General features: G+C 39.1%; 2 protein-coding genes across 4 annotated transcripts in view; both read left to right on the forward strand.

Annotated features, from left to right (window-relative positions):
* The first annotated feature begins 11224 nt into the window (after positions 1-11224).
* On the forward strand, positions 11225-46878 carry cdh5 (cadherin 5). 3 transcript variants are annotated; one of them, XM_030747872.1, is made up of 16 exons: positions 11225-12154; positions 21449-21667; positions 21999-22278; positions 22804-22926; positions 23104-23271; positions 23448-23623; positions 27344-27448; positions 27789-27931; positions 28016-28149; positions 29112-29224; positions 29427-29529; positions 34400-34530; positions 34759-34873; positions 40531-40663; positions 41502-41651; positions 42588-46878. In XM_030747872.1, the coding sequence occupies exons 2-16, from the start codon at positions 21449-21451 to the stop codon at positions 42613-42615; spliced, it is 2121 nt and encodes a 706-aa protein (XP_030603732.1). In that variant the 5' UTR covers positions 11225-12154; the 3' UTR covers positions 42616-46878. The 3 variants fall into 3 exon arrangements, with proteins under 3 accessions (XP_030603732.1, XP_030603730.1, XP_030603731.1); XM_030747870.1 differs by having other exon boundaries at positions 11225-11661; positions 11753-12154; positions 41502-46878; XM_030747871.1 differs by having other exon boundaries at positions 21446-21667; positions 41502-46878.
* An 8578-nt stretch (positions 46879-55456) lies between these two features.
* The window catches only part of bean1 (brain expressed, associated with NEDD4, 1), a 68500-nt gene continuing 51867 nt past the window's right edge, over positions 55457-72089 (forward strand). The window contains exons 1-2 of the mRNA XM_030748666.1: positions 55457-55581; positions 63338-63457. Of these exons, the coding sequence (XP_030604526.1) occupies positions 63433-63457 (25 nt within the window). The 5' untranslated portion in view covers positions 55457-55581; positions 63338-63432. The remainder of the gene's footprint in view (positions 55582-63337; positions 63458-72089) is intronic.

Consider the following 72089-nt stretch of genomic DNA (forward strand, 5'->3'; position numbering starts at 1 on the left):
GAACCCATCATTCATATTTCCTCATTGAGTTAATTCATAAATCTTGTCTTTATTGGGGGTTAGGGGGTATACATAAAAATGTAAAATCTACACCTACTGTAGAGTGTCAGGTGGATGCTTTACATTTCAGGCTATTTTTTATGTTCTATTCATATTCAAATGCAATAGTGTAATAGCAATATAAATAAAAACTGTGGAGATCAAAATAATGCAGGAACATTGAATTGCTTGTTGCTAACATACAAGTATAAATACTTACAATATTTGTTTTGCTCTTTTGGCTCCTCATCCACCTTTTTTTTATTACCTCCCACCCCATTCTTTGTCTTTGAGTCACCCTGGGGCAGAATTTCACATTACTATGTATCAGACACAGGAGCTTTGGATGAATACACCTCATACCTCTGCAGAAACATATTTATTATTACACACATATACACAAAAAGCATACAGCGATCAGTCATGCCTGATAATAGATCCTTATTCTCATCTGAACACATGCAGAAAACACAGAATAATACACATACAGTAACGCACAGAAAGATCGTTTTTGTATCCTGGAATACACACACACACACACACACGGACAAATGGACACACTGAAACAAAGAGCTCATCCAGAGCAGAGTAATGTTGACAGCGACCCTGCTATTTTTAAAGGGCACACTTCACAAGATATCATCTCCTCATCATTTGTCCTCAGGGATCTTGTCTATTTACACAGCGTACACACACACACACACACAATGCTAGACACATGTATAGTCACACAAAAAATTCTCACACACACACATGCACACAGGAGGGGTTAATGTCCTAACATATATCTCTCTGGATCGGTGTGTCGTAACAATTCAAGCTGGTTAAAACTGAAATGACTTTTTCTCTTTTCTTTTCTTTTTTTTTTTAAACTGAGGTCATGGGAGATTGAGGCTTTGTTTGCCCCACTTCGTTCTCGCAACATTTTCAGATTACAAACGCTCTAAATATATTAGAAATTTTACATTTGAATCTTACATGTTATTCAAAATAACATGTAAGATACAAAAGAGGATTCACATTGCATCAAATCAAATGCCAGCATAAAGGCTGTTTTTTTTTTCCCCCCTAGATCTTAATGCAGTAAATAAGATGACCACCCGGAGGGCGCCATCAAATGCATGTAGTTTATTAAATCTCTACTAAATTAATCTGTTTTTCTTTCCTAGTGCGAAGCAGAACAAATAATATACTGAATCTTTAATGGGAGACTAGATACTAGTACAAGTGCTAAGCAGAAGAGAGAGGCCAGTTTCATGAGGGGAAGTTAGATAGCTCTGCTTTTTAGATACAGACACAAACACTAAATCATAGATCTGCAACTCAGTCTGACCTGTTTTAAAGCTGTCTGTAGTGATGAAGCAGGATGCCCACAGTCTGCCTGAGGCAGGCACGCAGAAGAGGGTAACACTTCTCTTTGGCTCTGATTTGGGTTTTGATAGCCAGTAAATAATGTTTATTGCCACAAATATCTTCCACTTGTGGACAACATATCGTATCCACAAGTGGAAGATATTTTGTGGATCTGCAATAAAGAGCATAAAATCTCACTGAAAGACAAAAACCTTTTCTACTGGAAGCTACATTATGTCTTTGTTTTAAAGACGATACCCTTTGTTTCTGTGAACTTTTTTTCTTCTTGGACCCATGTATAATTTCAGCACTCCTTTTATGAATGTTTTTCAGATCAATATTTAACTTGCAGAGTATTTGAAGGTCCTGGCCTGGTGGTGAGTGTGTGTGGAGTTTATGTTCTCCCTGTGCTTGCATGAGTTTCCACTGACTGCTCTGGTTTCTTTTCGCAGTCCAAAGACATGCTGGTTAGGTAAATTTGTGATTCCAAATGTGTCACAGGAGTGTGACTGTCTGCCTTTCTGTGTTAGGCCTGTGATGGACTAGCAGTCTGTCTTGGGTAGACTCTGCCTCTTGCTCTGTGACAGCTGTGCCCCCGCGAGACCCTAAGTTGGATAAGCTGTTAAGAAAATTGATGAATGGGTAGATGGAGGGTTGCTTATGAGGGATTATCAGTGACTTTTGTAACAAGTCCTCTAAATTGAATGACACAGTATGTTGATAGCCCATAGAACAATACAGATGCGCTTTCTAATCTGCTGCATTTTCAAGACCACATTGTCGTTCCACTACAAATATAACACTACAAAAAATAAGTCAATTTTATGACACAACATGCCTCCATTTGTTTTCTACTGCTTATCTGGATCTGGGTTGTGGGGGCAGCAGTCTAAGCAGAGATGCCCAGACCTCCCTCTCCCTGGCCACTTCCTCCAGCTCTTCTGGAGTGACCAAGGTTTCCCAAACCAACCAAGAGATGTAATCTCCCCGTCTGTCCTGGGTCTGTCATTGGGGCCCCTCCCAGTCAGAAACTCCTTACCTAAGAGCAGTCCAGGAGGAAATCTACTCAGATGCCCAAAACCACATCAACTGTCTTTTTTTTATGTGAAGGAGCAGCCACTTTACTCTGAGGCCTTCCTGAAGCTCCTCACCCAATCTCTAAGAGAGAGTCCAGACAGTCTAGAGAGGAATCTCATTACTGCTGCTTGTATCCATGATCTCATTCTTTTGGTGACTACCCACAGCTTGTAGCCACAAGTGAGGTTGGGAACATAGATCGACTGGTAAACCAGCAGTTTTGCTTTTACGCTCAGCTCTCTCTTCACCACAACCGACCCACACACCATCCACATTTCTGCAGTTGCTGCACCCATGCATCTGTGAGTCCCTTGCTCCTTCCTTTCCTCAATTATGAACAAGACCTTGAGATACTTGAACTCCTCCATTTGTAGTAGTAGTGGGTGCTTCACTCTTTTCCAACTGAGAATCATGGCCTCAGACTTAGAGGTACTAATTCTCATCACAGACATTTCACGCTCGGCTGCATGCTGCTCCAGTGCGAGCTGCAGGTAGTCATTTGATGAAGCCACAGCATCCTAAAAAAGCAGAGATGAGATCCTGAAATGATTAAACACAAAACCCTCCAACTTTTTGCTGGCAATGCAATCCAAGGTCTTACTGAGGTTGTGCAGGGACCTTCAAGAACTAATGTGGTTTGTGAAAAAAAGTTGTGTTTTTAAGCGTGTTAGAAAAACATTGTTCTTTGATGTTGTGGTCATAAATAGTTGGTTGAACTTGGGGAAGCATCAAGGTGACTTTAAATGGGAAATGAGCAGCCACTTGCTTTGTGGGAACATCTTCCAACTTTATTGCTTGAAAGCAAAAAATATGTACTTTGGCATACTGTGTGTACAGTTGTACCTAGGAGATGTACCAATTTAAAAGGAGCATCAAGTATGGCATTTAATAATTCTATCAAACTTGCCCTGAGAAAGAGGGCAAAATATATATTATAGTGGAAATCAATGCAAATGCAAATAATTAAGGCCACTAGAAACATGGAGGCTGTAAGCTATTAATACAAGCTTAGCAGCATGAAGGGTCATCTAATCACATACTGTACATGAAACTGGATATTTCAACGTCTGCTCAAGTGTCCATGTTTAATTTGATATACTGTATAATCCCGGTGTGTTTGACCCAAATGCATAGCAGCTGCTAAGAATGACCTAAAATTAAAGAGCTTTTTCATAAGAAATAAATGGTGCCTCTGATGCAACAACACATTGAGGAGTTTCTGTGTAACCATTAAACCATTTCAGTCACTGTGCTGAAATTTATTGACAGCGATTTACAATGCTTTTCTAACAGCCTCTTTGAGGTGGTTAGGTGATTAACAAATGTGTTGACGTATGTCTAATGAATCATGACTGAATTTACATGCTGAAATGTATTTAGCGATCAGCTTGTGCAGTAATAAACATTGAAACATTGTTATTCGGCATGGTGTGAGGTGGGTGTAGACCATAGAGGATTTAGTCTATGGACTAGTAAAATAGCTAAATGCAGATGATTTCAAGGTTGAACTTTTTCAAACCAATTTACCCATTTAGTTTCTCAAAGTAACAAATGTAGCCTTGGCTTCTTGAGTTGAATCAAATTATTTTTTATCCTTATTTCTTCAGTAAGAAATCTTTTTTCTACCTTCATTTTGATTTGTCTAATTAACACTTTTAATTTTCTTTTCAGAACTTTACTGGGGTTCCACTTAGAAGTTAGTCATATTCCACTGAAACTATATTTCAAAGTATTTGTTAGCAAGATGGTTTAGATCAAAATGATTTACTAAAGACGTGTGGAGAACTTCTCATCACTTAAGTAACTACTTCACAGTTCTTCAGCTGTATCTCCATGCTTTTGTCAAGCTATGACATGCCTTTATACTCCACTTCACTTGTCAATATTCTGTATCTTCTTGGCAGGCTCTGTTCACAACCCGAAATCCTTCACCTGATGATGCAAGCACTGGCCAAATGGCAGCAAGAAAGACTCGTTTCAGTCCCAAGACTTCTAATCATTCTCTTTATCTGATAAAAATGCAACATTTTCATAAATGGAGATAGGAAACTGTAAAGTATACCTCATGAATTCCTCTTAAAATAAAACATTATGTACAAATGCATTTTTGACAGTAACTGCAAAGCCTAATGATGTATGTCCTATTTTGAAATACACTAAAACTTTAACACAGTCCTTCGATGAGGAGGTTGGTAGGTTCTTTAATGTTTTCATGCCAGCGACAGCCGTGGCTAGAGACATGATATGATTTCCATCTGTCTGTGAACTCGATATCTATTGAACACCTTGAGGGATTTCTTCAAGTCTGGCACAAATGTATACTTACACTAAAGGATGAAGTGATTAGATTTTGGTGATAATAGGTCAACAGTCAATGTTACTGTGATCTCATACTCATCCTGTTCTTGCAAATGCAGTATCTCAGTAATACACAGATTTCTTTTTTAACATGGAAAAAAACATTCCCTTGATCTTGAGGATGGAGTCAAATGAGGTTTCTCATGTGATGCCATGCACAAATTGCTTGAGAGTTTCTCACCATATCGAGCATGATACAACCACAGGGAAAATGTGTATTCCCTGACTGCTTGGCAGTGGTTCGTGAGGTTGCTGGCTCTCGCTGGGTGAAATTGGTTGCAAAGACGGTGCTGCACTAAACACTTCCTAGCGATTGCTTTAGTTGTTGCGGAGGTCAGTGGTTCAATCCCCGGCTACTCCAGCCTATATACTGAACCCCCAATGCCCCCATCCATCAGAGTGTGAGTATGTGTGCGAATGTTAGGCAAGGTAAATTGACAGCTTCACTTTTACGCTCAGCTCTCTCTTCACCATGACAGACCAGTACAGCGTCCACATCACTGCAGCTGTGGAACCAATCCATCTGTCAATCTCTTGGTCCAATTTCCCTTCACTCATGAACAAGACGCAGCCCCACAAAAAACACACTGTTCCTCCTGAATCAGAGGTTCAACTAACGGATGAAATTTCCTTTCCAGCACCCTGGCATAGACCTTCTTGCGGAGGCTGAGGTGTGTGATGGATACCATTAGCTGTCTCTGAAGTCCCACAGGCTAATCAAGCCCAATAGGACTCCTTCACCTCTGGTGTCCACCATCTGGTTCAGGGATTATCACGACAACCACCTTGCAGCCTCAACAATAGAGGTGCGGATCATGGTCCATTCGGACTCAATAAATTCCCAGTGCACCTTCACTATATGTTTAGCTGTCAAGTATCCTCTCCCACCACCTGATCCAACTGATCACCACCTGGTGATCAGTTGACAGCTCTGCTCCTCTCTTCACCTGAGTGTTTAGAACATACAGCCGCAGATCTGACAATATAATTACAAAACAAATCATCAACCTTCAACCTAGGATGTTCTGGTGCCACGTGCGCTTATGTTCGAACAAACACCATGTTCGAACATAAGGATGTTCGAACATGTTTGTTATGGACAAACTGTAATTTGCACAGAAGTCCAATAACAGAGCATCACTTGGGTACAGATGAGGTGGGCTGTTCCTCCCAACCACATCCCTCCAGGTTTGACTGTCATTGCCCATGTGAGCATTGAAGTGTCCCAGGAGGATGATGGAGTCACCAGACTCAGTCACCCCCAAGCACCCCACCTAGCGACTTCAAGAAGGCTGGGTACTCTAAACAGTTGTTTGGCACATAAGCACAAACGACACCTGCCCCAGCCCCCTGCCTCTCACCGAGGGAAACTCCAGACTGCAGTTTCCAGGGGATCTTCAGGAGACTTGTTCCAGAGCCCAAGCCATGCGTTACTTTTCATTGTGTCAAAGTGTCATTTTGTCAGTGTTGTCTCATGAAAAGATATATTTAAATATATGCTGACATGTGAGGGGTGTACTCACTTTTGTGATACACTGTATCTAGCACATGTCTCTCAACCTCACACACAAGCTTAGGCTCCTTCCCCATCAGAGAGGTGACGTCCATGTCCCAGTAGCCAGCCTCAATAGCTGGGACCACCAGGGCCTCTGCTCTTGGCTGCTGCCTGACACACAGTGCATCCAACTCCTACGACACCTCCTGCGGTTAGGCAGACCACGTCTCCTCTTCGGGCTATGCCCCCCAAAAGCCCCCTGAGAGCATAGCTCCTGGGATTCCTGGGGCACACAAACCCCTACACCCGGTAAGGTAGTGATTCACAGAGAGGGTGTCTGAAAAACTGCAATAGAATTTAGTAGTCAAAGGTCAAGTGACCTAAAAAAAAAAGTTTTTCCTAACTCAAGAAATTTCACATTATTTAATGATAAAGGAAGTGACAAATTTTTTGTTCACATGATAAAAGGTCAATTTTGCTGTGACATCTTATTATTCTGCAAAAATCCATTCCAATGCCATTACTCCAGAACAAAGAGAAGGATTCTCATGCTATACTTGGTTTATACTGATTTGGTGCCCAACTATTAAATTCTTTTAAACTCTTTACTGAATATATTATACAAGTCCAGACTGGCATGAAGGCAAACTGGTTGTTGGACACATAAAACTGCAATTTGATCATTTGAGTTTTATGTGATAATTAGGTATTATTGTGATGTACTTAGTGGACAGATGGTCAGATTACACTGTTCTGATCTTGCTCTTCTAACCACGCGCTGCCTGGTGCTTATGGATAACAATGCAAGGAATGGATTTTGTTGTGATTCATGGTATTATGGTTGCTTCTTATGATGAAAGGCTGGAGAGGATAAAATATGATGCTTGTCTCAAGAGTAAATGAAACAACAACAAAGAAAAACATGTTAACAAAGATGTTTCTTTAGGCAACAAGACACAGAACCGAGGCACAAAAAGCTTAACAAATACAGATATTTAAACTGCTCATAACAACAGAATGACTTCATTTTTATTTCCCTCTTCAGTGTTTAATTAGATTTCATCAGAGTCCCTACTTCTTGCCTGCTCCACATAGAAGTCTGTTGTCATGATGAGCTGTGTGGTGTGTAGTTATTTTTTGAGTACCCAAGAGCAGGACACAGGAGGCAGAAACAAAGTGAACATTAACTGCTCTCAAAGAAATAAATTTTCCCAAATCTTCTTATACAAGGAAACAGATAGGGCAAGGCCATCAAGAAAAAAAAAAAAAAAAAAAAACTCATATACAGGGAGCAAATACAGGGAACACACAACTAAATGGCTTATGCACCGCAGAACAAAGGAATGACAAGACTATTTAACACACTGATGGGGGAGTGAACATAGGAGAGTAAACGAGATGCAGGTGAAACTAATAATCAGCTGTTGAAAGCAATCGGGGGATGACAGGCAGGAAGTAAAACTAACTAACTAACTAACTAATTACAGGACATGACACAAAACTCAACAAAATACAAGGGATGAAATCTAACAAACACTAACTAGATTCCAAAAGTAACAAGAAAAAAGGTCAACATGAATCAAGATTAAGAGCAAAGGAAACAACCAACAGAGGCCACAAAATAGAAAATAAGAAACCAAAGAAACCCATAACCCTGGGTCTGACACCCAAGCCCATGGCACCTATATGTTAAGGTCTGCTTCCTCTTTAAGCAATCAGCAGAACCAAACCAACCAAACCAGAAGGGGGACCACTAATGCTGGATTTGCAATAGTAATGAATACCCCTCACATATGGACTTTCCAGTGCATATGCTGGTGTAACCAGTTTCACTGATTATGGTGGAAATATAGTGTTGTAGTATCAGTCCCATAAATGGTCTGCACGTTACATGGTTAGTGCCACAAGAGTAAGTATGAAGCAGCAGAATTTATTGTGCAACAGTAAAACAGATGTAAACCAAACTGAGTTATGAGCAGTTTGTCTTCTAAAGAAAAATAACTCTTCTGCTTATAAATTGACAATTATGTCAAAATTTCAAACTCCCTGTTGGCAGTTTTGAAAAACAAAAATCATTTGAAGGGAAAAACACATAGTGAGATTTTTTTCCTTACAGTAAAAGCATGGCTTTCAAACTTTTCATTTATTATTGAAAACAAAGTCAAAAAATAAAAAATAAAAAATCTGGTGGATCTTCATTTAAAATAAATGCCTTGTTGAAGCCTGTGGGAGTCAACTGGACAAACTAAAAAGCCAATGTTTTACTCTGAAATAATCACAAGTACCTTTAAAAGCTGAATTTGGTCAAAGGTCAGCTGTGGCTAAACCTTTAAAAGAGTGATATCTGAGAACCTAATGGGGAACATGTTTTTATAGAAACGCTGTTTTTAATCATCATACTGGAATGGATAAGTAGGAAAAGTCCCGTGTCGTGTGGACCCACCTTTGTAATAGTGTTTACACTTGGGATTTGGCTTTTTATATTATTCTCTTTACTTTATATTTATAGGAAAAGCATTATATGTGTTAATGATGAAAGTGGACCCTCTAGGCAGATAGACACTATTTAAAAAACATCTGTCATGTAAGACATTTTCCTCTCTCGCGCGCCTCCTTCGCTTTATTCGCTCTCAGTGCTCCTTGATGTTCGGCCCCCAGTGGTCTCCTTCTAGTCAAACCACCAGTGGGGGAATATCGCCCGTTTCCTTACATGTCATGAGTGGAACGAGGATGCAATTTTTAGTGCCAAAGTGTTATTTAGGAAAGTAGGCCAAGAGCATGAGGATTTTTGAAAAGACGGAATGACAGAGCGACACAGAGGGGTAGAGGGAAAAAGACGTGTAAACAAGAGAGTTTCCATCATATTTGTGACATTTTGTTTGTTTGTTCATGAGACAACCATCACTCTTGTACATGTCACCTTGTTTGCTGAAAGGAAACAGACAGCCAACATGAGGAAAAACTCTTTCTGCTCTTGTTCCCTTTATTCACATACATCACTGCCTCTGCTCAGCTCTGCTCAGGAAAACTGAACTCAATTTAAAGGTGATTTAAAGAGATTATTTTTAGAAATAATATTCAACATGCATGTATGGACGTGACACTTACATGTTGCACATAATGTAAAGGATGTAATCTTAATATTTATTGATGGACTGTAGCTGCCATTCAAGTTACTAATTTCTTATTTCTTATCTGAATAAAATGGCAGCATCTCTCTCTCACACTCTCTCGCTCGTGCGCACACACGCGCACACACACACACACACACACACACACACACACACACACACACACACACACACACACACACACACACACACACACACACACACACACACACACACACACACACACAGTCATTTTCTGACAGAGAAGGAGTGAAGAGGGTGAAAGATTTTCCCTGAAGGTGGATGTTACTTCTTGGTCAGAAACAAGAAAACACTTAGGAAGGGTGGTTCACTGGGAGGGGAACTAGATTACTGAACAGAGCAGACAAGACTCTCAAATGCAAAGGTAGCATGATGTTTTCATAACAGTGCAAGATCACTTCAGCAAATCTTGATGATGGAAAGAAAAAAAAATGCTTGCATAAGGTTAATGCCCAAAAATGTGCGCTTCTGTCTTTTTGATTGGTCAGATTTTAGCCATCTCTCACCTCTGCATTTATTTTCTTAGTAATCACCAATTTGCAGACTGATAACTTTTAAATTAAGGCGTGGGTTGATCTCTGCTAAGCTTAACCTTTGCTAATGCAAGTGACTGAACCGGAAGTGGGCCATGTTTATGGTGCCTTTTGGGACATTTTTAACTGAATTATTTGACAAATGATGTGGGATTCAAGTTTTGGCTTCAGTGTGGTCGAAACACTACGGAACCGGTCACAGGAAAGTGGCTACATTCATCTTTTATATAGAGTGTATGATCCTCATGCACAGAACATACACCTGCATGGGCTTATGTCCCAAAGGGTAATTTTACCTAAAATCCTTCATTAATTAAAGAAGTTCCTGATCAGAAAAACCCGCATGGATTGTTTTTGTGAAGGTCACATGTCTCTGATTTTAAAGCAATGGTAAACGTGCTTTTTGTCTAAAAGTTTGGACTGTGCCTGTGAGAGAAAAATAACAGTACTGCTGTCACTAATCAGACGACTGAAAGAGAGAGGGGGACTGAGAGCAAGAGACAGCCTGTACATACGCAAGTACAACATAAAGTAGATTCAAAGTAAATGTTGATGTACGATGTCTGGAAAAGCTGCTCCCAGATGAAATGACAATATTTTACGTAGAACTGAGCTGAAACTGCAAAAAAAAAAACAAGAGAGGGAGCAAACAGGGAGAATCAGAAAAAGATAACAGAGAGGGAGGGAGGGTGAGATGGGAGTGAAAAAAGAAAAGCTGGACTGCTATTGCCACAGGAGAGGTTTCAATTTAAAAACACACAGCCGGCTTTCCTGTCCAATTCGCCAAATTACTCACCCCCGAAGAGACGGGGGGAGGGTGGGGGGGGGATAAGAAGTGTGTGAGTGTGTGCGCGTGCGGCAAGGCGTCCCTTTCATCTCATTTTCCAGCTTAGACGACATCTCTCTGTCAGATACACTAACACACACAAAGTCAGCCCTCTGAAATATTTACTAGCCTCATGTGGGGAAATCTCTACGGATTATCCCCAATAACCTGTTTAACTTAATCCTTATCTCACACACATGAATAATAAATCTCTTCCCCCCACTCCTCGTTTCTCTCCTGCTCTCTGAGAAGGACTGAGAAGTAACGCCTCTCTCACCTTACTCTCCGTCACCCTCCCTCCCTTCTCCTCTCTCACACACTCACTCCATCTGCTTCATGAACATGAGCCGGCTGCTTTCTCTGCCTCTCCCAGTGTTTTTGAGCTGTTTTGACATATGCACTCCCCTCTCTGCTTCTCTGGCTCTCTCCCTTTTTTCTGTCTTTCCACCAATCCACCAATACTTCTCCATAGCTCCATCTCTTTCTGTTTTCCCCTCCAGGACAGGAAAAGGAGCAGTAGCTGGGAGCACCAGTGGACAACACTGACCAGAATAACAGGAAAAGGAAGTGGGCAGTGACCTGTATAAGAGAGGACTGCGGTCAGACAGCTGTGCTTCACCATTTTTGGCTCTTGGATGAGAAAAACCTCATCAGAAGGGAGAGGAGGGGGAAAAAAAAACAAGAGAGACTCGAAACCTGTTGGATTCACACCTGTGGAAAAACCTCGACAACCTGAGAAGGGAAGCTGGGTGATAAAGAGATTTTTGAGTAAAAACTCCACTGTTGGAGTGGCTGGAGTTTTTGCTTCTTTAATTAAAATCTTACTAAGTAAGAGACTGCTGAAATTTCCACGAGTGAAATCTAATAATTATCTGATGAGTATTTTTTATTCTTAAATTTATTCCTATTTGATTCTCAGTTTTTCTTTGGAAAGTCATCTCTGGGATACAACTCAAGAGGCATCAACCCAGCTTTCATCATCACAGACTTTCTTATATCTCTGACAGTCCACTAAGGGATTTGAAGAGAAGCCTAACAAAGAGAGAAATCCCTGCTTGTACACCTGCTGTTCCTTACTCTACATCGGGGGGGGAAAAGGAGTAAGAGTGAGGAAAAGAAGTAGTTGTACCAGTAGGTAGTTTTAGCCTCTGTGGAGCTCATGACCACCCACCAACCACCGATTTCTACCACAACCTGCAAAATTAATAAAGCATAACTCAGCTTTGAGCAAGTGAACACCTTGAAGGATTTTGGGCTTCACTTTATACCATCACAAAGATCTGACCAACAGTTCTGCCTGGCTTTGACTTCTGTTTGAGTGGTAAGTTCTCTTTTTATGTCTCAGAAAGAAAAATACTGTGCATGTGTGTGTGTGTGTGTGTGTGTGTGTGTGTGTGTGTGCGCCTGGATAATAAGTGCTCGAGCTGGTGAAGGATGTGCACTTTCATGTTCGGCAGATGGAAAGTGTGAAACATTTCTTTGTGATTGAAAAGCAGTGCACTGCGGCGTACCCAGAAAATGTAACCCAGATCCCTTGAAAACGCTACAGGCTACTTTCCCATTCACTCCAGGGTGAAATGCTCATGAATACCGGTAAAACTGTCTCCAAGAGGGTACAGAAATAACTGGAAATGATGGTTATAACCCCTTTTAAGGACAGGCTGTCAGCCCCCGTCACTGCTCACGTATGCTGTGCCAATGATCTCGGACAGCTCTGTGTAGATTTGAATGCTGTAATTGAGTGCTGCTCTCCCCTCCCCAGAGGGTGGGCTGTCATTCCTGGAGACAGGAGGTTATAACCATTAAAACGATGCAGGATGATCCGGAGACACAGCAGGAAAAAATTAAAACCAATCTCAGTCCACCAGGAGGTCTTCGGTTATTCAATTTTGAGGCGTTAAACAATGAAAAAATCTTAACTGTCAAGCTGATGTCAAGTTCATTTGCGATTAAATATTGATAAAACAAAGTATGACGCACATCTAATATTAAAAAGTAGTGCAGTTCTTGTCAGTTGAATGGTGTCAATTTGTGAGATGAAGACTTCCTTGCGTTACATTTAAGATCACACTTGTCAACCTCTCAAGATAAACTGCACATGATAGGATAGACAAAAACAATGGTTTGCAATGCAACTTAAATTTCAGTAAGAGAGGTTATTTAGATTGTGGTGTAGTTTTATTTTGACTATAAGTACCCAGAGGAGTGTTTGTGGTATGTGGCATACACTGTGTGTATTAGAATAGTTACTCTGTAGTACTTTGGCTCTATGGCTCAGAGCGATAGAAGTGATTTGATTTATTTGTTACATCAAAAGCCGCTGATGCAACTAAACCCAGTGGTCTAATTCCTGGAGAGAGAAATCCTTTGGGTGCCATCTGGGAGACTTCACCCTCCCTCCCACGCGCGCACACACACACACACACACACACACACACACACACACACACACACACACACACACACACACACACACACACACACACACACACACACACACACACACACACAAGATTCATGATTAGAGCCATTCATTCATTCAGATATGTCAGTGTGGTTGACAAGCTGTCCAGCTGTGGTGATGTTAGCTCAGTGAAATTACTACTGAAAGACCCAGTTAAGGTTTTATTTTCAGGAAGTGACCTGTATTCTAAATTTTAGACAGTATACCTTATTTCACTGTATAACTGTGCACCTTTTTCTTTACCTCAGTGTTTTAAATTTATTTATTTTTTATGTGTGTGTGTGATTCTCCAAGAAATGGATTAATAGGGAAATGTGATCATTAAAAAAAAATAAGAACAAAAGAAATAATCTGTCTGGTCTCCAGCTCCCACAGTACTCTGCCCACTGTGGGGAGTTAAAAGCTTTTAAGTGCAGCAAACCACGATCTGATCTAGTGAATCAACATCTATTTATTTGTTGTTAAGATTCAGTCAACATCCCTTGGAGTTATGAACTGTTGACTGGAGATGGAGCTTAAAGATGGATCTTTGAGAAATAATCGGCATTGATTTTTAACTATTGCTTTCAGTGTTTTTGGACATTTAAATGATGTTTAATATGCATGGGAAATCTTAAATCCAATGGTAAGACACATTAATTTTTTTCACTATGAAATGCTGTTGTTGTAAAATTTGCATTCAGCACAGAGGCTGACAGCTGAGTCCAGACCAATGAGGATGACACTTGAGGCTTTAAATTACTTTCAAAATGTCATCACCATCACTTATGAGCTGGCCAACATCATTCATAACCAATTCACTGTATGGAAATGGGATTTGTCTGATGTGACGCTGTGACTGTGTCACTGTGTGTCAGTGTGTGTGAGTGGCTCCTGGTGTGACTTTCTGGCAGACAGATTGTTAGAAACTGCTCTGTGATTAAACCTGTTTTAATCTCTACAACACACACCACACTATTCAGTAGGCGAGTATCACAGATCTGAGTCCCCATAAATAAACAACCTCCTGATTTTAAAGTAGCATGAAAATGACTGTATTTATTGAAAATTTTCAACTCTTGTCCCTTTACATGCACAATATATATACTGTGGTTTTAGTGTCATAAAAGCATAATGAACTAAAGATCCAAAAAAAAATGCTGAATTTGGGAAGGCAGTACAAACACAGAACTATAATTAAAAACATTTAACAGTTTAAATGTAATTAAACATAACAGTAATTTAAAATTGAATTAATTAAAATGGCTCCAACTCTTTTTTGTTTTTAGTCAGGTCTTGACTATGAGAACTTGTTCAAAAGAATGAACTCAGTCATAATTTTGCAGTTTACCGTTAGGGTGGATCTAAGAACAGAGGACCAACTTCTTCACTGGTTTCTTGTGTGCAAAATGGGGAGCATGGAGGTGGCATTTACATGGTAATCTACTAGTTTTTCAGATACGGCTTCATCTTGCTCATATAATGTATGTCTGGCATCCTGTTGGTATCCACAGCAAAGATGTGATCGTTAATGTTGAGATATTTTGCTTCTGAAGTCTCAGAAAGATTACTGAATATTTATTTCTTGTGCACAAGTCCTGTATGTTGAAATCAAGCATTCAGAATTATTTTATCCATAGACATTCATGATGTGAAAGGAACTGTTGAGGATCCTATGAGAAACATGCATTTTTGTCACCTTCTTTTCCATCTGGATAGGCTTGTCTTGCTCAGACTTGCTCATTAGCGGGATAGTCGGTATGAGGCATGTGTGGCATCTTCTGCTGACACAGAAGCTCTTCAGAATTAATTATTCTCATTCATGTCACTCATATAAAGACGTTTAAGAGGTTTTCTGTAAATAAGCGTACAGAAGGAACATTTACAGTCAGTCTCTGGAATGAGAAATTTACACCCCTCAGTCTTTATTTAGCGCTACACTCTCTGACTGGGTTGGTCATTTCAAAACTGGAGACCAGGTTGATTTGAACCACTGAACAAATTATGCGATTTCAGAGGTTTGGAACTAGGTTAAATTAATCTTGCATGGAGAAATTCTTATTTTTGTTTTAGGTGGCAAAGGTTAGGCTTCGTCTTCAGATTTCCTGCCTGTTAGCGATGGCATTTTGAGTCGCAGAGCCATCCTATCACTGTGTAACCCTTAATTAAATGTTGCGGTTTAAAATAATTGAAAAACAAATATAGGAAAAAGTAGAAGTGGGTAATAAACTTATCTGTATCAAATCTGAATCTGCCTGAATTTCTTTGCGAGGGAAAAAGAACATGAAGTCGTGCTCTCAGATCCACCGAGTGTCAAGGTATGACTGACTAAAGGAAAGACAGATTTCTTGTCCCTCCATAGATTTCATCATGAAGGATTAAATCAAATTATATTTCCATCTTCAAAAACACAGAAGCGACAACAGGACTTCAGCATGAACTTCAAACACCCTTCAGCGACCGCCAAGATTATGAAGTCTTGTTGACTCGTTTCTGTGCTTTAGCCTTTGGAAGACTGAAACTAGGTCAGACCTGTCTGCCAGTCACAAAACATCCCAGAGAATGACAACTGTATCTCTGAGTCTGTCTGTTTCTGCTCCTCTGTCACACTCACACACTCTCTTGCCTGCGGACAATGTACAGATGTAATTACAGATATTCCTGAATGTTATTTATTCTTCATAGCTCTGAAAGATGCCTTTGATAAATGATGCTGTAAATAACTTTGTATAATCCTCAAGTGAGATTTGTGTGCCTGACACTTGCAGTTTACAAAGTGATTATTATATAAGCCTGTATATATACTGTCACATATATAAAAAAAACACCTAAACCAAAGACTCCTGTAACTTTTCACACATCAATCTGCTTCTGATATTCCATTTTTAAAGTAGACTGGAGTTAAACTACAACAGAAAATGGTTAAACTGGGTGCACTGGTGTTTTTATCCATCAGGCTTCTTATGAGGTGCTAGATCTGCTTTTAAGGTGAGACAGAGTACGGGGGTGGAAAAAAGGAAAGGGGGAGAAAAAAGGTGAGAAAAGGAAAAGGGAGAAGGAATGACAGACGGGGACGTAAATAGACTGTATAAAAACAACATGCATCTTTCACCTTGAGAGATTCAACATGCCACAAGTTGGAGACATTTAAGGGGGAAAAATATCTTGAAAACACTGTCAGAGAGAAAAGAAGGAAGAAGTGGAGGGAAGAGGAAGACAGTGAGGCGTCAGCAGGCAGAGAGAGAGAGAGAGAGAGACGGGGAAACTAAAAAAGGAATGAGAAAAAAGACAAAATATTAGTCAACCACAGTGAGAGGCTTTGAGTATGAAGCCGAAACAGATGTGAAGTCAGCAGCAGAAATGAATTCCAGGAAGGGCGTGTCCGCTTACTAATGACGACCCCAAATTAGCAGACCCGACAGCATTTCCCAGAAGGCATTGTGAGGCATTCCTGTTGTTGATAAAAGGAAGGAGGAAATGCTGTTTAAAAAAAAAACAAAAAATGTCCCTTTAGGGAAAATGCCCCCCAACAGAATTTTCTTTCTTCAGAAACAACTGTGTGCGTCAATCACAGCTACAAGAAATTGCTGTGTAAACGTAAGATGTGATGGTGAGGTGTGTCATTGCATACAATATCTGTATGCAATCACAACTAACATTATCAAACATTTAGCATTATTCCACTGAAGTTACTTTCAGCTGCCAGCTCCAAGGGATTTGTGTCTCCTCCCTGAACTGAACCAGGATCAAATGTGTAAATTACTACAGACACCTGACTAAACTAAAAATCAACTTTACTTGCTTATTCATATTCTTGGGTAGAAATCACAAACACTGATTAATCATTATTAAGTAATTATTAAACTCAATTATAGTGGTGGTACATTAATTTGGTTAAACCAACCAAAATGAGCAAGAATATAACGAAAAATAAAAAGTAAGTGTTGAGTCACAGAAAGCAAAATGATGACAATATCTGATTCAGTTATTTACTTTTAAGTGTCAATTGGGATTTACCCATCACATTTTCATTAATGTTTGAGTTTATTTGTTTAAAAACTCCCCTTGCTGCTGCTGCTGCTGTGAATAAGGGTAAGCAATTTTCTTAAGTGCTTATTTCAACTCTATTGCTCAGTAATAACAAAAATAAAGCCAAAAAGTACGAGTAAATACTCTAATAGTTAATTAGCACATTTTTCCCAATAAAATGGACTGAATGAGTCTCAGTTCTGTTAAGCAGTTATGGAACAAATCACAGATTTGGTCACCTAATAAATATAGGTTTTGTATGATGTAAGTTATGTGAAATTTGATATTTTAACTTTTTATCTTTTTATGTCCCCTTCCTTCCTCTGAGCCCTGTTAGTTCATCCCCAGTGGTGGTTGATGTCATAAGGAACTTTACTTATAAGCAGCAGGATGAATAGGAAATAAATCCTTTTGTGCTCCACTTACAGACCAGGGTTGTGACATGAAACACACCTGACATCTAATCAAGCTTATTTTATGAAAGTAGAAAAAAGGACATTTCATAGCTTCAGACTCTCCTCATGATCATCATTTACATTTTTTCTGGTCAGCTGTACATAAAAGACAGCTGTAGGCACTTTGCATCATCCATTGTTTTGTGGGCCCTCGTTTCAAAGCCTCGAGCCTGGCATATTTGCCATTATCATGTTGGAGACCATACTTGGTTGAATGTGGGCTGCGAAGTTATTGCTAAAAAGCTTGATTAGCAAGCTGCAGTTATAGACTGTGGACACACACACACACTTAGTAATTAGTACAAAGTCACAGACTAAGGCCTCAGTTACAACAGGCCTAGAGACCTTACTGGTTGCAAGTGGTTGCTCAATGTTGCTGGCAGTTTCTGTGAAATCAATTGCTAAAGCGCCATTCACAGAGGCCTAGAGAGTGGTCTGTGACCTGCTGGTCACTAAGGAAAAATTTCTATTCCATGACCAGTTGGTGAGTGGATGCTGGCAGTTGCTAGTGTGAAATTGGTCTGAAAGAGACCGAAAACCCCCTTGCAAACACTCACCCAAAGGTTCTCCGTTCACATGCTTTTAAGGTTTTGCTACAGCTCAGAGATTAAAACCTAAGAGGCTGCAAACAAGTCAGCATCTTTCACGCAAACTACTGGCAACTGCGGCATCTGCTAACAACCAAAGCAACCCCAAGGACTTTTTTGGTGCAGCACCCACTCACCAACTGGTCTGTGAATACACATACATGGTATTAACGGAGGCTGCCTGGTCTGCCTTAAGGCCTAAAATACTTCACTCACCAAAACTGGAGAGCAAACGTTTTGCACAGTCTATATGACACAGCAAGCCATTTTTTTTGTCAGATAATTCCATTAAAAACACACTGAGTGGTCCACTTCAGCTATTTAGGGGAGGTGAAGAGTGGATCATCTTCCTCCATCTCACCCTATTCTTTACATCCTCTTCTGTCACACCAACCTCTTCCTCTGGGAAGGCCATAGAGACCTGGCAATCAAAGTGTCTAATTTTAAGCCCTAACAGTTGGTTATTATCAGCTTATGTGATTGATAGTGTAGGAGACATTTCCAATAAGGTGAATGTAGGATGTTTGCTACACTCAATGCTAACCTCACTGCCCTCAACTAAACCTCCAAAACACACATTCATGAAATTCAGGCAAATTAAACTTAATGTAATTAAATAACTGGATGGAATCATAATCATAAAGCATAGATCATTATTTAGAGGTAACAAAATCATACTTAGTAGCAAGTGAAATTAAGGTAATTTGGAGGCAAAATCATTTCTCATTGGTATTAACTTTTAATTTGGTTTAATATAGTTCTGTTTATTACCTGACCATGAGGACAGAGATATGGGGATCCACAGTCAGAAAAACAAATATTTACTGGCACTGCACAAAAGCACTATTAAGAACAGCTTACATATTCATTCAAGTCCATATTAGACTGCAATAAAATTTGATGCACGTCTGTTTAATTAATTTAGTCCTGAAAAGAAAACTAAAGAAAGGAAGCACAAGAGGAAAAATAAAACCCAAACAAAGGGATGCCAACTAAAAGCCAAAAAAACACTGCTAAGTCTTTGTCTGAGCTGATTTGTGGGGAGCCGTGTGAAGAGGTCAAGGGAGGTCAGCAGAATATGAGATTAGACCATTAGAGTGAGGAGACTTTGTGCCTATATAATCCCTTCATCATAATCTTGCTTTCTTCCTCCCTGCTGCTAATGGCTGGAAGACAATAAGATGCACTAATCTCTGCTGGGATGGCGCAGAGCAGCGCTGAAATTTCTGCTGAAGTACAGATAGCATATAGACTAAAGTGTTTTGAAGATTATTTCCCTGGCATTTCTGCTTTATTAGATAGGGCCCAGTGGGGGGAGACAATAACGATGGGGAAAGGCAGAGACGGGCAGAGAGGGTGAGACAGTATAAGAAACGTTTGCTCCACTGCTGGTGTTTGTGTACCACATACACTTTCATTTTGGTTAAATGGTGCTAAATGCCTCGCAGGCAGGAAGAAGTGATGCAACACACTGAAACGCCTTCCAACTTGTAATCAGTCAAAAACCATGAATCAAATGAGGTGCCCGTTTGCCTTAAAAAGTTAAGGCATATTGGCTAAATTTGAACTTTAATATGAATTATTGATTTTGGATGGCCCTGATTTGATAGCTAGGTAGATGTCAAGGTAAATGTGAATCTGTTTGTTTTTTTTTTTTTAATGTTACACCTCACACCACATCAATGGTTTATGATGCAATCTATGAGTGAAGTGGTGAGAAACGTATTCCTTTCAAACAGTAAGAATTCTTTAAAAAAATGGAGTTGAAACATGTTTTTAGCTTACAAGTGTTAAAGTAAGTTGTCGTGAGTAACATTAAATCCTAATAGTATTTTGACATAGGTTTTTTTTATTTTTACATAGGGTAGTTACAAGGTAGCCACCCCCTGACTCACATCCTGCTTTATCGTTCATTTAAATCTGAAAGGAACTTAATTTAATTTAAACTATTAACTATTAACATCAGGAGAATATTCACAGAGGCCATAAATCAAGTGTTAAGTAGGATTGTTTTCTTGTTGACTTCTATAGAGCTGGAGTCTTGGAGAACATTAGAAATAATGCAGTTTTAAGGCACTTCTGCATTGGCTTACCTTTTCAGACCTGGAGGTTACATCAGTACACATTTACAGTACACAGTGTACTGTAAATGTCTTTCATGACACTCTTCTGATTTTATAACCACACTAGCAGCTAGCACCAACTATCATGCTCCAGATTGAATGACATTAAAAACATCACGTGTTAATTATGGAAAATTTGTACAAACTTGTTTGATGAATAATAATGATGTTGGCTAACTTTTCAGTTGTGGTTTTGAGTATTATGTCTTTACAACTGTTGACTGAGGAGCCAGAACTATTCAAATGACTGAATATTAAACCTGAGCCACCCCTTCTTTTACAGTTTGCATCAAGAACTGATATCAGCCACAGTGCCCTCACATATCCAAACACTTTTCCCCCAAAATTTGTTGTGCTGTATTGAAAAAGAACAAAGAAAATCCAGAACACAAATCCAAATGTCAAATAGTCCCTTTATAGAAAGTGGCCTTTCTGATCAAGACAGACATGCTAAGTGGTTATAACGTCATCTCCTCTCCTCGTCTCTGTCAGTCTCTCTTTTTCTGTCTATGCCCCTCTCTAGCACTACACCAGTGGGTCAAGACCTAAAATGGGTCACAGGCCTATGTTTAATAGATCCCCATATGACCACAGTGGTGATGTGCTTTCATTCCAGGTCCCATGATGAGAGGCTAAATGTTTCATTGGGGTCCCAGGATGAAACGCTTTAAGAGCCCTGGTCCTAAATGATAGCTAGACCTCGAGCTCAGCAGCTGACTGTAAAGGGACAGAGAGTCCTTGGCCTTCACTCTAAGTCTCACCCGTGCACAGTGAAGGGGTCTGTCCATAGCTGATAAGTGGGTTTAATGTGATCTCCTCTCGGTTCCTTTCTGGTCCCTCTCTCCTCTCTCATTTCTACCCCCTCAATATTCCTTTCTGCATCTTTCACTCCTGTCTTGCCTCTTCCTTCTTTCATCTTTATCCTGTTACCCCTCTCTTCCTCTCTTTTCTTGATCCTATCCTCTTCTGTCCTAGAAGATGGCTTGGCTCCAGCTGTGGACCACAGGGCTTATGACCACTATGGCCTTGACTGTCATCATTGCTCAAGACTCTGGACTTCCTGGGGTGAAGCCAGGCCTAGCTGACATGAAGAAGGAGTCCCATCCTGTGCTGTTCAGGCAGAAAAGAGAGTGGATCTGGAACTCTCTCTATGTAGAAGAGCAGAAACCTGTATCAGATGCCTACAAGATAGGACAGGTACATTAATATTAGTATTTTGTTCTCAGAATTGAAAGCTGTCAAAGATCATCTGCAAGTTGCTGGTGTACTTTCATGGCCCAGCCTCTACAAATAAGTCAGTGTTCTCCTTGCGATGGCTGTCTATAGGAAAGCATTTTGGTATTTTGTCACACCTGCTAAAGTTATTGCAGGCTAAGAATCTAGAGCATTAATTTGTTGCAAATAATCTCTTTGATGCATCTCAGCTTATTTGCAGAAATTTGCCAGAAGGTTGTTAATTTTAGCTTTCACTCCAGATGGTAAACCAGACTATGAGACAAACACTCCCATTTCTTTTTTTCTTTCTCAGCTTAAGTCAAGCAAGAACGTGGAGGTCAAGAAGTTTAGAATAGAGGGTGAAGGAGCAAACAGCATCTTCACTGTGGATGACAAAGGAGACCTGTTTGTCACCAGATCTCTGGACAGAGAAGAGAAGAGCTCTTACCATTTGATTGCTAAGTTGTATGATGGGAATAACGTGCTGATAGAAGAAGCTGGAGAATTTGTCGTTCAGGTGACGGATATCAATGACAACAGCCCTGAATTCCCCAAAGTGTACAATGGATCCATTGAGGAGAGGTCCACAATAGGTAAGTACAGTAGGATTGCTGCACGAAGAATTATTTGAAGAGAAAAAAAACAATTACCAGAATTTTATATCAGGTTAAAAAAACGTTGGTGCATTTTGTTTTTTGGAGATAAGAGTTACATTTATGTTTATCTGTACAGCCAAGAAACACTTAAACTTTTAAATAGCGGTTAATGTGATGCAAGGTGACTAAACTCAGAAAGAGAAGACATGAAAAAAAAAAGTGCAGTGTTGATAGAGGAAGAAAACTTGTTTTAAGTATGCATGTGGCATTTGCTAAACAGGGATAACAAGACAGATTAAAAATAGACTGGGGTGTGAAAAGCCACAGAAAAATGAAACATCATACTCACACCTGTCACAATCATTAGTCCGTCTCACTGTGAAAAACACGCACAAAAACAGTGAATTTAATTACAGTGTCGGCTCATAAAGCAACATCCATTTGACATCTGCGAAGCAACACTAACACGGTAACATATCGATTATGATGATTCTTATGATATGTGTTATCTCCTTCATCCAGGGAAAAGGGTGGTTGAAGTGAAAGCTACTGATGCAGATGACCCCACCACTGCCAATGGAGACCTCAGGTACTCTTTGACCAGAGATGGAGACACTTCGGCTTTTGAAATCAACAGCATGACAGGTAGGCTTACTCCAATGGTGTCTACCATGATTGCGATGCTGTAAGCAACCTTTTTTTTCATCCTGGCAAATTAATTTAGGGTCACTGTAAAAGGTACAAGTTATTTTTACATATGCGTATGAGTCAGACTTGACCTCATAACACCCTCTCTCTCTCTCTCTCTCTGTAATTCTGCAGGTGTGATTACCTGCAAGATAAACACTCTGGACCGTGAAACCAAGAGTCAGTATGTGGTGGTGGTTCAAGCTCAGGACATGAGAGGATATGCCTCTGGCAGCACAGCCACTACCTCGGTCACTATTATGATCACTGACATCAATGACAACTTGGTTTCTTTTACCGAAAGTAAGGAACAGTAACATTTATGGTATCGATAAAGTTTAAATCCATTTAGGTTTTGGGAACATTAGATGCATACAATAGCAAAACTGTCAAATTCTTGTCTTATCAAATTGTAATATCAGCAGATTTATTCAGGCTTATATACATGTATACACATAATGTGTGTTTTCCATCCACAGGGAGCTATAACTTTGAAGTTCCAGAGAACCACAAGGTGGGGGAATTTATTGGGGTTCTGAAACTGGAGGACAGGGATGAGCTTCAGAACAAACAGCCCATGTTTACCATTTCAAATAACCAACCATTCCTTATTGAAGCGAGCCCTAACAAGGACGGCAACCTCATCCTCAATGAGGTAAGAGGTTTATGTGTAAATGGATAATATCGCCATGCTAACATTTTGTAAGGTCAGTCTTATTTCTGCGTTAAACCAGATAAACTAGGACATGCTAATTTAACCATTAAAAAATAAAATATGGTGAAATCATCTCTCCTGCTGGACAGCTACTTTGTTAATGCCTCTGGGCAGTAGTTTGGGAAGATATTTTGAAGTTGTGATCTAAATTAACATTAGAGCGTCATAACATAATCATAAGAAAATAAGGTTTAAAAGTTTTTTACCCACCATTTATACTTCTAGCACACATGTGTGCTGTTATGTTAGGGCTTCAGTGAAATCCATACTAATTTATATTATGGATAGGGTTAGCTAATAAAGTGACAAGTACAATTACCTACATTTTTACTGCAACTATTCCAAGTAGCTATGTTTGTCATCACACAGCTGAACCTGTGCAACAATTCAGCTGGTTCGTTTCCTGGTTTGGCTGTTTGTGTGGCAACTAAATTTGACAGATTACTCTCCTTTGTGTTTCTTTTTACGATTCCAGAAGCACCATGTCGCTCTCATATTTGTGTTTATTCCTTGGTGAAGTCACTCTCATAGTTACTGTCTGCAGTTTGAGATAAAGAGGAGCAGTGGTTCCCAACATTTTTGTCCTGTGCACACACTCACAGCTATATCAGATTTGCTCAGCCTCTTTTTCATTTTATGGCTTTGATGGTTTCATTGGATTATTTGGCATTATTTTTGCAGCACAACAAAATCAGCTTGATTCACAGCATTTTACCCTGGAACTGTTATTTGGTCATTGGTCATGTTTGTATTCATACGACCACACGGAGTGGCATTAATCAGATGATCTTAGTACTCATTTAGATAGGCATTTAGATAGGCTGATTGCTTAGTTTTCTAAGGTGGTTTGTAATTTTTATTACAAATCATCAATTTTAAATAGCAGCATGTTTATAAACTTAATTAATCACCTGACCCATTGTTACCCATCAAGGGACTGTGGTGAATTTCAATATGTACATATATTAGAAACTACCTTTCCAGCTCTCAGTGTTTTTTCTGCACTTGGCCTTTACAAAAAAAAATCAGTGAAATTAATTAAATATTTTGTTATTACATTACATTGAAGTTTCACATCCTCTTAATGTAATAGTTGGTGTTCATTGGTTAAAGCAGATTTATATTAGTCTGCTGGGCATATTACTACCCATATACAATATCAGTTTACCATCACACCATTTTTATCCTGTTAGTCTGTTCATTTCCTCATAAACACGTTGTGGATAATTATTATATAACCAAATCAATAATTCTGTTTTTGATGAGCTGTATAAACTGCTTTAGTCTTTCCATGCAGCAGTGGGAAATGGATACATATCCCAAAACATATAAAGGGTAGCTTACTTTTATGGTTAATACATATAAATTAAAGAAACACTTTGAAAACACATCAGATCTCAATGGAAAAAACATCATGCTGGATATCTATACCAATATAGACTGGGTAATGTGTTTAGGGACAAAAGGATGCTACATTCTTCAATGGAAATTAATTTCAGAGGGCTGAAATCAGAGACACCCCAAAAATCAAAGTGAAAAAATAATGTGGCAGGCTTGTCCATCATGCCGAAATTTTAATTACAGCAACTTAAAATGGTCCTTAATAGTTTTTAATGTCTGTATGCATACCTGACAACATCGTGGCATGATCCTAATGAGGATGGCGTTCTGGGGAACCTCCTCCATGCTCTTGAGACTGTGCTGGGAGACACAGCAATCCCTCTGGCAATGGCACGTATTGATGTGTCATCCTGGAGGAGTTGGACTTCCTGTGCAGTCTCTGTAGGGTCTAGATATCATCTTATGCTACCAGTAGTTACAGTGAGCCTAGCCAAATGCAAAACTAGTAAAAAAAAAAAAGAGATGAGGACAAATGTCAGCGGCCGCCACCTGTAAAACATTCCTGTTTTGAGGGTTGTCTCATTTTTGCCCCTGAAAATGATTAATAACCCCCTCTGACCAGATCAATATCCCAGAAGTTTAATTGACTTGATGCTTCACTCTGATTTAAGAAATATTCCTTAAATTATTTTGAGCCGTGTATGTATCAGAATGCTTTGCTCAAGCCTCCAAACTGACGGGAACCTCATGCTCAAACAGTTTTCGCACAAAAATAGATTTACAGTCTAGCAATACCAACATGGATCATAGTCACAGCATGGTGACAGGATTTCCACAAATTCAAAATTCTAATGTACTGACATTTTCAAAGTGGTTTCTGAAGCACACTCTGCCATCACATGGCCACCAATTATACGCGACATAAAAAGGTGCGATGCTAAATTTATGATTTTTTTTTCTGCAGGATGTATAATACGTGATGCGTTTAAGACTGACTCGAAACCTGGCCTCCTTCTGGTTTCAAAAGATATTTATGCTTGCGGGATTTCCAGCAGGTTTACTTCACTGGGTTGTGCTCTTCAGATAAAGTATTTAGGACATCAGAGAGCTGGAAATGTATTCTAATGAAATGAGCTCTGTAATAGCTTACACCCATGCTGGCCTGGAATCAAATCGTACCTCAATCTTCCCCTCAGCTCTCGAGCCCTTCTCATCTTTCTCAACCGCTGTGTTTACACATACAGAATAAGCCAGCTATCGGCCACACTGTGGTTAAGGTCTTATTCTTGTTAAGCTGTTTACAAATGCTTTGATACCCTGGGACTGAGTATCCTTGTTACCATGAATAATCCAGTTAGCAGAATATTCCTCTGTACCTGTAGTGTCCCATCCACTGATAAAACAGTCTGCCAGAAAAAAAAAAAAGACTGAACAGTTGTGTATTTCTAATACATAGGAAATAAATTATAGTGCCCATGTGGATGTGACAGTAAGCTTTCATATATTTGGCAACAAAAAAATCCATTTGTAACACTTTGCAAGTAATGTGTGCATCTTAAAAAAAGTGGAAAAAGTGTGTGTGTGTGTGTGTGTGTGTGTGTGTGTGTGTGTGTGTGTGTGTGTGTGTGTGTGTGTGTGTGTGTGTGTGTGTGTGTGTGTGTCTCAATGTAGAACCTTTTCAAAATAGAGGAAAAGACTTTGCTTTCTGAATCGAGTCCATGAGTTCGCCAGGTTGATTTGTGACATATACAGCCTTTTTACACCTGAAATCAAAAGTTGTCCCTGGTGGACTAATGCAGGTGTACAAGATGCATTTGTGCAAAGAAAAAAAAAACTAAGGTGCAAATGCAGTGTGTCCCCAGTCCTTTGGTACACACGCTTGAAGAGTACTTTGGGCATGCAAGTGAAATGAGGTCAAAAGACTTATAGTTGTTAGGCTTAAAGAGTAACATATTGTTGAAGGTTGCGTGCATCAGATGCACACAGCATGAGTTCTGTGTTGGTGAGAGCTAAAAGTGAGCTGTGTAATCTAGCTGCAGATGCCTTTAATATAAAAAAAATCAAAATAACAAAAAAATCTAGCATACTTGAAACAGTGTAACCTTGTACTATGCACACTATTTTATTTATTTATGTAATGAAGATAATGTTGACTCTGCACTGAAGCTTTGGCATCACAGCCACAAAATTTTTTGTCCATGAAAATGCAACTAGTACAAGAATTCATAATCAGACAGCTACACTAAGTTTAAAATCATATTTTAATTGGCATTGACATGTTACTGGCTCATCTTTCTAACTTTTTTCTGCATTCCCTAGGCTCTGGACTTCGAGAAAACAAACAGCTACTCTTTCACTGTCGAGGTGCGAGAAAATGTGCAATTTCCTCCTGACAACAGGGGCAGTGCAGTCACCAATGCCCAGGTAAATATCAGAGAGGGCAAATGTAGCCTTCTCGAGTCTACAGGTGAACGCTGGTGATTTGCAGCTCAAAATAATTCTTTACCTTATGTTGGCCTTCGAGCAACCCCTCAGTTTATCCTCTGAAAAAAAAAGCCCTGTTAGCAGATTTCGGTCTTTAAGGTCACCCTCCATTTCTTCTGATTGGCTTTCATTTGTAACCATTTACCTACGTATGTACATATAATAGTGCGTAAAGGATTAGAGAAAAAGAATATGAACAAAGCATTTCAGTCCAATAATTTTAGCACATTAAAATTTCCAATGTTGGTCTAAACTGTTACCCATAATTTCAAATTGACAGGTCAACATCCAAGTGTTAGATGTAGATGAGCCACCGATCTTCTCTCAGCTCATCTACACCTTTAACGTGAAGGAAGAAATGCTTGTGAACAACATAGGAATCATCAAAGCCAGAGATCCTGACAGCGCCAACAAGACCATACAGTATGCTGCACACATGCTCCAAAATAACTAACAGTGTTAATCCTGTAAAGTGTTTGTTAGACCGATCTAGTCCTTTCTGTTTAGGTACTCCATCTTGGAGAGGGACTGTCCTATCGGTATCAACCCGCTCACAGGTCAATTGTACACTCTGAGAAAGCTGGACAGAGAACTGGAGCCCACACACATGTTTCAAGTTAAGGCACAAGAGGAGCCAAGTGGTATGTCACAAACTTTCATAAGAGCTGTACGGGGTTTATTAATCCTGTTTCCTCTAAACAATAGATCCTCACATGAAAAATGGAAACCATGTGTTTCCTTTAACAATAGTAATATGCATACAGGGAGGGAGTTAAAGTACAAAGGCCAAAAAAGACATTTTGTTCTCTTGGCTGAACAACTCTTGTGGATTTATTGAAGGATGGGAGTGTAACACATTAACAGGGATTTTTACAGGTTTAACACATCTCCAAAACACCTGGCCGACCCACATGAGAGGGAGAGAGTAAGCAGGAAAATCACATTAGTGCGCCTCTTTGTTCACTTCCAGCTCCCAAACCAAACTCTATATTTTTAGACCAGCAATGAATGAAATCCAAAGATCTATTTTAGTGGCTTGTCACAGTGTTTAAGGAACACAATGGTCCCCTGAGCTTGACAAGGTCCTCGATATACAGTAAATGTTCTGTACTAAAGATAGTTTGAAAATCTTAGTACAAGAGACCGAAAAAGAGACGCATATTTATCAAAAGATGAACGCTCAAAAAGAACATCAGCGATACAAAATAAATGTAAAAGATGCTTTAATGTGACAAAAATAACCATCCAACAAACAGCTTACAAATAGAAATCCTTTCAGTCACTTGACCTTAATCAGTTCCTTCAGTGGCAGAGATATACGCACCTTATCTCCAGCATAATCACTGTCACATCGGTCCATAAAGGTAAATGAGAGACAACTTGATTAGGAACTTTTGTATTTCATTTCTATGTGGCCTCTTCTCTTTCAATATTTGATAATAAACAATGCAAACTGAGAAAAGTATTGAGGAAATAGTGATTTAAAGCATAATTGTTTTCATGTTAAGTACCAGAAATACTGAATGAAACTAAATGATACCATCCCACGCCCTCTTGAATCTCTGCTGTTAGGTAATACTTTATGGTCGTCTGTCCTCTGTAGGTTTGGAGGCAGCTGTAAAAGTTAACATTAATGTTCAAGACATAAATGACAACCAGCCTGAACTCATGGTGTTGGATGACATCTTTGTATGTGAGGATGATGAAGCTAATACGGTAAGAGATTATATATATATATATATATATATATATATATATATATATATATATATATATACACACACACACACACACACACCGGTATTAAACTGCATGATCTACATTTGCATGTCAAGAATGATAAATATTAGTAGTTAAGTGAGTGCAATGAATGTAAGAAAAATATTTATTTTAGAGTTATTATTTGGTCTTTTCTCAGGTAATTGGAACCTTGAGTGCCACAGATCGAGACGATCAGACAGCTACCTTCACTTTCAGTCTGGCTAGTGAGAACTCCAACTTCTCCATCAGAAACTATGGCAGTAAGTCCTTGTGTGCACTGAGCATTTCTTTTCTTGCTTGTTGCTTTAAACGGTGCTCTGAGCGAGCACTAGCCTTGGCACCTGTTGCTATGCAACAACTGGAGATCCATTTGAAGCACAATGCTCCGTTTCTGAAACTTTAAATCATTTTAACTTCTCAGAGCCTTCTTTGGTTCTTGCAGCAGGTGGGAGATTTAGAGAGGCTGTCTGGAACAAAAGACGCTGTCTAAAATGCACAACAGCAAATATTAGAAATAATTTTGGTTTGACGGGCTCACAGTTAGCAGTTCCCTGTGTGGGTCCTGGGTTCTCCCTGTGTGGGTCCTGGGTTCTCCCTGTGTGGGTCCTGGGTTCTCCCTGTGCGCTATGGGCTGTCTCTGGGAACTGTGACTTCCTCCCACAGTTGCAAGACATGCATGTTGGTCTAATTGGTTATTCTAAATTGCTGTGAGAGTAATTGGCTGTGTCTTTTTCTATGTGCTAGCCCTGTGATAGACTGCTGACCTGTGCAGGGAGTACGCTGCCTTTCTCCCTGTGACAGCTGGGATAGGCTCCATCCCTCCCATGACCTCTGAATTGGACAAGCTGTTACGTTTTCAAGTTATGGGTCATGACAGTGCAGAGCACGGTTATCCTACAAAAACTTTAAGCTGTTGGCTACATAAAACATACCATGAGAGCTATGATAAAACTGAGTGTTATTTTTAGAGTAAATTAGGGATAATAAACATATTGGTGGTGAATAAAAACTTTTATTCACAGAGAAATTATTAACACCAACACACACAATACTCAAAGATGGGTAACTAATGTCTCAGAGGTCCACACAACTGGAGGACTGATGAAGTGCTCTTTTCAGTATGCTGCATGTCTGTAGACACTGAAAAGTTACGATTACTGGTTGGTTGAAACAGAATGTGAGTATTTCCGAGAGGAAGACTGTACCAATACAGGAAAAACAAAAAAAAGATAAAAATGTTGTCTGAAAATATTTAGTTTTCATTTTTAACATACTACTATTCAGACTATATAAAGATGGACTTAGCCATTGTAACTTCAGCCATTGGTTTGTGGATTACACTGTCACCATCTTTGACCACATGTGATCTCTGTTGGATTATTCCTCATTCACAGAAGCATCTATAGGTAGTAGATCTGATGCCATTTAAGAGAGAAAAAAATGCAGATATAAATTTATAAATTAAAAAGTTTCAGCTTGAATAAACTAATGTGTTATATGTAGATGATCCTGAGAGACATTTTGTGGCAAAGGTTGGTGCATGGTTACATCACCTTTTTTGGGGGGGGTTATAGGATGCATAATGGCATAGGTAAAACTGTATTCATCATTTTATCATCATATTCGGTGATAATCCATGAAAGCCAGAGGAAAAGTCATTCCAAGAGTTGTAGTCAAAAATTAAAAAGTATGAATAGATGAAAGCCTCAGGTAGTCTGATGAAAGATTTAGGTGAGTGTTAGTATTTAATCTAAGTGAAACCTGAACCATACTGAAAGGAAGATAAACAGAGAAAAAAAGGTGTGAGCTTAACTCATCCATTTCTTCTATGCTCATCCCTAGAGGGGTTGACTTGTTGAACTGATGGAGAAAAGGAAGATGGAACAGAGCGAAAGGAAAGAAAAATGAAGGTGGAGGAAAAAAATTAAAAGAAGCACAATGTTCAGGACTAAGGGAGGAGAGGGAGGAGTAGAAGCAAAAGAGACATGAAAAGGAGTAAAAAGAGGAAGAAATGAGGATAAAGTAGAAAGAGATGTATTATGTAAGGAAAATGTTAGAGAATTAAAAGAAATAAAAACAGAAAATCAAAAACAAAGAAATGGGGAATAACAGCGGATGAAAAAGTGAGATAAAAGGGGGCTAAAAGAAAGAGGAGAATACATGAAGAACTAATGAAGGGGGAGGAAAAGCAGGGCCTTGGAAATGAGAGGGGAGGAGAAGAAAGAAGAGCATGAAAAAAAAAGAAATAAGTGCAGGTGCAGAACAAAGACGTAAGAGAAGATGAGGACATGAAAGAACATTAGAAACATCACATTTTAAGAGGAGGGGTTAAAAAGGTGAAGAGGAAGCAAGAAAGGTGGGAAAGAGGAAAGGAGGAGAGAGGAGAGAGTAGCTGTTTGATAAGTGCTGGTTGTCGGCACATGTTCTCCCCTGTGGTTTGGGACTCCACCCCCCCACTCCGCCCCCAAAAAAAACCCCATCTGACAACACCTCACAACACTTAACACACAAAATATAACATAGCCTAGACACACACACACACACACACACACACACACACACACACACACACACACACACACACACACACACAAAGGCCTGCAAAGGCAAAGGCTTTTGAAATATTTATTGACTACCAGCTCTTTAAAACTTGCAAAAATCAACCTTCATTATGGGATTCACAAAGACTCGCACACTCCAGCAGTCAATGTAGCTGCACAGTGAAGTGACAGGAGTCCATGTTCAGACCAGGCGACTACATGAAGCTTAGTACATTAATGCCGGACATATGAAAGAGGGCTGGAGGAGGAGAAGGAGGTAGGAAAACAAAGGAAAAAAAGAGAAATGAGTAATTGGATGCAGGGAGAAAGATATGTAAACAGAAAGAAGTACAGAAAGGGTACTGAGAAATATCCAGAAATTCATAGAGACAGGAAAGAGAAGAAATCAAACAAAGGAGGAGCAGGACTCGAAACAGAGAGGAGGGATGAGATGAAGGGCGGACAGAAACCGTTTCATCTTATATTCAGTTAGTTAAGGTTTCATTTATACCCGTGTCCTCCCACACATACCTTTGCAGATGTTTTCATACAGAAATCAGAGCGCAAACCTGATTGTGGCAAAGTGTTTGTATGCACCTTAGTCTGGCCTGTTTACCCAAGTTATAAGAAGTCTTATTACATGCCTTTATAATCTCCCCATGAAAACATTTTTTACTTCATTTATCTGGTTTGTCCCAATAATTGAGATAATGAGCTTAGTTCAGCGCCTGGTACAGTAGGGTGTTGTTAGTCTGTAGTTGCTATGCAGAGCTTTGCGTGTCACTGTGTCCTGTCATCTTTGTATGTGAGCTACTTTCAATCATGTCTGTGTTTTTGTGCAGTCATTTAGCTTAGTTCATCCAGCAGAGAAAACAGAAATCATAAAAAAAAACTATGAATGTCTATGTAGTGAACATAAACCATTAAAAACAATAAAAACTGTCCACCGGAGTGCTTCACATACTTGCTTTTTTGTGTGTGCTTTTTCCTCTTTGCAATGAAACTAATGAACCTATATCATCATATGTGCTCTTGGCTTTTTGGAGTACTGCACACAGATGTGTCTGGAACCTCTGCATAGGTTGAAGACACCAATGTGGAACACCACCACTCTGGTATCACTATTTATTTCCAAAACAGCACTGAGAATTGAGAGAAATAGTTACAAAACTGCCTTTTTTTTCATGTACGTGGACATTCGAAATAGCTGCAAAACAGTTTAAGGGCCAGAAATTTTACGCATTCGTTCACGTTCTTTCAGTTCCAAATTCAAAGAGCAACAATGTCACACATCTTTCACTGAAGAGTTTCAAAAAATAAAAGATTAAAAATGAATAAATCGTGGTGCAGGTATTTAGTAGATTTTCATTTCCAAAGTGGAATTCATTATGCGCTGAAAACACAATGAACAAATACTCGGACAGATCCTTTCACTAAACATTCTGAGCATTCTCCTATATAACTCACAGAACACAGTGTGACCTGATTTCATTGAAAATATTTGCTCATGAAAAAGAGAATCAGCCCTTTAAAGAGGTTCAACTTCAAGTGTTTGTGAAAACGCTTTGCAGTAGGATATTAAACTCATTCATGCTGGTGCAAAATCAGATCTCCTGTTAAACACCCCTAATTTGAAGTTAAACTCCAAATGTCAGCAGTAGCCAGTTTGTTTTTATTTGAACTTGCCCTTAAACCAAAGCTACTGTATGGGTTTCTTTAGTTGAGAATATTCAGAAGGGCCTTTCCTGCCATTGTGTTCTCTGAAATTCCTCCAGCGCTGGGATATTGTGGAGAAAAGCTCTCTGCAGGAAACTTCTGCCTGCCAGCAGTTTGACTAATGACTGTATTGTTGGTCAGGTCTATGAAAAGGACATTGGTGTAACCCATGTTTTGTGACTTTTAACTAAAATTATAATTCGGTTCAATTCTTTTTTAACAGCACCAGTTCACAGTAACAGTAACCTCAAGGTGCTCATGGTTTGTATGTTGCAGATCCTACATTATTACAGTGAGAACCCCAACAATCTTGGGGACAGCAGGAGTGGGAAGACAAACCTCCCTCTTAACACCTGGGAACTGGCAAAGTTTTCTCTATCACACCTTGCCTGGCTACGATTGACCAAATTACACATAGAACTGTATGTAATGGACAGACATTTTCAATCCCAACATCCTCCTCTGCAAATGAGAGTAAATTATGTTAATACATTTATTCTCCAACTTCATTTAAAACCCCCCGTTGGCTTCTTGTAGGATCCACTTTTGCGTATTTTTAACCTGCTGTGATGTTTCTTAATGATCCTAAATGACTCCAATCTGAAATGCATTAAAGTGATAATCACAAATCATCTGTCTGTCTTTATTTAGCCTCTTTCTCCTCGCTGTCTTATCTCAAATCTAGTCTTATCTGTTCAGCATGACTCATAAAAATAGACTGTTTAGACTGTGCAGATGAACATTAGTTCTGCTTTAGTGAAACAAGGTGATGAGTGAGGCAAATTAGGCAGATTTTGGAGAAAACAGAAGGGAACTTGTGCAGCGATATTTTGTGCTAAACTCACTGTGTGTATTTATTTACTTGTTTGCACAGACGGCACAGCAGCCATCATGGTTAAACAGGGCCCGTTCAGCACGGACGACCCCAAGGATTACAGTGTGGATATAAGCGTCAGTGACGGAGGACATCCTGTCAAGACCAGCATCACCAAAGTGTCAATCAGGGTCTGTGTTTTTTTTGTGTCTGTGTGATGTTTAAAACTGCTTTTAAAATTTAAAATAATTTAAAATAATTAAATAATAGATGAAATGAAAATGATATTTTCCAAACTTTGACCTAGCCAAACTCAGTTTGAATGCCATAAACCTCATAATCATATGTGGAGCATAGCTTAAATGAATGTTCAGTAAATGGACACTCGGGCTGGACTGATTATTGGTGTTGTGTTGTAGTTATGCCGGTGTGATGCCAAGCGGAGCCACACGTATTGCAAAGCCGAGGCTCGTAGGATGGGCGTCAGTGTTCATGCCCTGGCAGCCATTTTGCTTTGCATACTGACAATTCTGGGTAAGTTCATCCCCCCTTTTTTTTTGTTTTTCTACCTTTTGTCTTCCTTCTTCTGTAGTCTTCATTTTAGGTGAAAACGACCATCGATTTCCTTACCATAACCGTTGTTTCCATCTTTAGAACTGCATTAAAGGGTTAATCCAGTGATTTTTTTGTTTTTTTTTCCTGAAAAGCTCAGACATTGAACTCCACTGATTTTGCGTTCTGCAGTCTGCGCATGGGTGTTTTTGGAGTACTATTGTTGATATGAAAATGCTTCTTTTTTAGCTCCGGGGTGAGTAGTACAAAAACAAAGCCTCAAGTGATTATGTCACAGATGATGACAAGTTGTGTAGGTATGAAGTATTAAAAAAAAAAGAAAAAAAGAAGTGAGGTCTGTGCTCTTCTCCTCATCTCTGCTTGAGGCCATAGATGACCTGAACAGATCTCTGACACATCTATCCGTGGCCGAGTTGCATTCTGGGTACTGTACAGTAGGTGTTGGGGTTTTGACAGCAGCTCCCTTTTTTAAACTACCCATCACTAATATGGAAAACCTTATGGAAATGCAGTGTTAAATTGTTGTGGTATTGGGTAATAGAGTTTTATTATGTGGTTGAGTAACGGGCCTTTGCATTTTTAAGTTCAGTTTTGCTGGTCTTTGTTTGGATCTAGAAAGGTGAAACCCATCATTCCCAGAATCTGGGGATTTATACTAAAAAAACATGGGAAATTCATTGCAATATTTATTTTATTAATTTATATTCATATCGGAAGATTTTTGCAACTTATTATCATGTACCATCAGTACACCATGATGGATTTGGGTGAAGCAGAGCAAACCTCTTACCAAGTGGAACTGAAGGTGAAAAAGGTGACACGTGAAACTCAACCAGGGAGGGCAGTGAAACACTTCAAGTTTCTAACATACTGTGTAGGGCGGCAGTCATGTTTATGCCAGGAATAAACATTTAAAAAAAACTATTCTGATCTCTGACATCATTTTTTTTTTGCTGTTGGAAGTAGGAAATCTTTTGAAAGTAAACAATCTGAATTAAGTAAATTCTAAACAGGAAAAAATGAAATTCTCACTCTGTTTAGGGTTTATTAAATAACATCGCATAAACAAAATGTCATGAATGAGCATTTTTAAAAATATTTGAAGATTGAATCAGAGATAGATAACTGAATGTTTAAAAAGCCATTAATGCAAAAATAGTACACTTCTTCTTAGACTTTATTAAAAAAAAAAAAACCCACCTCTGTTATTCTCTGAGAGAAGTTCGTGAAGACGGCATCAGTGAGAGATGCAAAAAGCCAGTGCTGAGTGATCAGGACACGTGCACAGATTCACTTGCCCTTGCTCTGCGATAAATAAGATTTGTGTTTTGCGGGGAACGTTTTCCCCTTCTGGTGTTGTTGGTTTTATGAATAATGCAGTGGCGGATGTGGAAATAATGCCTGTAGTTGTGAGCTCAATATTCTCTTTGATACCTTCGCCCCCTGCCTTTTTTATTTGTTTTTTTTTTTTCTGGGGAAAAAGAGACAGTTGTCATGTTGGATGAGAGGCACACTGGAGATCCTTTGCCAAACAAGAGGGATCTGAAGTACTGAAGAAAGAAAGAAAAAAGAAGAGGAGCTTTAAGATAAGGAGAGATGGAGACAAAATCTAGACTTAGATATTGGACGTGGAGATTGGCGAAACAGGCAGACAGATGTGAGACAGTGAAGTGAGGTAGAATGAGACCAACTGAGTGACAGAGAGACAGAAAGAGGTTAAAGAAGAGAGATGTGGAAGAGGAGAATTGTGGGAAAAGCAGCAGAAGAATAGAAGTGGTAATGAGGAGAGTTTATCAGTTCTTTAGGTGCCGTCTGCTTATCAAGCACCACCAAACACTCAACCTATTAACTATTAATACACTCCTTCACTATCGGGCCTTTTCCCCTTCATTTTTTCCCTTCATCTCCCCCTTCCTCTGTTTCTTTCCCTGTGGGTCTCTCTGTCTCCCTAACTTCCCCCTTCTATCTCTCTTTCTCTTTATCAAACACCCCCAACACAGGCTAGATTAACTATTTAATTCACTTGTCATTATCTGTCAGGGCCCAAAGCAATTTAGCGTGCTCCCCATTCACAGACACATTTTCTCACATGAAGCCGGGTTTGACACACGAAAAGACATTTTTCTCAGTCCTTCTTCTCTAAAGAAAGGGCTTCTTCTTTTTTTTCTCTTTTCTTGTCCCTCTAAGTCTGATATCTCCGGAGCTTATTAAACTGCAGAGCATGTGTTGTAAAAGATTAATCTGTTGGTTTCCCATGCAAACTTAAATTAGTCCCGCTCACCCTCAACTAAAAGGCATGGCTAATGCTGCCCGTCCGCTGAGAGAGAAAGAGGTTCATATTGGGACCAAGGCTTGGGGCCTAATCTAATGTCAAATGTATCCTTCCTCCCTTCCTTCTCTCCTTGTCTCTCTCTCTTGATTTCCTCACCCCTAAGTCTCCCATCTCTTCCGCTTCCTCCTCTCCTCAGTCAGTGTCTGCTTGCCTCAGTTCCTCCCCCTTTCCTTTTGTTTTCATCTCATTTCTCCAGCTTCCATGTCCTCACACTCTGACCGCTGACATGCAGCACATCATCTACAACTTTACTGAGTTTCTGTTACCATACTTTCTTATCAAGTTTGACTTTTTGAACACACTTTAATATAATCATAATGTTGTATACAGGTCAATTCAGTTAATTTTAGAATAAGAATAACAATATAGTTATGTCATGAACGTATGATCAGATCAGCTGTAGTGTAACAGCCTGTAGATAAAATCATAAGGGGAATAATGGGATGCTGCCCATCATTCTCTCTGAGATTGAGTCACTGATTGAGCAAAGAGCTATTTCAGGCAGACCATGAAGTCAAGCTCTGGCAAATGTCATATAGAGTGTGTTTCAGCCTGCCCACAGTTGCTCTGCATCTTCAAGCAATTTCCAACCCAACTTCATCACAGCTGCTTCATCAGTGCAGTATATGATGCATATATATATATATATATATATATAATATAAAATGCATTATTTGATGCATTTGATAGATAGATAGATAGATAGATAGATAGATAGATAGATAGATAGATAGATAGATAGATAGATAGATAGATAGATAGATAGATAGATAGATAGATATTCACAGTCTTTGCCATGACACTCAAAATCAGGTACATACTGATGTCTGTCAGGTGTTTATGCAGCTTGATTGGAGTCCACCTGTGGTAAATTCAGACGATTGGACATAATTTGTAAAGGTATACACCTGTCTAAATAAGATCCCATAGTTCACAGTGCAAGTCAGAGCACAAACCAAGCCAATAAATCCAAGGAATTGTCCAGAGACAGGAATGTACAGAAAAATTTCTGTAGCATTGAGGGTCCCATTGAGCACAATGGCCTCCATCACCCGTAACCACCAGGACTCTTCCTAAAGCTGGTTACCCACTCAATCTGAGCAATCAGGGCAGAAGGGCCTTAGTCAAGGAGGTGACCCAATGGTTACTCTGACAGAGCTCCGGCATTGCTCTGTGGAGAGCGGAGTACCTTCCAGAAGGACAACCATTTCTGCAGCACTCCACCAGTCAGGCCTGTATGGTAGAGTGACCAGATGGAAAAGACTCCTCAGTAAAAGGCACATGACAGTGCACCTGGAATTTTCCAAAAGGCACCTGAAGGACTCTCAGACCATGAGAAACAAAATTCTCTGGTCTGCTGAAACAAAGATTGAACTCGTTGGCCAAGTGTTATGTCTGGAGGAAACCAGGCACCACTCATCACCTGGCCAACACCATCCCTACAGTAAAGCATGGTGGCAGCATCATGCTGTAGGGATGTTTTTCAGTAGCAGGAACTGGGAGACTAATCAGGGTTGAGGGAAAGATGAATGCAGAAATGTACAGAGACATCCTTGATGATAACCTCCTCCAGAGCGCTCTGGACCTCAGATTGAGGTGAAGGATCATCTTCCAACAGGACAACGACCCGAAGCGCACAGCCAAGATAACAAAGGCATGGCTTCAGAACCACTCTGTGAAAGTCCATGAGCAGTCCAGCCAGAGCCCAGAGTTTAACGTGATTTGAATATCTTTGGGGAGATCTGAAAATGACCTTGCACCAACGCTCCCCATCCAACCTGATGGTGCTTGAGAGGTTCTGCAAAGAAAAATGGGATAAACTGCCCCAAAATAGGTGTGCCAAGCTTGTAGCATCATACTCAAAAAGACTTGAGGCTGTAATTTCTGCCAAAGGTGCATCAACAAAGTACTGAACGAAGGCTGTGAATACGTATGTACATGTTATGTTTTGTTGGTGAAAAATTAATTGAATCTATTTTGGAATACGGCTGTAACATGACAAAACGTGGAACAATGAAGCGCTGTGAATATTTTCAGGATGCACTGAAAATCAACATCTTTTCAATATAGGGGTCCTGTCTGAACTAACCTTTAAGACATATATCAGGACTGCTTATGTCACTTAGTGGATAACAGTTTTAAAATGTAATGTCCTTATTGTCTGATCTACCACATTTACTTTTTCCCTGCATTTTCCTGAATGTTTTACACAAAATTTTATTCTAAATCGGTAATATTTTTGGAACGTCTCGTGGCGCAATTCAAATCAGAATTGTCCTGAGCATATTCAGTTGTGTGATTCTGATGTCACTGATACAAAGAGAATATTTGGGATCTGACACAGGTTAAGATTTAAGTAGGTGTAGAGTTCATGTTTTAGGTTCATGTTTTTGGATTATGTCTGGAAAAATTTGCCCTGTTACTTTTATTGTTTTTCTGACAGACAGCATCAAAAGTCCCAGTCTGATAATGCTCTTTGTTGCTTGAACTTATGCAAATGTTAGTTTTTAACATTTCTGTATTGATTTTAAGATTTATGACTCCTATTGTTACATCCACATTTCCCTTCCCCTCCCTTCACCCCTTTTTTCCTCGCTTTCTCAATTGTTCAGTTCTTCGGCATCTGCTTCTCTTTCCTTTCCTTCTCATCCCCCCCTCCACCTTGTTTTCTCACACTCATTTCCACTTCCCTCCTTGTGTTTACTGAATTTCTCTTCCTGTCTTTTGTGCTCTCTTTTCTTGTCTTTCTTTGCACAGTTGCTGTCGTCTTGTCTCTGGCTCAGTAGATTCACTTATGGTTTTCATGCTTGGGGCGAACGTCTCAGATACCTTAAACCATCTACTCCTCATTTTCTCTCCCTCATCACTGCAGTGTTTTCTAGTCTCATTCCCCTTGTTAGCGCTCCACTTTTCCCACTTGTTTCCTGCCCCCATTCTTATTCTGCTTTGGTTGCAAGTCTCTATCATTATTTTACATTCATAGAGCCATTGGTCTGAAAGGAGACAGTATGTGGCATTGCAGCTGTCTGTGTTTTTGTTTTACTGTTGATGTTGTCAGTTTCTACCAACAATTATCATTTTTTAGAAGAAAAGATATTTAGGTCAGCAGAGGGATTATGAACGTTACATCTAAATATATATATATGGTCTAAATACATAATGTTTCCTTGCCTACCTGTTCCCCACGTAGTGATTTTCTACAATTTATTTGTAACAGTTTTGAGTTGCTGTACTGGATGTCAGCTGAATGCATTCTAAATGCATGTTTCTCTTCTGTGCTCTTAAGTCATAGTGATCCTGTTTGTGATGAGGAAACGCTACCAGAAGGATTCTCTGGCCAATATGAAAAACAGCGGAGAGATTCACGAGCAGCTGGTCACATACGATGAGGAGGGAGGAGGAGAGATGGACACTAATGGGTATGCAGATGAAAAGACGCACCGCCACAGACTTTTAAACTGACAGCCTGAATATAACTGAAATGACATGGTTTATCAGCAGCACTCCTTTTTTTTTTCTTTTCTATTTTTTGCAGACCTACATTTCAGTTCATTTTCTTTATCGACTTCTCACAGGAAAGATTTTCAACCTTACGACAAAACAACAAAAACCCAACAATTTATAAACTCTTGTCAAAAAAATACCAATCATTTTTAATTTCAAATGCAAAATAAATGTTGCTTTTTACTCGTTTCAGCAATGCCAACGAGGCCATTAATGCTCTTTTTTGCCATTAATTTCTCTTTTATGGTTGCCATGCATAAAAAATGACTTTACCAGCTCACAAAAACTGAAGGGGTGCTTTAATTATTTAAATGCAGGATTAAAACTCGGTCTACTGGGAACGCAGACAGCTTTTTAAACATTTAAATATTCCTCTTTACCTTTTAGTGTTTATGTTTGCATTGGACACATCTGACCTAGTTTTACCTAATCTATATCAAAATATCATTAGAGCCATCATCATCCAGGTAACCTAGCCATATTAACTGAACCATAATACACAGTTTGCTGTTAAGAGCCACAAAGACAGGTTAAAATAAGAATATCCACTAAAACCAGAAGGTACGACGGAGTAGGCAAGACATTTCTATGTTATATTAATGGAGGCTTTCTGAAAGATGTTTATAAAGATCAAATCTTTCTTCAAATGCCTGTACCCAGACAAACTCTGCCCAGCTTATGGTCCCTTTCTGTGATGAGAAGTTTAACAGCTCCCATCAAATTAACTAATTCGATTCCCTTTTTTTCTTTTAGCTACGATGTCTCAATCCTTACTTCTGCTTGCCATGATGGCTCCCTGATTCGCCACCAAGATCACCGCCCCCACCCTTCTCTCTACGCCATGGTCCAGAAGCCCACACACCACACTCAGCCCACCGCATGTAAGGGCGACATGGCGGCAATGATTGAGGTAAAGAAAGATGAAGCTGATCATGACCGAGATGGCTTCCCGTACGACACTCTCCACATCTACGGCTACGAGGGACCCGAGTCTTTAGCCGGAAGTCTCAGCTCTCTGGGAAGTTCCTCTACCGGTTCAAACTTGGATTATGACTTTCTCAGCGACTGGGGGCCGAGGTTCAGGACCCTGGCAGAGCTCTATGGCGTAGATGGACAAAATTACTACCATCAATACTGATAATAACACATAATGACAAATTACACACATACACAACAAACATACAGCTTACATCACTGATCAGAAAGAGCCATAGTAATACACTCGCACTGACCAAAAGCATGCAGGAATTATACACATCCACACACATACAGACCTAGACAACCATGTTCTTGAGAGACTTCTCTAGCTCCTTTAAACAGAATCAGGGAGCTTTTTTCTAGTAACAATGACTAACTTGTGTTATGATATGTAATTCAGTTAATCCATTAGTGTGTTGTGCCTCCCGTCTGTTCACTCCCAGAAAAAAAGCTTCATCAAAATGCGGAAGCTCCATCAAGTTGAGTCGAGGAGTTTTTTTGCCCATTTCCAGTGAAATGTTGGAAAGATTTATAAAGTAAATCCAGGACATCGCTGAAAGTTGATTTGACAGTAGGAGGTCCACACCGCGAGGATTTTCTTCTACAGCAGTGTTGTGTGTTTTACATCGTGACCCTTTTATTCTACTGGAAAATGTACGGAAGTCTAAGCAGGTGAAATTCCTCTTAAGGCCTTAACCAGTCAGTTTATCTTGGGCGACTGACGGGTTAATCAGGTGACTGTCAGTGATGTTACTCGCTTACTTAAGTTCTTTTGCATTTAATAACTGTCTCGGCTGTCATGTGCAGCACCATTTTGTAACATTTTTTTTTCCCTGTGGCGACTGTGTCAAAAGACATCAGGATTGCAGGTGAAAAGTCTGTAACTTGACTCCCTTAAAATTAGCATTATCCTTACCCTTCATACTGGCCTCTTAATGTATGATTAACTAAATTTATATATTAAAATATCCTTATATCCTGTTTAAGATTAAACTGGATTCCTGATATAATACTGCAGACTCTGAATATTAGCTAATTTACTACAAAAACTATTATAGGGATCACAATTAAGTTTTTTTTTTTAATTCAGTCCAACCGGGAATGCAAAATGCTGCATGTGAAAGCAACTGACTGCTGATCTTTATTTTCCCCCCTTTTACTCTTTTTTTCTGTCTCTTTTGGTATATGGCCTGTGATCTCTTCTAGCTTTGATGTGTGTGTGTGTTTTTTTTTATATATATACTTGACAAAAGGGACACAAACATGGCGAGAACAAGGTGATTTTATTTTTGATCTGTGGTTGATGATTTGATTTGTAAATTTGATCGCTTGAGGGGTTTACTGTACTGAGAAACTTTGAGCAGCCACACGACTTTAAGCTCAAAGGGGTTTGAAGTGTTTGATCACAGCAAGATGCCGGTTATGTTTTCTTCATCTGAAATACTACAAGAGACTGTCTGTAAGGAAAGTTCAGCTCTGGAAATGTTACATCTGGAGTGTTAAGTCCAGTGGGTTATCTTGTTACATGCCCACCTTCTCACTTCACTGAGTTCATGATTCTCTGATGTCCAGACATGACATCAGGTGTCTGAACAATACTTAACTGAATATAGAAGAAGTGTCAAAAGTTTCTGATTTTTAGCACTGTTGCATTTTTTTTAAAGGTGAATACCTTAAAAAAAAAACCTCTCTCTCTTTGTGTTCCTGAAACCAACCATCTGATATGAATAAGGTCATTTTCTGAGTAAGTCATTTTGTCCATTTTCTCAGTTATCTCCTGCTCTGAAAAGAGAAAAGACAATCGACAGACGGACAGAAAGGAAATGACACTACTGCTTCTCAGACAGAATTACAGCATGTTCTGAGGGTTTATTTGACAGAACCCATCATCACGGTTATTGTTGAGATGAAAGCCTAATTCTCAGAGGCCTACTGGAACAAAAGTAATTCAGACAACTCAGGAAGCACAGAGCGGCAAAAGCAGCTAGTTGGGCAGCCACAATGGCTCTGAGGTGGCTTGAATAACTTTAACCTCTAATCCTTTATGGCTACTATCAGATCATAAAATTTGTGATGAAAAATACCCCAATTTTTTTGACAGCCTAGATGGTTATTTAAAATCCTACTAAAAATATCTAACCCTCACTGGCTGTTGGGTTGGGTAATCATCTCTCCTAATACTTGTGTAGCATTATTTATTTAATTTCCATCTTGAACTTTAGCATAGGATAGGATAATCTACTTAGTACCGGAAACAGCACTCCTTGGAGTCATATTGAAATTTTGTCTATAAAATGTCAGAAAATGTGAGAAATACCCAAGAGAGTTTGTCAAAGGCCAAAGCAGCTCCTTCAGCACTCTGTCACTAAGTTAGTTCATTCTTAAAGCTCCATTTTGGACTCAAATAATTTCTGTAAATTTTTTAGGTAGCTGTTGTTAAAGTTCGTCTGACTAAAATATGTCTTTTGCATTCAGTATATCCTTTACAGATATGTTGGGTATTTGTTCTAGCCAATCTCTTTAGTAATCAGGAACAATTAATCCCAAGGCCAGACTCACTAGCATTTAAACAATAACCGCAATGACCTTTTGGTTTATTGTATAAATGAATGGCCAGGAAATAAATCATGGTTTCTGCATTCATTCATAAAGGGCCATGAAGGTAGAAGGTCACTAATTGTCTGTGATTACAATCTAGTACTCATTTTTTTTTTTTTTTGCTGAAAGCACCACTCACATAGCCTTATTTCTGTCTTTAAAAAAAAAAAAAAAAAAAGTAATTTCAGTTTATTTATCCTGCTGTTTAGTCCCAGTTGGAGTTGAACTTGTTCCCTTAAAACTCAGTCCTGCTTGGAATGCCTTTTGATAAACAGCAAGACAATAGCTGGAAGTCCTCTCAATGCTTTCCTGTTGGGGTTCATATATATATATACACTTAGCCAGTTCCTTCTCCTCAATCTCAGCCTTGCTCTCCTTGTTTGCCTCACCATATCTCATCCGCGGTGTCTTTCTCTTCGTCTTCTAATCAGCGAAGCCAAACTGTGGACTCAACTTCCCGTCCATCTGGGAGGTTGTGCCCGCCTCTTCCTGTCTGTGTTATCTTTCTCGTGGGCCAACACATTGTGCTCGCTTCCTGTTAGCGCAGCCTGAGAAATGGCCTTGAAGAGGAAGAGGGAGTGAAGCAAGGAGCAACAAGGGGTGAGGATGGGGGTTAGGAAGACAGGAGAAAAGAACAATGTAGAGCAGTGATTAGTTTTCCAGCTGATCAGAAACACTTCAGAGCAAAGATGTGTGTCATGTGCTTTGTTGACCTGTAAAATTTGCTATATTTATGAAGCAATAAAGAAATAAATACAAATATCCCACGGGGAAAACTTAGGTTTATAAAAGTATTCTCACTATTGTGGCCCCAAAATGGCAGCAACAGAATCTGTCTCCTGAATGTTTTCAGGCATTTAGACAACGTACTCATGATCTTGGTCACAAGCTGCCCACGGTTTTTGTAAATGTGTAAAAGAAAAACCTTCAAAGATGTTTTAAAACTCCTGTCATAACTAACACCGCTGCTGAAAAATATTTCCAGAATCCAAGAATCTTAGCTGGTTGTTGATCACACAGTGGCTCGTTTTTTCTGTCTGACATTTTTGTTTGGGTCAAAGAATGGAAACAAACCTTGTAGACCTTGGTTCAATTTTGCTTCATTTTACAGTGAAAGAAAAACTTTTTTGTCCTGTTTTTTTTTCAAGCTGTTTTGTGGCTCTAAAAGTTGTGTGTGTCTGTGTGTGTATCTTCACCATTATTGTAATCATGGCTGTTATTTAAAAGGTGTGTATGCGGAAAAGAAAAACTTCATTGTTAAAACCAGCAGGCTGTAGCAGACGCCGGTGCTCCATTATCTACTTTCCTAAGAGCAACAAGTGCTGGCTGTACTTAGGTGAGAAAAGCTGACACGGTGGTCAATGCAGATGGATACATTTACAAACAATTTTGCCCAGCTGTGTTTTTCACTTGCTTAGCTCCGTTCCAAAATGCATCACATACATTTCCATGACAAAAAAGCCATTAATAGAATGCATCAATCATTAAACACCTCCAAAACAACTTGCATCTGGTCAGACGTGGTGTAATGTTTTCCAAAAGGTATCATATTTATTTTTTCTTAGTGCGCTGTCAGGACCGTGACTCGGACATGCTGGATCGGACTAACATGTTTCTTCCATTCTTCCATCATGCCGAGCTTGTTTTCATTTATTTGGAATTTTCTTGTGCTCGTTTGCACTTCGCCTCACTTATTCATCAGATATTGCAACTCCAAACATTTTGCAAGTATTACAATAACTCACTATGTAACAATGACAACCAAATGAGTGCCATAATTAATTTGACTTGTTGGCCATCCATGGTTGTGCGAGAGCATTTACCTCCCTTGCAGAAGGCGACACCTTGGATTAAGACAGTGAAAATACAACTTCTCAGGGTGGGATCCTGACACAAAAAAGTTCACATAAAACCTATGTATTAGTATGCTGGTTTAAAAGACAACTTTAAACTGCTGACTTCTGTTTATCCTATGTTTTATTGAGGGATTTTACTTTAAAATGTATATAGGAAAAAAAAATGTGCCTAATAGTTTCTCTTTCTCTGGCCTCACCTTGTTTATTTTTTATTATTGTTATTTTTCTGTATTTTTAACTGTATTTAAAGGATTTTAAACTTGGCACAATCTCTTTTTTAATTGCTGTAAAAATGAAAACTAGGTTCAGTTTCAACAACTGGAAGAAAAATATTGTTTGATGCATGAATGAATGTCCGAGTGAACGTAATTTCCTGCTTAAGTGTCCACTTTTGTGTGTGCGTGTGCGCGGGTGCTTGTGATTGTGACTATACCCATGTACATATACACACACAAATGAGTACCAGTTAAAAAAAAAAAATAACAGAAACCACATTTCTCTTGTGTGAATACATTAAAGTCTGCAAGGGAGTAACATGTGCCTTTACTCTAAAAAAATAAAGAAAAAAATACATTTTTTTGATGGTGAACACAATGTTTTCTATATTGTTTTCTGGTGTATAGCAATGACTTTTTATTACCTGAAATTTTGTAAGTGTAGAAGAAAATAATAATTAAAAAAAAAAACACTCAAATATGTTTTGGTTGTCTTGTGATTTTTTTTTTTATGACACTTTGGGATAAAAATTGAAGTTTGCTCAAATTAACTATTAAGATTTACTTTTGCTGTGTAAAGCTGGATGTGCCTACTGACTTATTTTGATACAGTAGTCCTCCTTATAGGTTTTCTGAAGGTCTTTCAATGTTTTTCCTTGGACGTTGGCTGTTTTTTCACTGATTTTCAATCCTGTCCTTGTAAATGAAAATGACCATTTTCAGAGGAATGTCTTGTTTGTTTGTTTCTTAAGCCACTTAACACCTAACCTATGAACCACTCAAGCATAAAAAAGGTGCCTAACTCAAGGGATGAACCAATGTCATGTCTACACATAACAGACAACTTAGCAAAGAACCAGTTTTAAATTGTATCTTTAGGCACTTAGTTACTAGCAGCTTGTTGCTAAAACACATCATTTGTTACATTTCTTTATTTGAAATAATGAAAAAAGGCCAAAGATAACAGGTTGACAAGCATTAAATGGTATTTTTGCACCAACGAGGTGATTTCCAAAGAGCTATTAGCTGAAAACTTGGTATATCTCAGCATGGTGTGAAGTATGTCCTTTAAAAATTTAATGGAACTGCATAAGAGGAGGACAAAAGAAGAAGGAGCTTGCCTAAAAAAGAAGAAAAAGAAGAAACTATCAACAGCAGATGAACAGTATCTGAAAGTCATTTCCTTAAGAAACTTTTCAGTATGACAGTGATCCCAAACATGCTGCCAATGCAGTAAAAGCATAGAAAAATGGATAGGTAGGATAAAAAAACCACACAAGGGATCACTATCAGTCACGGGCTGACCTCCACAGAGCCCGAACCTCAACATTACTGAAGCAGTGTGGGATCATCTTGACAGAGAACAGGACAAAAGGCAGCCAACAATGCAGCACTTTGAATGTCCTTCAAGAAGCCTGGAGAGCTTTTCCTGAACACTACTCAAGGAAATGACAAGAAAAATGCCTCAGAGTTCAGGCTTTGTTGGAAAATAAAGGTTGTCGTACCAAATATTGACTTTCAAGCTTGGTAGAATTGTACCAATTCTGTTTTTGCCTTATATACTGTGTTTCCATTTTTCAATAACTTACTGCACCTAATTCCCATTTTCCTAGCAAAATATAAAGAAATGTGGGTTGCCTCAAGACTTGTGCACAGTACTGTACATTTTAAAGCTTTAGGGTTAAGCATCAAACTTGGTCAGGCTATGCAAAGGTCATGGTTTAGGTCGCAATAGACCTTTAAAACATATGTTTAAAAAAACTACATTATTATTATTACACTGAGTAATAACAAGCTCTGCAATAGATTGGTCTGTCCAGGGTACACCCACAACCTTGATTTGGATAAGCCAAGAAAACGGATGGCTGGATGAGTAGACTACTGAACCTATTAGAAGGTAGAGAGGAGGGCACCATATGTGTTGGACTGATACTGATTCAGTGGGCTGACAACATCCCAGCTGGGTGATTGAGAACAGTTCCTATTCCTTTTTCACCCCATGCAAAGCCTTGTTTAGTTGCTAATATGTTTATATTGGTTGTAATTAAACAGACTTAGTTATGAGATTCTTAATTGCCAGATAATATCCAATAGATTAACATGGCAGGAGTGAGAATTCTTCAGAACTTGCTTAAGGTTCAAGTTTTTAAGATTTGTTCAGGATCAAAGTAAAGTGTATGTGAATCATGATGGAAATGTGATAGAAAAGGGGGCCATATATTTTATATTATAGCTTTCTCTCATATCAGAAGAATAAAAAGAAACAGAGAAAAAGAAGAAAAATACTGACAATGTGTATTTTATGACAAAAACATCCCTCAGTCCCATGCAAAGGAAAAGTGAAATTTGCCGACATAACCCACTAAATGTTTTGTATCAGGTTTAAAGTGTAAACATGGATCTGAAAAACACGGCGAGACCAGCTCTGTTCCTGTGTGTAAAATGATCCAGCATGCCAAAGATTACACATTGTGAGGCCATGTGAGGAAAATCTCTGATCTCCCCCACCTTAATCTTTGACATGCGATCAGATGCGAGTTGGAGGATCTCTTGTATTTTTCGTCTTTTTTAACGTGAGCGTAAATTCACCACAGGTTCGTGCAGTTTTATTGTTGTAGGGCCTGTAGTGGTTTTGGATGTCAGACCTCCATATGTGTGATCATGTCCATATGAGACGTGACTCATTCTGCATGTCCACAGGGTTGAAACAGTGAGAAACAGACACAGACCCGAATAAGAAGGAAATACCAAAGTGACATCCACTCTCTCAGGACTTCTTGGGAGCTCTGCTGGAACTATGCACACTTGTGCAAATACACAAACATGCACACTTTTAAACCTCAAGAGCAGAGATTTTATGATTGTGATCGAGCTGACAAATTATGCTTTAAATTAGGACCAGTGTTCACACACCTTCAGGCTTTGCTCCATGTAATATTACTGCCCCTATGTTGAGCCACATGCTAATACCTGTATATATTTATAAATCTTTCCACAGGTCTTTCAGCATTAACATCAAATTACCAAATTTGGCTCAATGCCTTAAGAAATTATTCATATTCACATTAAAAAAATACTCACTATCCTATACTGTACGCCACCCTATTTTTTATCATTGCTTCTAGAAGGAGAACCAGCAGTCATGATTGCTTTTTAACATTTGAATGAACAACACATTTTTGCCATTAGAACACTCCATTTTAAAGCCACATGAAGACCACGAAGAAAGCATTCATTCTTAAGTAAGGCATAACTTCCAGCCAATACTTCATCCAAGACAATGAACTCCTCATTAGAGCTATCTGGACCATACAACGACTTCACAACCCTCAGGTCCAGCGCTTTTGTCAGAATTCGACCTTTCATATTTTCATATTTCCTTGACAATTACACTCTCTGATGCAGCATAATAAGAAACAAGGCTGCTTTTAAATAGCTTTTACTGTGTCCTTTGAGCTACACAGACACCAAATCTAGTCTGTCATCAGTTATTCAGGCGAGGAGCACATCAGCTGAGAGATGTGACAGATGTCTGCATAAAGGAGAGAGACTGAAAAGGAAAGAAAGACAGTGAACGGGAGAGGAGAGAGGCATGCTTCCATCTCATCTCTACTTCTCCCTCAAGCCCACCTCAACTTTGGTCCACTTGTTGTGAGGATTGGACAGGACTAGCCGGCAGCCATGCGCTAAACATCGTGTTACGGTCAAACTACAAATCAGACTATTAAAGTCAGGCATGCTTATACTTGAATAAGATTACATGGAAACCGCAAATGGATAATCCTTTGAAGCCTGATCAAAGTCTGAATTTTGAAGCGGGATGCAGTATGTGTTTACATGCAAAAGGAGTTGATACGGGTAGCTGTTTACATGACTACAGCATGTAATCCAGTTAGAGAGCACTCTGTGTCTTGTCAAGAGCAGTTGTTGTTGTTTGTTGGCATAAAAAAAAATAGCACAGATGAATGCAAGAGAGCGGCAGAGGTATCTTTAACAGAAAATTGATGTTTTAAATGCTCCCACTGATTCAGATGAGTGTGTGTGAAGGTGTTTGATGTGTGTAGGGTTTTTAGGGCTCATATTTTCTTCTGAAATTCTATATTTGTTGCCTTATTCAATACTTCAACATTGCTTCTTGCATAAAAGGGCTACCAGTTAATAATTTGATACAATCCACTACCAATCCACCCTTAGCTTGTCATAGACAAGTTTTATTTTTCAGAATGTACTGTAGGTCTAATGGTGTAAAAACATCTCTGTTCTCTAAAACAGATGCCACACATTCATTATGAGTATTGTTAGTGTGAGAAGAAACATCCATGTTCAGCTTTCAGTTCTCAGAAACCCTTCTGACATTCATTATCGATGCTAGATGCAAGTTACACAATCTGCAAACTGTCAAACCTGTGACCTCAGATCTCAAATGACTCAGCAGAAAGTAATGAAAAAAAGATGCACAAATATCTTCAATTTTCCAATAAATGTGATGCTGCGGCCAAAAGACAGTGTCTATTGTGCAACCAGAGAATGTTTCCATTTTAAAGCTATTTAAAGGAAACTTTATGAGAACATTTTAACATTTTGAGAACAATTTGCAAAATGGGTGACATAAAAAAACAAAAAAACTAACTAATTTTCAATACATACAAAAGTCTAAATGTCTGGCCTTGCATAAATCCATGCACCTGTGCCTGATTACATCTGAGCTACGGTATTTTGGATCTGAAACACTGTGATCTTACAGTAACAAGAAGTCAATAAAAATGTCAATGGACTTTAACAATGATTGATTTTCTTTCTGTCCAAACCAACATGAAGAATTTCTTCCATTGTCACAGATAGACCGATGGTTTTTTTTCTAAAGCCTTTCAACTCGTCTTCTTGCCAAGATCTTTTGATAAAATCTCGTAAATAAAACGGTCTGTCTCTGCTGTTATTGCAGAAGGAGAAAACTGTTTTCTCTTGGTTGTCTGTGCAAATATTTCACTGCGGTGTAACACAAACATCTACAGACTAAACACTGACATACAAAGGTTCTGGCCGCGTGATGTGTATCAGGATTTGCATTTGGGGTGCTTTTGTCTTCGTGTCCTCTGATGGTCTATAAAGCAGATGTGCTTTAGTCTTTGTAATGGCGAGAAATAAAGCTGTGGCATGTAGCTAAGTAGATAGAACAGGGTGTTGCCAGATGTAAAGGTTCAATGTGGAAGTCACAGCAGAGCAGATTACTGAAATTTACCAGTACCCCCTCCCAAATGCATGCCCGCTGGAAGCATTCCTGGTTTGAAAAGCACTGCAGTCAACCATCACAAAAGCAGAGCTGCATCAAACATCCCACTGTCACACTGACAAATAAACCTGAGTTCAAAACAGCCGCTACAAAAACAGGAGCATAAATGCGGACGCTGCCCATGTCCAACAACTCATATTTGTTGGAACCACAGACACGCCATGATTCCCTGTTAGACTGAAGAAAAGATTAGTGAATAATGCACTATGAGAGGTTTCCCCCACACAACAAGGAGACCTGTTTGAGTAACATCCTGCCTGTGAACAGCAAATGCTTCACAATATAAAGAAGGAGATATTCATTTCCCTTCCATCTTCCCTGTTTGTCCCTCTTTGTTTTATCCATATCCTGTTAAAGAGCCTCGGAACAGCTGGCACTGCTGAAGCTAGAGTGATTTTAAATGAAGTCAAAATAATTATGACACAGGCACAAAAAATATAATAATTTATGCTTTATCTTAACTATTGATCAATTATGCATGAAATCTAAATGGCAGATATGAAGGAAATGGGCATTAAGGTACAGGGAGAAACCCGCTCTACATAATTTTCTGGTTAAGAGTGAATATTATAACTAGAGTTCATTTGAGGGAGACTCATTTGTGAGTTTTACCTTCAGGCTTAAAGCTCTGACACTCTTATATTTACCAACAAAGGGGAAACAGCACCACCTAAACTGACAAGCTCTAAAAGAAAACTGGAAGGGTGCTGTCTCCACACTGTGGTTTAAAGCATTAAATGCACCCTTTACATTTACAGAATAGTAGTTTCCACTTTCCTTTTTTTAATTATTCTGGCTTGGTCCCTGAAGACTTCATGTTTTTGAACTCAGCGGACAGCAATACATAAAGATATCTTGTTTTTTAAATATATAAAACAGGATTTTCCTGAAGTGTAGTGGAGAAAAGATGATTCAAAACCAGCCAAAACTGAGACGCTCACTTTTTTTTTTTTTTACCATACAGTAAGAGCATGCAGTGCCGTGTCATGTCTTACATTAAAATTATGCACATCACAGAAAACATGTAAAAGCAGAAGGAGCAGTCAAAACCCAAGTCCAGGTTTCAGGGTCAAAAACAGGCAGAATGCAGACAGATGGCCACTGAGATGCAGCAGCATGAAGGTCAAATACAATCTGGCAAACTGAAAGTGGTAAATAATGTTCTGAGGGAAAGAGCGAACTGGGGAAGTGGATGTAGGTGAGCCGGCCGAGGGGGATTAGCACCAGGTGCGATCGGCGTGTGTGATTAGAGGAAAACAATGGAAGACTGAGGACATCTGGTGGGTGGATGGGGTGATGCAAGATGTAGTGAATAACGGGAAAAACAAGACTCAGGGCAGAACTGTGACAAATAGACAACGGGAAGAATGCAATGACACCAAGAAGCTGGTCAGTCTACAAAGGCATTACTTTGGCATTCACTTATAAAAACAGGCCTGAATCACAGCAAACCCATCATTGCAGGAAAAAGTGCTACTGATAATTGTTTTGAAAATCTCGTGAGGCAAGGCTTACTTGAGCAGGAAGAACTCTCATGAGACTCAGATGTCTAATATAATGTATAATGACTATAAAGTTTATTCTATCTATCTATCTATCTATCTATCTATCTATCTATCTATCTATCTATCTATCTATCTATCTATCTATCTATCTATCTATCTATCTATCTATCTATCTATCTATCTATGTCTTACTCAGAAAATCTAATTTAGGAAAGTGGATTATAAGCGCAAAGATGAATATACTTTTTGTGAAGAGCCCCAGATCCGAAGCTTATTTCCCAAACAGATCATATTCAGTCTGCATGCCTGCTTATGTTTCTAGACAAGGTTGCCTCAGCTCTCTGAACTACTGAATGTTCCCAACCCCAGACAAGAAACAAAAAAACATCCCATCCTATGTAAGATTAAAAGAGCAATCTCAAAATGCCAATAAATCAGTTTAACACCTCTACAATCTCACAAAACAGGCCCCATTTTAATGGAAAATACTTTACAATAACAGAACTGAAGAAGCCAATCAGGTGAGACGTGAAATATCTCAAAGAAGAAGTCCAGTCGCCTTTTTTTTCAAGCTTCAGAGTCTTTAAAATAACATTCTTTCTGATCTGATCAATTTTTTTTTTTTTTTTAATAATGGAATTTCCTGTTCTGATACATCAATATGCTGAAATGTGAAGGTCTATCACGACAGTGCAATCCTGCTCTGACAGAAAAGTCAGTCATGTAGGCCCGTGGATCAAATTCACCTGTGGGGATTTAACACTGCACCTGAGCATTAACATACTGCTGTAACAGCTTTCACTGTTTTGGAAAGACTTTCCACAGGATTTTAGAACATTGGCTGAAGGGATTTCCATTCAGCCACAACGGCATTAATGAGGTCTGGCACTGATGTTGGGTGATAAAACCTGGCTAACAGTTGTGGATCCAGTTAAGCCCAAAAGGAACTGGATTCCATACTGAGCTGGGAAGTATTTGTTTATTTGTTTGTTTGTTTTTCATGAATGTGTGCAGAATGATGCTACAAATTTAGATGCATTTAAAAAAAAATGCTATACCTAAGGCAGTTACCTTTTCTTTTGAAGAAGCACAGAAGCTGCCCAGTGCAACCACAGTCTGATCAGAAGAATTAATCAAGGGGATCACACCTGTGATAAAGAGCTGCTGTTAACACTGGGGATTGAACTGGAAACCTTCTGGCTGCTAGCTTTAGGCAGGCTATTACATTTGTTGGATTTGTAATATAGATTTTTGCTTGGTGTACAGGAGATACTGGGGTTTAAATACAGGACCACTTGTCACAAACTGACTTAAGGAAAGTGGCCTGAAGCAGGCAAGGGATGCGGTTTAATGAAATACATTTATTAAAACTAAACTAGCACAAAGCAACAAATAAATGTGGAAGTCACTAATGGTGATGATGATGGGGTTGTTGAAGGTGCGAACAGAAAGGCAGGTGCCTGAAAAAGAGATGCCAAGTTAACACCTCATTGGCTACAGTAATAACCTTTCCAAATTTACCTTCAAGACAGTGGGCGGGGCATCACCAACACTCCAGAGTGGACTGCATGTTGAGGTATCACTAAAATATTACCATTCAAACTTTCCTATTGGACCTAGGGGTGTTACGACTTTAACAGTTTAGCATTCATCACTACTTGTAGCTCTAAGGTGATTTCTGTAAATTAAATCGCATCCTCAGTTTCAGGTGAAGGATTTCCTGGTTAGCTGTCTTACTATCGGCACACGCCTGCCCTGGATGATGCGTTTCTCTTCCCAGGAATGACACACTTACTTGGCTGCAGAGCCGAGCCACGGGACAGAAACACGGCGAGGAAGCAAGAGGACATGGGCAGACGAGGGAGATGAGGATGCGGGTAAGAAAAGTGCGACAGATGATGATTATGGTGAGGATGACGATGAAGATGATAATGATGTTGCTGTCGACGGAGGGACGGTCGTAGAAGAAAAAGAAGGGGGAAATAAAGCTCTGCGGGATCGGAGGATAGTAACAGTGCTGACGGTGATGGTGATGGTGAGGCTGTTTGACTTGTGAGGACGGGACCGCAGAGAGGAGGATGTTCGGACGATCCGAGCACCTGCTTGCTCAGTTTTGATCGGCGTGCGGGTAAAACCTCGGATATCACCGAGAGTTTAACGAAGCGCTATTCTGAGGAGGTGGGCCAAGTCCCGGGAGAGAGAGAGAGAGAGAGAGAGAGAGAGAGAGCACGAAAGAGAGAGGGGGTGGGGGGAGCTCTCCGAGGACCTTTGGACTGAGTGCCGGTGATCCAGCTGGGATGTTGTTGCTCTGTTGCTCTGTTGTCAGTGATGTGAGGCGACATTAAGGAGCTGGTGAAAGGAATCCTGACACATATTCCTACATGTTTGCAGGTAAGCAGCAAATTACTCTGTATCGCTTTTCCTATCTCCCCATCCATAAACTCTCTTTGTCTCTGGTGATCATACTGCTGCAAACGCATACAACCAGCTATATAAAAATATAACACTACATAGGGAGTTCTAGGGAGGGGTGGTTGCAGTAAATGTCTCTGGCACTATAAGTTTATGCTGACCTCCTCCTCGCAGTATTTTGCCTCCTACGGAATAGCATTATGTAATATTCCAATAGGTGGACGGAGAGGAGATTAATAAGAATCTATAAAGTGTTCACTGGTGGCATGTCAGTACATTTATTCAAGCTAAGTGAATCATTTTAGTGTTTGCATGTATACTACACACACATACTCCACTGCAACCCAGAAACACATCATATATAATGTACTGTATGACCACTGAAGTTACAGCAAGCTTAAATAAACAACAGCACAACAGATAAAATAACCTTCAGCTTGACTTGTAACAACATGAAAATGTTGCATACACTGTATTAGTGGTTATAGATTAGATTAGATTAGATTAGATTAGATTAGATTAGATTAGATTAGATTAGATGAAAATGTATTAATCCATTTAGGAAGATTCCATCAGGGAAATCAATGTTCCAGCAGCACCTTACATTATAGGCAGACAAACACAGCAGAAGTCACAAATAAACATATGAATAAATAAAGAAACAAATATTAAACAAACATGCAAGAAAGACCATAAAGACAAGAATGTAGGTATAAAATCTCTAGCAAATGTGGTATTGCACATTGTCCAGTGTTTCTTTGCGTTATATTGTGTTGTGGTTGATATTGTGTTGCCCCCCCCCCCCCGTTACTCCCCCAAAAGTGGAGTTGTACTGTGTGATGGCATGAGGGACAAAGGATGAAGGTGTGCAGAGGGTGAGGGTTTGACCATAGTCCCCTTCTCTGCCACCGTCACCAGAGAGTCCAGTTTCATGCCGACCACAGAGTCTGGATGTGTCCTTCCTGGATGTGCTGCCCCCCCCCCCCCCCCCCCCCCCCCCCCCGAGCACACCACGGTGTAAAACAGGACACTTGCTATGACAGGAAGTACAACCTGCTCTGTCCCTTCCTAGTCTATAAATTGAAGTATAATAACTCTAAAAGAGAATCTCACTGCATAATTACTGAGTCTTTAATGATACTTTAAGTAGTTTTGTTGATCATAATATTACACTTCCACTTGTGGTGGAGTGCTTTTGAATTGTTGCATTACTTGCAAAGTATCTGAGTATTAATTAAAATTAATGGGTTACAACTTATGCCGTTTCTTTTATTCAAAGCATAACAGTGTGTGGTTTGAAGAGTATGAAATATCCGTTTATACTCTTCATTTATCAGACATTCACCTTATTGGAAAATCTTTGTTGAATACTGTGACACAGGGGAGAAATAAAAGCACAAACTCAGTTTAAATGCAAAAGACACGCATTGTAGGAGGCAATTACATGTAAGGCAAATTTACTGTTGGGTACCACAAACACACTGTAGATCCCTATAGGAATATTGTAGGCGTGTTGTAGTGATTTTTGGATAGGCTCATCTCTCTCTTTCTCTCGCTCAGCTTTCCTCCCAGGCTTTCCTCCCACACACTTTAACTCCTTTGTTTCAGCAGTGAAGTACAGTAGCCTTACAACCCTGCAGTTGCAGTAAAACTAACAAAGAGGAATGCTGCAGCCAAATGTTACTTTATCACTCAGATCAAATGCTATGTTTATATAACACATATTCAGGTCTATAAAAGAGAGAAAATCCAAACAAGTACCCGTAGCATGTGGGTCAGAATATTTTAACTTCATAACAGAAATTAAATTAGAAAAATAAAACACTTAACTAGAGAATACAAAAACAAGAAATTCCCCCGACATGGTGAAAGTGTGGTTATCTATGTCCTTGTGTTAAAAGATGTGTTTCCAGTTTTATTATGTGTGACATTTTCGGTGACATGTGGTTTGACAGTTTGATCAAAAGAGACTCGCTGTGTCAGAGCTGTAGGCACTTCTTAGTGCTCAGAGTCCCCAGAGAATATTAAAGCTTTGCCACGGGTTATCTAAGTGGTGCCTCGCTCCGCTCAGCTATGAAGGTCAATGCTGCAAAAAGCCCTTTGACTTTACTCTGACACATACACTGTAACTTCTAACAAATAGTTTAAATAAAGTTTAAACTGTTTGATTTAGAATTTTTTTTTTTCAGCTGCTGGCATGTCATGTTTAATATAGCTATATAGACCATTTATAATGTATAATGTATTTCACAATTAAACAGTTCTAATTAAACAGAAACAAAGTACAAACAGAACAAAGGAAGAAGATGAATTCATTCATTGATGAATATTAGTTTATTCAACTTCCATCCAAAGATTTAACGAGGGTGAGGAACGAAGAGTAAAAATGACAGAACTCCAGTAATCATAACTTTTTTATCCGTGCATCCATATGTTGGTTGTGTGCACAAGTAATTTCATAATGTATTTCACAATTGAATTAGATTCACTGATGATCTGCGTCAGCTTTCTGTGGTGCAAATTACACAGTTAATGTTATCATATATCTTTTAAAATGTGATACATGTGGTAGCCTTGGTCAGCCTTGAGCTTCAAATTACTAAGTTATGCTTATGTGGAAAGTATTATTAAGACAATCCAGTCATTTTCCACAGAAGGGTTTCGTTAATCCCGTAGCAGGGGTGAACGTAGATTAAGTGACAACCTTGAAACAAGTGATGAACACTCAGCTCCATGGGGACTGAACTTCCGACCCCTTCGCTGTGGGATTCAACTCTGTGACCCACCCGTCACGGGAGCTGAACTCATGGGCTTTAAGGGGTGGCATGGATGCTCTAACCAAGGCTCCTGTCTGCCCAGCTACAATTGTGAGTCGCTCTGAGATTGGTGCCATAGCCAGGACTGACAGGTTGAATGGATGACAAGGCTGTGTGGGCCAAATAGACTGTCAGAGAGAGCTGGGAGGAGATGGATGAGAAGAGGGAGAGAGGGACACAGAGAGAACATCAGAGAGAGGGAATACCAGAAAATAGAGATGAAGAAATGATGGAGTGCTGTTGTGGCTACAGGCAATACCTGATCCCCTCAATTTCTCTTTCTCTAACTGTTCCTGTCCCTCACCCTCACCTCCTTTTCTTTTCCCATCATCGCCTGCTTTTGTCTAATCTGTGGGGTATTACAAACTCTGCACAGTGTCTGGAGCTGTTTTGCTACAAAAGGGGTGTAGCACCTTAGAAATGTGTGAGAGCTACTGTGACAACAGGGCCATATACTTGCTGTATAAAACCACTAAAATTGATAATAAATTGTAAACTGTTAGTGAAGGAAATTTTAGTAAATAGTTAGAATACTACTAGCAAACTATGACCGTTTATGGAAATATAGTAAAAGCCTATCCTAGCTGCCATACAGTAGAGCAAGAGGCAGGGTATACCCTGGGTAGATCACCAGGAGCTAGACAACCACGCATGCTCACATTTACATCACATTTACATCTTTGGCTAGTTAAGAATCACCAGTTAATCTAATAAGCGTGTCTTTGGACTGTGGGAGGAAGCCTGAGCACCTGGAGAGAACCCGAGCAGGCACAGAGAGGATAACATGCAATGCTGGTTTGACCTTCTTGCTGTGAAGCAACAGTGCGAACCATTATTAAAAGAAAATCCTCATAACTAAAGTTTAATTAAGCACCAATTTACAATTTATTAGTAATGGTTGTTTAAATCTTACCCAAAACTGATTCTATTATTAGTATTATTATATTGTTATAAGTAGTAGTAGTAGTAATAGCTGGGGTAGACAGAGTAGTGGCAGTAAGCCTATTACTAGAAGATGTTTTGCGTGTAGTAAAGAGAGAAGAATATTTATTGTCATATGTCAGTTATCGGTCTGTTTGTTGTCATGTGTTGCAACATATGTGCAGTTCTACTGTAGAGAAGAGAAGAGAAGAAGAGAAGTGTTTGCTTATGAAATTTCAAGGATATAAATACTGTTTCCTACTCTGCTTGTCCAGTTAGCATTTTCACAAGCCTTTCATCTCCAACCAACTCTCTCTAAGGACATTTACACGGAATTTCGAGAAGTTGGCAGTCGTCTTGTGTTGGCAACTATGTACAGTCCAACTCTGTAGAGAAATGACATCATTTCTATTTTGAAACTGCATTCACATCTATAAAAACTGAATATCCAATTTACCTGTCCCTGTGTGTGCATTCTATTTAATCAGTGCTGTCAGATCCACTTTAGTTCAGGGGCCACATCAGAGCCCAGTTTGATCCCAAATGGGCCGGGACACCGAAACCATTGCATAATGAACCCCCCCTCCAAAAAAAAAAAAAAAAAAAAAAAAAAAAACTAAAGAAAAATTGTAAACAAAGTTAAAAACAAAACAAAACTATGTAAACCACATTAATGAGTCATCCATTTACAAAACAAATAATAATCAGCCCCTGATGTCTTAAAAAATAGATGGAATTTCAACAATATTTCAGCAATGTCAGCGTCCTGCCACTAAAAGTAAATCCTACTGTCACAAATGCAAATGTGTCAGCATGGCTCTCTGGCTTCCTCCTCTTACTGCAGTGTGGTATGGCAGGATGTTGGTGATGTCTCTGTTAGTAAGAAACCCGTTAAACAAAGAAATTAACAGTTTGGACAGTTTGTCACAAGTCCCCAGATTCTCACCTCCTTCTGTACAGTTTTCATGTCCTGCAAAGACATCCAGCCAGACCGAACCCTTCGGTGGGCTAAATCTGATCCATCAGCTGTCCGTATTGAATAATCTTCTTCATTTTTCCACTACAGTAACTTCTGTATAAATGTAGTGTGCATGTCTGGTGGTTATATTTGTTTTTAAAATGTGTTTTCAGCTGTTATGTGGTGAGCAGTTTGCTTTGCTTTTTTGTTTGTGTTCCTTACCCTTCCTCAAATCTCAAAACACACAGATGTATCTAATGTCATAAAAACAAAGGACATCTTCAAATCTTCCCCTCACTTGAGTGTAGTTGAGCCTTCAAAGACACTTTAACTTCAGATGGGACTGCAAAGATTATCATTGCTGTGATCGCTCTATTAGAGCTTAATGTAAATAATGTAAATTCTTTATTTAGCCTCGAACACAACTATTTACATGCATTTTTTTTTTATTGTCAAAGTGCTTGCATATTGACCAAGAAACTAAAGTAATCTTAAAAGTGATGCTTTGTGCTGTCTTAATTTGTTACTGAACAATTTAAAGGGTTTATTTGACAGTAGATTAAAGAAGTTGAAAGTCTTTTGATTTGGTAAATTAGAGTCAAATTTAAGTAGGTATGAGTGAATTAAAATTATGTAGATTACACTAACTGCATCAGTGAGAATGCATGCATTTTTTGAAAATGACAATGCATGTGATGTTTTGTCATCATGTTAAAGGTTGACAGCTAACACAGAAATCTGAGCTTTGGAGCATTCATCTATTTTCTTCCACTTATCAAATTCAGGGTCGGGGGGGATGGAGCTTATCCCAGCTCTGGAGTGAGAGGCAGAGTACACCCTGGACAGGTTACCAGTCTATTACAGGGCTAACATAGAGATGGACAACCACTCACAGTCACATTCACAGCTACAGCCGATGTAAAAGCATCAAATAACTTAAAATTCACCTCTTTGGACTGTGGAAGAAAGATGGAGTACCCAGAGAGAACCCACACGACGAGAACATGCAAACTCCACATGGAGGGGTCCCAGCTGGATGGTAACAACAGTGCTAACTGCTGAACCACCATTCCACCAAAAAAAAAAAAAAAAGCAAAAATAAAACAAAGCAAAAAAAAACCAACCAAACAAACAAATAAAAACAGTCTGACAGTTTATTTCACATCATCTGCCTGACATTTACCATGATTTATCAGCAGACAGGTGCTTTTCTTCTTTCTTTGAATTTTTTTTTCCATTTCTTTCTCTCATCCATCTTAGAAGTTCCTCTATTAGCTTCAGTTTTTCCTACTGCATCAAGTGTTTAGTTGGAACTGACACAAATCCTGAGAGTTCTGCTCTCTCTCTCCCTCTCTCACACGCACACGCACACACAAACACACACACACAAACACAGAACAGGACAAGACTGGGGTGAGAACAACTCACTGTGTATGTGTGAGAGAGGGGGAGAGGAGAGATCGTTCCGTCTAGCTGCCAGAGTGTGTTGTCTGTAATATCTGTCTGCGTGTGCACGGACAGTTATATAATAACGATGCAGAAAGAAACGCAGGTTCATGAGTCACAAACACACAGAGACACGCATACATGCACAGGCTACTAACACTCTCACTGTAAACAAGAACTGAGGCATTTTCCACGTGCTCACAATTTATCAGTATTCGAATTAGAACTGCGGTGTGACACGTTATCGCTCTGACTTGACAAAGATGTGTTTGACAGCACAGGATGTGTTTACCCAACTCAAGTCTATCTGTAATGACCTTTTTTCCATGTGCAGTATCTGAATGCGTGCTATAGGATTACATTAACATTTGTTCACAACATCTGTTTATGATCCCTGAGGAGAAAAAGATGTTCACGATTAAACAAGCCTGTTGGAGGTGCAAAAATAGAGATCCTTCCATCACTGGATGGCACGCTATACATCTCCGAGTTCCAAAACAAGAAAGCCCGATCCTCATTCTTGATGAATAAAAGCTTTTAAAAACGGCAGCGTCATTAATGTCAGTAGTGAGTCAGTGGAGCGACATGATGCACAGGAGAAGTCACCATGTAATGAAACGTGGAGGAAGTGTCTCTATTGATTAACGCTGAATTTATGCCTGAGGTAATCTCAGCCTAAGCAACGCTATTACTTTCCCTGAAATGTGAAAACCATTAGCTTAGTTGTTGTAAAAAATAATACAAATAAATAAACATAACAAACAGGCTGTCACAGCCATCTTCCATCTGACAGCTCAGAGTTTGCTCCTGAAAATAAAGTAGCGATTGATGGCTTTATGAGGATGAAGGAGCAAAAAGGCCCATTTACAGAAAAATTGCTCTAAAATTAAATAAATCAGAGAAAGTTTTATCAACTTGCAAATGTTTCTTCTTGTTTTCAAAGTCTTCTAAGGGCCTTTTTATTGTCTGTTGTACTTAAAAGGATTATACTTTTGATATTAACATGTATTCTTGTCATCATTATTATTTTTCATTGCTATTGTATAATTGCAATAGAAGAACTTCAGCATACAGTATTACAAGTATTACACCCTTGTAGTAAAGTAGCAGTATTTGCCCGTGTGTGTACGTGTGTGTGCGTGCGCATGTGTAGTTCAGCTATTGATTGGAACATTTCAACCCTTTGGCCATGTTCCGGAAAGAGCAATAAAGACACACACACACACACACACACACACACACACAAATGTACACATAGATGCACTCAAAGACTGGCGTGGGCGGCCACTTGACTGCCTCACAGACACACAAATACACCTGCACACACATGCGCGCACACACATGGCCTGCGGCTTTATAAACAGCCGGGCTTGGAGGTTGTGATTCGCACATCAGTCTTTGCTCCCTCCCTCTTGTCCTCCCTCTCTCAGTAAAGCAACACAGCATCCTTCACGTTCCCTCATTTATTTCTCATTGGCCATCCACCCGCCCGCTGTTTGTTTCATTTCCCTGCCCTTTTTAGGCGCACATCTCACATTTTTTTCTCACTAATGTGCTGATCTTCCCATTGTTCTCTTTCTGTCTGTCTTTGTAGTTACATGTATAGCTGCACTGTGTCCTATAGACCAGTAGAAGTTGGCTTCCCGCCTGTTGAGATGTGCCAATAGGAAACACTTTGAACAGGGGTTCATGCTGATGAAATTGATCTGCTCAGGTAAGGAACAAAACTCTTGTTACTTTCTTTTCTGTTATTTATTTCTGAAAATAATGAAATACATTTTACTTGAAGCACTTTAAAAAAAAGCCTAATGTGACTCTCCTGTGGGTAGCACTTTATAATAACTAATATTAATAGACTGATGGTAATTATTATCGTATGATTTATAAAATCATATTTAATGTTTAATAGTCATGTTTTAATTTGCTGTTAATTTATTAGTAATAAATTATACTATTATAAATTATATTATGACAGCAAATACCTATGGTACTTTTTGACAAGTTGCACACATAACATTTTATATACTATATTATGTATTTCTTATGATCGCCAATTGTGATAATACTTCTGGTTTCATTCCTGACCTGTTGTGCTGACTTAATTATAATCGCATTAATATGGTGCAGTGCAGCAAGTAAATATTGACCTTTTTTTCCTAAGTGTGTTGGAACTCGATTTTAAAAATTAGCCGTGACTGTGTACAAATAACTGATCCATAGCTCAGCTGAACATTTAACACAGAGCAAAAGGTATATTGTAAATACTTACTCTTTAATAATTTAATAATGTAAATGGCAGTTGCAGCTTCATAACAGTTTCTCAAGTAATCTATACAACACTATGCAGTATTTATTACCCATTTACAAAGTTATACAAACATCATATGCATCTTTAAAAGCATGTACTTACAGTTGGTTTAAACACTCATTGAAGCAAAATAATAATTAAATTAATAAATGTATCCTTTACTAACAGTCTTTTAGTATTACAGGCTTGATGTGAAACCTGATTTTGACAAGTGAGAAATGAAAACAAAATCTAGACTTGATGATTCTGAAAGAGTGAAAAAATGTGTTAAAATGTATTACATAGGGCTATAAACCCATGCAAAGATATTTTGCCATATTTAAACTAAATGTAGCCTGTTGTATGTACGGGGTATCTGAGGGGTTCTAACATTAAATCATGTGTATCATGTGAGTATATGTTTACTATCCTACCAACCCATAAAATGCTGCTGTTCTAATCTGCCCAATAGAAATATAACACCATTTTTCTTGAAAATATCTTTTCAGCATTTAAACCCTTAACATTCCCTGTGTCACTGGCAGCCAGATTAGGGTTAGACTTAAATTATGTTGTAGCCATATCCTAAACTAGAACAATTAAATAGTTTCAGAAACTAGTAAGGGTTACCTCTGAAATCAAGTCAATAACCCTGGCTGAGAACCATCAGGGTTAGGGGTAGAATAAGGTTAAAATTGAACCCTCTTTTATAGAGTTTCACCAGTATGGCATATTGATATGCAAAAGCCTATAGCTGAACAACTGTAAAGTCAAACTGCATGTAATTCATCTTGAAGGTGAAGAACTATACTTTCTGGAATATTTTCTAAAAATCTTAACCCTAACCCAAACCTGGTCGGGTTTGGAGGGTGAAGCACAGTGCGTGAAAAGAAAACACATATGACATAAATTGTTGTTAACACTCTTGTTGATTGGTTTTATTCTAAATCAATTAAGAAAAAAAATAATAATAATGATGTCCGGTGTGCTGTTATGGCATAATGAGATTTGTTTTTTGTTATTGAGGTAATCCTTTGTTTATTTTTAGCTGGATTACAGGTTGAGCTTTTAAACCCCAGAGAACAAGTCAGACATATTTATAGAAGCTCCCCATCTCAATAAAAGATGAATCGCTGTCTTATGCAACAACTCCTGACCACAATGGAGACAGGAGCGAGATAGATAGATAGATAGATAGATAGATAGATAGATAGATAGATAGATAGATAGATAGATAGATAGATAGATAGATAGATAGATAGATAGATAGATAGATAGATAGATAGATAGATAGATAGATAGATAGATAGATAGATAGATAGATAGATAGAGACACAGCTGGATGCATAGACAGATGCATGACTCTTACAGATGTGTGTTTTCCGGTCAGGGTTGCCCTTCAAGAAAATGATTTATCCTTCTTCACGCCCATGAATTTCTCTAGCTTCCTCTAGAGTCTGACTGTCCTTTTTTATGCCTTCTTTGTATCAGTTTCTCTCTTTCTCTATTCACCGTCCTTTCTCTCGCACCCTTAATATCTCCGTCATTCTCTTCTTTTGACTCTCTCCCACTTTCTCGTACCCCTCTCTGATCTATTATTCACATCCCTCTCTGACTCTTCATCTCTTTCTCCCTTGACACCTGAAATCTCTCCATCCCCTTCAGGGTGTTTAGACCTCCACCGACAGTGCTTCCCTCCCAGGAAAAGAAATAGAGTGATGAATAAAAGAACAGAGTGAAGAGAGAGATAAAAAAACCTTTGGTATGGGTGGCTCTATCGATATGCCAAGGTATTTCTTCGTGGCTGAACTGGTAGCATTCAGACACGGAGCTGAAGAGGAGAGCATTTGCAATCTTGCTTCAGTCTTTTACATGGTACTAAAGCTACTCGTGATTGGTCAGCTGAACTCAGACTATAACTGAACTACAATCCAGAAAGCTTCTGGTGCCAAAAGTCTTACAGATTTTGCATAATCATACAAACATCTGTTTATAAAGATTTATTTTTGCTTTTTTTTTTTGACTCATTACTTAGGTGGAGCATCCAACAGTTAAATGTAACATTCTGATTGCATGATGCATTCTTGTTTTTTTTGGTATTTGGCTGAAGTTCAAAGTGTGTTTTGAAATTGGTAAAGGTGTTTTCTTAATTTGTATTTTGTGTTTACATATTTTTTCATTGAGCTCTTAGGGTCACTGAATTTGGTTGTGTTTGCAGTGTGTAAAGGAGGCTGATACATGGCAGCAGTTTGTCCCTGAGGGTTATTGCAGCTGTGCCCCTGAGAAGGGCATGCAGTCCCCAGCTGCCAGTAAAAACATCCACATCTGTCGTCTTCTTGAAGAGAGGGAAATGCAGTCAGTAAAGAAATTCTTTTTTTTTTTTGCTATTTTAGCTTACAAACAAAAAGCCAATTACAACTTCCATTCAACAGGCCAAAACAACCAAGATTCAGTTAGGTAATAAAGAACTCCTAGTAGGAAGAGGATGACATGTATGGGACTGGAAGCAGCTGATGATGGCTATTCAGTGAGCTGAAAGCATTCAAAATGATAAAGTTAAGGACATAAATTGCTACTGGCTATAAAACATAGTGCATTTAAACATGCAAAAAATCTGATCATAAGAAATAATGTAGTAGTTCATGACCTTGAACTGTGAAGATGTCAAAGGTTATTAAAACAATTAAGAGAATTTATGTTTCAGTGAGCACTTAAACATAAATTCTGCATATTTGTGTGTGTGTGGGTCTGCTCATGCCCCACCTTCCACACCGCTGCAGAAGATAAAGGCTAAACATAATCTACATATAAGATCAATGGCGTGCATGTGCGTCAGATGAAGGCAGATCTGAAATAGAATCTTCTTCTGTTCCTCCTCACTGCACACGTCGTTTATCCATCTATCCACGCACCACAACGTCTTGCCATCCCCGCCACCAAGCCATCAATCATCACATTCCCATGCTTTATGGTAATAGGAGGAAAAACTGCATTTAACGGGATTTTACCTTCTATCTCATCCACCTATCTTTCTTTCTCCGTCCATCCATCCATCTAACTGTGCTCTCATCCAATCCAGACACAGTGTAAGGTCGTTTATTTAAATCTATTTAAATGGATATGAGGTGTGCGCATATGCAGGGAGATTTCACGGCCCGGCAGGTCAGCAAATACCAAAGCTGTTCCAGCTCACTAACCTCCGATCGAGACCCACAGACATTTAGTACACACCACAGGTGGTCAAGGTTGTGTATGAGAAATTATCTATCTATCTATCTATCTATCTATCTATCTATCTATCTATCTATCTATCTATCTATCTATCTATCTATCTATCTATCTATCTATCTATCTATCTGTCTGTCTGTCTGTCTGTCTGTCTGTCTGTCTGTCTGTCTGTCTGTCTGTCTGTCTGTCTGTCTAATCACCACCTGAAGAAGTGAGGGACAGAGGTGATGGAGCATGGCTGAAATAAAAGGGAAGGAGTGAAATAAGTGTTGAGGGGAAGTTGGGGAAAGGATAAGATTAGAAAGAGAAACTGGGGGAGGTGGCTTGGAACGGCTCAAAGAATAAGAAAAGACACAAAGTGGAAGGGAGGGGAGGGGAGAGGAAGGAGAAGTGAAGGGTAAATGTCTTTTTTGATGTCTTCGGTGCCAATATTGACTAGCGCTGGCACCCTCTGACTTTAGTACCCTTGTTGCATCCTCTTCTTCAGATCGTTAGCTCTATCATTAGAAAATGGACCTATTGGCTCAGTTGTTCAATGTCATCACTATGGATGGATGGATGGATGGATAATACTGGTGCAGGATTTAGCTTATGTACCACAAAACCACCGTAGTAGTTCTTGGGAATATAACACTATATTTAGTAGGTACAGACATTCTACACGAATTTGAATCATACAGTCTCAGCAGACTTGTCTGACAGTGGCTCACTTGCTCTGAGGAAGGTGATTTGGCCTATAGTGGGGCAGATCAAGGCTATTTATTGACAGGGTGGTCTGTGTAGGAGAGAAATGTCCCAAACCAGTTAACCTGGCTTGGGACAGGTGGGGCAGTTGGAAAAAAAAAATCCATCTATCCATTAATTTTCCAACTTCCAGCTTCTGAAAGATGATGGTAGGAAAAGCCAAACATCTGAATGCTTTGAAAAATGGTTAGCAAAGTCATGTTTGTATACATTTAGCTAGATGTGTATCAATACTTTGAAATTAATTTAGACTGATGGCTGGATGGACAGATTAAAAATGTGGATGTGTTTGTTCAAAACACATAAGTGAATCAATAGTCAAATGACAGAGGATGTTACTGATCTAATTACAACAGTCAGTTGTGAGGATGGATGGACTGAATGATTGGTGGGTATTATTTCAATTATTTCATGCCACACCAGTATGTTATGTAACATCTGCTATCCATGGAAATATTTGTGCGAGTGAATGAATGTGTCCAGAGGGGGAAGGAGTGTTCTGGGGCTGTTTTAACACGATTAAACACTGCCTTTTCATCCCCTCTCCGATCTATTTTATCATCTCCTCTTCCTCTCCACCACCCTTTTCTTTTATCCCCCTGCACAGCACTTCTGAGAAAGCAGAGAAAAAGAAAAAGGGTAAAGCCACACAAGGATTTAGACACTGAAACACAAAGAGAGACTGAGACAGAGTGTGAGGGGAGAAGGGTCAGGGAGAGAAAGACATCAGTCTTGTAATTCAAAAGGGAAATGTCTGTCTGAAATGGGTTTCTGTAATATGATGTTATGGCCGTTTTGGTTTTGTGTTTTTATTTATGCGACCGCTCCAGTTGGAGCGGTTCCATTGATTTAATTGGACCTTTGTGACCTGATAGAAAAACAGAATCTCTTTTACTGCAGATTGGATGCAAGTACAGGAGATCAGATATAGGTTGGGCGAAGCAGACAGATTTTTAACAATTTATCCTGATGTACAGTCCATATCATATAAACTTAGCACAAAAAGTAAGGAAATCTGTATATGGTGGATTATTTCTTTGCTGTAACAATGCTTCTTCACAATAAATCTTATACTGCTGGAAAGCCTATTTCCCCTTCAATGGAGCCACATTTGTAAAGAAATGCATTTGTGGGCTGAGCAGCAGAGTTGAGTATGTGGGTTGCACCCATGAAAAACTTGCCAAATCTTCTCTGCCAATGCCAAACTGCTTCTTCTGGTATTGACTCTTGTGTTGAGCTTGTGGTACCCCAGGTGCTGACAATCTGGCTTGTCATTGCTGGAGGCAATCTCAATGCAGAGAGATACTGAAATGAGATTTGCAAGCAGTGGCAATCCCATATCTCCACCGTCTGGGACTGAACTCTGTTTCTATCTTCTAAGATGACAATGCTAGCCCCCACAGAACAGAGTTTTTCAGAGACTACCTCCAGAATTTGAGAGTGGAGAGGATGGAATGGGCTGCCTGCAGTCCTGACCTCAGCCCCAGTGAACGTTTGTGGGATCAGCTTGGGAATGCTGTTTGTGCCAAAGTGACTAAGACAACTACACTGGCTTAGTTGCGACATGCTGGTTGAAGAATGGGATGCCATCAGTGGTCAGTGTATGACCAAGCTGGTGGCCAAGATGAGGAGGAGGTGCCAAGCTGCTGTGGCTGTGTATGGTTCTCCCACATGCTGCTGAGGCCCCTGTTTGTTGAATGAATGAATTACTAAATTTCCACTATGTCTTGGTTCTTCAGACTTCAAACATCTAATCCAATAAACCAACCAAGAGTCAATAGCAGAATAAGCTGTTTGGCATTGGCAGAGAAGATTTGGCAAGTTTTTCATTGGCGCAGCCCACATACTCAGCTCTGCTGCTCAACCCACAAATGCATTTTCCTTACAAAAGTGGCTCCATTCAAGGGGAAATAAACAGGCTTTCCAACAGTATAAGATTTATTGCCAAGAAGCATTGTTACAAGAAAGAAATAAACGACCAAATCGTCCAGATCTCTTTGTGCTAAGTTTAGTATAAAGCTGTGAAAGAAAAATAGATAGATTTCAAAACCATTTCCAAACCAACTCCAAGTTGAATTTTCACCAAGCCTTGTGACTGTTGGTTTGCTGAGGTTAAAAATTGCCCAGTTGGGCATGTGGCTGCCTGTCAAACTCTCAGTGAACACCTCTGCCTCTACTTCTTTCTTTTTAAAATGTCAGAACAATTTCTCAGCTTTTATCTCTCTAGTCAGGCTTTAAAGGTGATAATGTTGTTATGGAGATAATTGTGTAACAGAAAAGTCATCAGACAACTTTTAAAAAGTCATTTTTTTGGAACTTGCAATGATGCTCAGCCTGTTTATTCTTTTTCCAGTCAACCTGTCTCTTAGGAATACATTTATATAAAGACAGTATATAGTAGCACATATAGAATAGAATAGAATAGAATAGAATGCCTTTATTGCATTCTATTCTATATGTATATATATATATATATATATATATATATATATATATATATATATATATATATATATATATATATATATATATATATATATATATATATATATATATATATATATATATATATATATAATTAATTTAATTAAATGTAAAACTGAACAGGATAAGTGGAAGAGGATGGATGGATGGATGGATGGATGGATGGATGGATGGAAATCCTGACTAGAATACATTTTCTTTAGAGATTATATTAACAGGCTTCAAGAATGTTGATACTGAAGATAAACTCTAAACTTATTGTTTTGTAACAAAAATCTCATATGAAATCCACTCTGGTGGTGACTCAAAATTTGTTTTTTAATAGTTCTATTTAGACCCTGTCTGCACAAGGTTAAGGGTACACAATTCCATTGATTTAAGATCAATGCTTTCAAACAGATCAAGCAGATCAGTATGTTGCCTAAGGAGGCTTTGACATGTGGACTGGAGGAACTGGAGATAGAACCACCAACCTTTCGACTAGCTCTGCCTCCTGAGCCATAGCCGCCCATAGCAATGTGGGCAGCTGCTGTTTTTGACTTCCTGTTGTTTTGGGCTTTTATCCAAGTAATTTCATGAAATTTGATCGACAACTTTTCAAGTACTATAAGCAGAAAAGAAGTTTAAAAACAAATGTTGTCTTAGTCCACATGATCTGATTTTCTCTCATACTGAAATCTCTGCACCTTGTATCCAGTTTGTAGTACATGCTGATTTTAAGCAGGTTTTGTAGTGTTCACTTTGTAGCAGTTTGTAGCAGTTTGTGGCAGTTTGTAGTGCATTCCTGTTAGAGGAGTTATTTTGAGTCATTATTTTGAGTGTGCTATTGAAGTACAAAATGCCACCACAATGCAATGCACAAAAGCAATGGAGTATCTTTTCGCAGCTGGAAAAAAATGTGGGTGGCAATGAAACCAAAAAGTATTCAATCTTGAAATGTCTCTTTGTTCAGTTTTTTTTTTTTTTCAGCAGTAGCTTTCAAAATCTGAAGTTTCTTTGTCAGTTGGTCTACTTGCTAAAGACTTTTGGTGATGCTGGTGCTCACCCCAGCATGCAATATAGGCTGGTTTTGCATTTTCAGAGTCACAGCAGAAGTGGATAAAAGCAGACAGTGATAGACACTCAAGCCTGGAGTAAGAGTGTACTGCCATCCTGTCAGCTGCTTAGAGCAACAATGTGGAACCAGGAGAGAACAGAAGTGGGGTAAGCAGGTGCAGCTGTCAACCGCACAGCCAACTTTGATAGGATAAGACACCTGTCAATCAAGCAAAAACAGCCCTACAGGAAACCTAACCAGTTCAGCTGAGGTGTTTTGTGTGAAGTGACAGTGGTCTAAAATGTAAGAAGGGTATCAGTAAAGTTTTATCCGCTGCTCAAGGCAAGACAAGCAAAGGAGGACAGAAGGTGTTGTGTTGTGACTTGTAGAGTGACGACTTAGCAACAGGAAATTAGTCACTTAATCTACAAAAACATCTAAGCTGTAGATTAGATTGAGAAAATATTCCCACATGACTACAGTGAAAATGGTCAAGTTTATACATGGGAAAACAAAGCAGACAGTATAGTGTGTGTGCACGCGTGTGTGTGCGCGTGTGTGCAAACA

The sequence above is a fragment of the Archocentrus centrarchus genome, chromosome 15, assembly GCF_007364275.1.
Source record: "Archocentrus centrarchus isolate MPI-CPG fArcCen1 chromosome 15, fArcCen1, whole genome shotgun sequence".
NCBI classification, from domain to species: Eukaryota; Metazoa; Chordata; class Actinopteri; order Cichliformes; family Cichlidae; genus Archocentrus; species Archocentrus centrarchus.

Excerpts from the sequence above, each read along its gene's own strand:
- cdh5 (XM_030747871.1), top strand. The coding sequence starts at position 21,449 with ATGGCTTGGCTCCAGCTGTGGACCACAGGGCTTATGACCACTATGGCC. Across the intron at positions 34,531-34,758 it reads TCACCAAAGTGTCAATCAGG|TTATGCCGGTGTGATGCCAA; the intron begins GTCTGTGTTTTT and ends GTTGTGTTGTAG. Across the intron at positions 34,874-40,530 it reads TTGCATACTGACAATTCTGG|TCATAGTGATCCTGTTTGTG; the intron begins GTAAGTTCATCC and ends TGTGCTCTTAAG.